At 35.9% G+C, this 72,089-nt stretch overlaps 1 protein-coding gene and 1 long non-coding RNA gene across 2 annotated transcripts; both read right to left on the reverse strand.

Annotated features, from left to right (window-relative positions):
- Window positions 1–465: 465 nt before the first annotated feature.
- On the reverse strand, window positions 466–10,357 carry tcaim (T cell activation inhibitor, mitochondrial). The gene is made up of 11 exons (XM_065246207.2): window positions 10,245–10,357; window positions 9,495–9,537; window positions 9,282–9,411; window positions 8,933–9,083; window positions 6,923–7,178; window positions 6,685–6,807; window positions 5,999–6,096; window positions 5,827–5,918; window positions 5,138–5,370; window positions 1,922–2,053; window positions 466–1,582 (listed from the first exon to the last, which is right to left on the reverse strand). The coding sequence occupies exons 2-11, from the start codon at window positions 9,524–9,526 to the stop codon at window positions 1,357–1,359; spliced, it is 1,473 nt and encodes a 490-aa protein (XP_065102279.2). The 5' UTR covers window positions 9,527–9,537; window positions 10,245–10,357; the 3' UTR covers window positions 466–1,356.
- Window positions 10,358–13,563: 3,206 nt separating this feature from the next.
- Window positions 13,564–38,600, reverse strand: LOC135751880 (uncharacterized). The gene is made up of 3 exons (XR_010533041.2): window positions 38,374–38,600; window positions 22,126–22,183; window positions 13,564–14,165 (listed from the first exon to the last, which is right to left on the reverse strand). It is a non-coding gene; the product is annotated as an uncharacterized lncRNA (long non-coding RNA).
- Between the last annotated feature and the right edge of the window lie 33,489 nt (window positions 38,601–72,089).

A 72,089-nucleotide genomic window follows, 5' to 3' on the forward strand; every position in this document is an offset into this window, starting at 1 on the left:
GGCAGTATTATTATAATAAGAGCTCCTTATGACATCATAAGGAGAGCCACATTTCAACAACCTATTTTTTCATGTGCTTGTAGAGAATGGTTTACCAAAAATAAGTGAGAAAATTCACATTTTCTAGGTTGATAGAAGCACTGGGGACCCAACCATAGCACTTAAACATGGAAAAGGTCAGATTTTCATGCCATGGCCCCTTTAAGGTACTGTCCCACAGTGACAAAAAGGTACAACTTTAGTATGGTACTTTTTCTGAGAGTGTAGCGAAAATGTTATTTTACAGAACATCATGCTTATTCTTTTGAAAACAAAAACTTTTTTAGATGTAATTTCGTGGTATCCGACAACAGGTAACAGATTTCGCCAATATGGAAGAATTCATTAATGCAACATAACTTAAATTAACAAAACTAAAGATCATATGTAACAACACATGACTATGAGAATCAAATATAAACAAGATACAATTGTATTAGTTTATTTATACATGATGCAATTCAACATTCAATTCATTCATAATTGTTACAAAGGAAAAGTTATGATACTATTTGTCATAACAAAAACTTTGTAAATAAAAATGAGAGTAGAAATAATGACCGTCAATACTTGTTTAAACATTGTGGTCGCACAGTTTAACATAAATCAAACATACACCCATATTATAAACTCTGAATTACAACAGCAGCAAAACAACATAAATACATGGCAATCTTCACCTCAAAGCATTTAAAATTGATAATGTACATACAGTATACTACATCTGAAGAGAACATATACCATTCCTGAATATATAGACACCCATCATTACATCACAACAATGACACCCTTTAAGATATTCTGCTTTTTTGAATACTTGCTTTTTGAACTTCAGCTGTGCCATTGATAAAAACCTGATAAACATTTTATTTATGTAGAGTACCAATCCAGCACCACTTTGAAAACTTGAACCAAACAAATAATGTTCAATATTAAAAAGCCTCAACACAGCATGGTAAACTACCACAAAAAAAAAAAAAAGGTTTAAAACAATGATCATGCTTATTGGTTTTACGCTTTAAAACAGAAATGACTTAGCATTATTAGTGTTTCTGTTGAATACATGTATGCATAATACATAAGGTTGGCAGTGCACAACTCCCTTTTCGTACCAAGCTATAGCATGACTTCACTGGGAACCATTTTTAATTTAGCACAAAAATATATGTGCTAGTATTTTAGGACCAAAGTGCATTAATAATCACCTATACAGTTTCCAAGATCTCAAAACTCTACCCAGGCCTGAGAGACACAGGTTACGACACTATTGTAAAAAACCTATCAGTAACACTTAATCCAAACTGATCCAGTTTGTTTTTAGCCCTTCCAGTCCCAGGGTATACACAGATCGCCGTCCTGCATAACAGAATAAAAGTGTGAAACGCAGAGATGAAGACCTTGCATCTGAGGAGATTTTTCCTCCATCAGACGCCTGCAGCAGGGAATCATCTGATTGCTCGACACGCTGGGCTCTTTCGAAAGACTGCGCAGAGACAGATCCTGGAGACAGCTTGATATGATGTCCTCTTCCTCAGCCTCCAACCTGTGTACACAGAAATACCTAAAATTTTAATAGAACCTTTTAAAGTTGATCATAGGATAAGGTAACAAACACTGATTTAATACTGCGATTACAGTTATTCCTAAGAATGTTGTGACTCCAAAATGGGTAAAAACAATAAACCAAATGGGTCAAGAAGCTATGTTGATCCAAAACAATACTCGTAATAATAATACGTTTCAAAAGCATTTGGTCATTATCTAATTTTTGACAGAGGTGGCATTAATGTTTATAATTAACGTCACCAGACAAATTGTGCACGGTAAGAGCAGGGACATATTTATGAGGGTAAACATGGCAGATTTTGAGTTGAGGCCTTACAGGTTTTTGAGTCTGGTGCGCCTGCGAGCCTCCTGTGCCTGACTCTGAAGGAAGTTCTGCAGCTGTAAGATGTCACACATGGTGGGGATGATGAAGTGCCCCATCTCATGGAGGCAGGGGGTGGAGCGGTCACTATGGCAACAGAACCGAATAAAAAACACAATGACTGACTGGGCATTAAGCAGCACAATGAGTTCTCAAGCTGTTACTGGTAAACAGTGAAGCCACATCTGTCAGAATCTGTAAAATAGTATAGAAATGAATAGGACTTCACGATAATAACATCTTTAGTGTCTAAAACCCGAAGCGGTTCATCGTCAATCTGTTCAACCTACACCAGTACGTTCTCTTTACTCTTTCATCTTGTACCATCCTTTAATGAAACATGTCCCACACTAATTAGTTTAAAGACGAAAAGTGCCATGCGATTCATTTCTGTAACATGATGAAATTATAGTAAAGCACATGTTTACATGCATCAATTTCCATCAGTCTGACTGATTTTAATCTTATCGCAGATTACAAAAGTACAGTTTTCAGGTTTCAAGCCAGTTGAATTGTTTGTTTACATGAAGACTTTACATAATCAGAAAGGCACGTTGCTATTTTTATTTAATGTCATGACAGAAAGAACACACACATGAACCCTGCTGAATGTATAGCACCTGCCCCCATTCCTTCAATCATACATGTTGCCATTGCCATGTTTTTGTGATGAGTATTGTGATATACACAAATAAGACATAAACATAAGATGTAAACATAAGCAAAATTTCAAAGCATTTTGGATCCGAATTACAGGCGTTTACATGCCTAATTTTCTCCTGTTGATCATATCACAGATCGGTCTACAGAATTCCGATCAACCACGGTCAGATCGATTAAAGCGATTACATAAAGACTTTTAAGTCCGACTAAGCCATCAATGCATGTAAACAAAGCCAATGAGATAAACTGTAGGATGGGATCTCATCGGGCTCTATCTTACACCCGGCACAATGCATGACGCAAGTGTCTTTTGCTAGTTTTCACCCTGCACAATTATCATTTTCACGTTTAGCACCACGTTGTTTAAATAGCAAATGCATTTGCGCCCATGGGCGTTCTGGTCTGAAAACGAGGTGTGTTCAGGCGCATTGTTGGCGCGTTGCTATTTTGAGGCAACTAAAATAGACTACGCCATTGACCAACAAAAACCTGCTCTAAAGTCTAAAGTCAATGATGCAATATGTTTTATGTTATTTAAAGAGCGCATTAAACCTAAGGGAGGACAACGCGGGTTTGCTTATCACATACATGAATGCGCAGCAGCACAAAAATGCTTTTAGATATGAAAGACTAAAGGATTGAATGTAAAAGATTATTATTGAGTCTCTTGGACATAAATAAAGACTAATGATGAGACGTTAGAAGGCGCAAAGAGCTGCTTCACCTGCAGCCTGGTAAGTAAATAAATGCTTTGCTTTAAACAAATGCATCTGTTTTTAAATGTTTTTTTTAATGCTACCTCATGGATTTATTGTATAAGATGACTCTGTACCTGTGGATATGGTGAGATGAGAAACATTTTTAAGTAATGCTTTAAAAAAACTCATGACGCTGTCCAAGTGCTGAAACATGCAGAGAGCCGTTTGTAAATTCTTTATCTCCTGTTTGTTACAAATAAAGTATTTTTACAGTACAAACCTTTTCTTACATACTTGTAAATTATTTTTTGATGATAATGGATAGCCATACATTTAAAGCAATTAAATGCCTGCTTTTTTTACTTCCAGAACTAAAAGAAAACGGGTTTTAAAGGTTTTAATAAAAAAAATACAATTTCAATTGAAAAACAACACAATTATTTATTTAACATTAATCTTAAACTGGTGGTCTTCTTCCTCCGTTTAGTTTTCAGTTTACAAAGTCTGTCATCTAAATAGGGATTACGCACAGCGCCAGCGCAACTGGCTTTTAAAGGGGATGAGAGAAAAGACTCTCATTGGTTTATTGCAAGTTACGCCCAAAATACTCCCATTACTCATTAAAAAAATAGGACCAACCCTTTTCGACCATGCGCTCGGCACACAAACCATTTTTCCCGTCGTTAAATTATCAAAAGTGGATTCGGACACGCCCATTTAGACGTTGGGCTGTGCGCTTTAGACAATGCGCTTAGATCGTTAAAATAGGGCCCATCATTGCTAACTGGCTTTGATACTGATATATAATTTGGCCAGTATTATATTTCCTTGCCCACGTAATTGTGATTATATCAACGGAAAGAAAAAACGGGTGCAAAGTTTAGTACACATTAAGATAAAAAAACAGCCTTTGAAAAAAAAAATGTCTTTTCCGCTTGTTAAGTCTGATGTCATCCACCACCTCCGGGTTCAACCGATCTCAAATAGCTTAGATATGTAACAAAAAAATAATGCTAAAATACCAAAAACACCCAATCCTAATTTTTATCTCCGTAACAAAATCTGAAATGGCCAGACATGGACTCATGGACATGATTTTTTTTTTACAAATTATTCATATATCACTGTCTGTGATTTTGTGAAGCTGGAGACTGCGTTGTACATTGAGAGTTTAGAAAATTTTAGTTTAAAGGGACACATCACCCATTTGCATAAAGCTTTGTATAGTTAGAACCCCAGTCATGTTTTTGAATGGTCGTGCATCATTTTCACAGTTGCCGCTGAGAAGGAAGAAATATAGAGATCTGTGTTGCACTTCCTTCTTTCAATGATGTAAAAATCATAATTTTGCATCATTGAAAGAAGGAAGTCCAATATCTTTGTTGAGGGAGTGAGACTACAAACACCCCTTTTCTCGGTCAAATAGGCACCAAATTCTAAATGTATGTTATATTTCGACTAGAAATATGACACACTTTCAATAAAGATTAATGTTTCTACGGGTGAAATGCTCCTTTAAATGTGTAATAAGAATAAATAGTGCGTCATGACTTAACAAGCGGATAAGTTATGCATATTAGACCAGGGCATTTATTAGAAAAGCAAATAGTATGTATTTACAGAAGTAAATACACAAACATAATTTGTGTAAGGTTCCTTTAAGCTTACGCTTTCTATTTGATATTCAATAACAGCACACAAATCCAATCCTATAAACCCTAGCATCATCAAGCATCAATGGGAGCCAGTTCGTTTTAAAACCAATACACAAACAATTGGCTATAAAGGAAGGCTATACAGATTTCTTTACTTCTCCAGGGTCAAGGTGAGGCCCTGCAGGCTGCGTGGATGCAGGGAGAGGCGTTTGGGCAATAGTCTCTTGTGAAAGGTGTTAAGGGTGCTGTAGTGTTCCTCCAGGGGCAAAGCTGGTCCCAACCGCTCGATGTGTATCACCAGAATCCCGCCCAACAGGTGACTGATGCGCTCCTTCAACCAATCCGACTGCTGTAACAGACTGTGGTAACTGGGTAATCTTTCAAAGAGCTGAATGCAGAAACAATCACAAACACATCCATCACAGTCACCAGAACCGTGTGCAATCATATTTTAATCTAAGTTAGAAATAATCACTGGATTAATTGAATAGTAGGGCTGCATAGCGATTAATTGCAAATAATCGTTTGCAGAATAAAAGTTTTTGTTTACATCATATATGTATGTGTACTGTGATTAATAATTATGTATAAATATAAATATATATATAAAAACAAAAATGCATGCATAATTAAAAGTATAGAATTTATATTTCCATATAATATATAAATTATACATAAATATAAACATGTATATACACGTGTAAATATTTCATGTGTGTGTATTTATATATGCATAATTATTTTACACAGTACGCACACATATATGATGTAAACAAAAACTTTTATTCTGCAAACGATTAGTTGCGATTAATTGTTATGCAGCCCTACTGAATAGGCTGAATACCTTTGCCCACTGATGGTGGACGTCTGTTGTTCCTAACATCACATGACCTGAGGCGTTCATTCCTGATTGGTCAGTAAAAACTATTATGTGTCCTGTGATTCGGAGAGAGAAAAGGACAAATATGCATGTGTTGAACATTTTGGCCATCTATTCTCATCTTTTTTATGGTTACCTCTCAGGTTGTGCAGGGCTTCAGGGCTCTGCGTGGAAAGACGACTTAGACTCTGAAGCTGACAGCATTTGTGTGCAACTCCCCATTTGCGCTGCCATCTACAGGACAGAGGAGATTTGACAACAACTGCATATCAATATAAACTACCCAGTCTCATGTAGATGCGTATAAATAGCACAAAGTGTGAAAACTCGTGCAGTACATACGACAAATTCCAATTTTACATGCATATGATTATACGCCCGTCCTTCCCGTTCACTTAATACGGTGCATCTTTTGGTGTCGTTTATGTATTGGTGTCTTATTTCTGTTTTTTTTTCTCGCTTGGGTTAGGGGTTAGATTTGGAATTTGCTTTAGGATGTTATTTAATATATAGGGTTCTTCATGTTTTTGTCTATTTTTAAACCACGGTCGCTTGGAGTTGGGGTTAGAATTGGGGTTTGTGTAAGGATGTCATATTATGTAACAAAAAAGTTGTTTTAACCCCAAACCCAAGCGTAAATTGTAAAAAATTGAAAAAATTTGAGAAACCAATACATAAACGACACCAAAAGATACACCGTATTAAGTGAACAAGAAGGACTCTGATGATCTGTGTTATTTCAGCATGACCAAAAAATGGTTAAATAGGATTGTAAGCTTCAATGAAAGCAATAAAATCTAGCCTTGAAAGGTCAGGGCTGACCTGATGTCCAGCAGGCCAAGTTTATGGATCAGTTCTCTTTTAAGTCTCTTTAGCTCCTCACGGTGTGGCACGCTGGCGTTTTGTTTCTTTGTGGCCTCTGGCTCATTGTTCTTCAGCCATAAACTAAAGACAGAGGGAGTAAACCGGATAAAGGCAATGTTTCAGATAAGCCACTGCATTAAAAGACACGACCCACAAAATACTGTAAAAATCCTATGACTATGGTCTCTGTCAGTACCTTAGTGTTGGCTCCACTTTGTTGGCTTGTTCTAACTCCTGCTCTGGATCTCTGAAGCCTGTGAAAGTATAGTAAGTCTTGTCCCATTTGATGGGCCGATAGAAAGATGTTTCAGGCTGTTGTGTTGAGCTCGGTTTAGTCTCAGTCTTAAGCAGCTCTTGGATATGCTCGACGGAGAGACTACAGGACTTCAGAACGTCCAGCACCGTGTTTAAAACATCCTTAGACTGAAGGGTGAAGCTCACTATCCGAAATCCTGGGAAATGTAGGGGTATCAAATTTAACTATAACTTGATAAAACTTTTAGTTTACACATTATGTCATTATGTATATGTACCCTCCCCACCCAGTGATTTAAAACTTGTGACTTTCTATGAGGTTTGATAACTAATTTAGCTAAAATGTTTTCAACCATTAATGGAAAAGTTTTATGTGGTTCGGCTGTTTGTGCACATGAAAATAAACTTTTGAAGAACAATGCATAATGTTTCAAAATGTATGAGATGAGATGGGAACAGACAAAAGTTTATTTTCAAAACGTTGTTGTCGTCATGTGCACAAACAGCCGAACCACATAAAAACGTACCCATTTACGGCAAGGAAAATAAAAAATATGCCCTTTTAAACCACATCATCTCGTCTTCCTCCGGTCGTGTGACGCACCAGCGCAACCTCACGTAATACATCATCATGTAGAACAGGGCTCTGAGGTCACGGATGACGTATGCGGAACTACGCCCCAGTGTTTACAAGTGTGGACAAAGAGGACCGTTCAGACGTTTTTGTATGTCGAATAATACTAATTAATGTCTTTGTGTCAGTTTATTGTTTAAAATGGTCCGCAAATGTGTTTTTAATATATATGTAACACGTGACCTTTCGACGTTTGGACGTCATAACCGGGTGTGCCTCATAAGCCTTAAAAAGTGAAGCCTCTGGCTCTTTGATCGCCCCCTGGTGGCTGGCTGCAGTACAAGTCATAAACCCCGCCCACTCCATTCAAACGAATGGGACTCTGCTCTAAATAAAAAATTATTTACACTTCCAATAAAAGTTTCCAAAAGATGGTTTTGGTCCTTTCAAGTAGTTATTATCACGCTGATATATCTTCAAGTCTTCATTATTGTGGTAAGTTTCATTTTAGCTTGTAATTTGATGCAATAGAAACGGGGCGTGACGTCGCGTCGTCCATCTTTTTTTACAGTCTATGGTCCTAACGCAATTACGTGAGGTTGCGCTGGTGCATCACATAACCTGAGGACGAAGAGAAGTTGTGGTTTAAAAGTGCATATTTTTTTATTTTTCCAAAAATGACAATAGTTTCGCAAGATAAGACCCTTAAGCCTCTTTGGGATTGTTTAGAGTCCTTTGAAACTGCAATTTGAAACTGCATTAAAACTGTTAAGTGTTGGGGTCCATTTAAGTCCATTAAAATGAGAAAAATCCTGGAACGTTTTCCTCAAAAAACATCATTTCTTCTTTTTACACACGAAAAACGAACACGTTATATTGCACACATAGCTTCGAAAACACAAGAAAAACTGGACCTTTAATGCTTCTCCAATGACGTTAAAAAACTTTTGTTTACAAAAGCTTTCCAAAACAGGGTCACTTACAGTAATAAGCATACCTTATTGCCTGTCTTAACAAAACAATTTGATGTTTTTGCTGTCTGGATTGTTTGTATTTATTGCTCTGTAGAAGAATGCGTATGTGTGCACTAGTGTTTCTTTACAAAGTAACATCGGCATCTACTGGCCCGGCACGCATAATACACCATTTTTGGCCGTATTCTCGAATCTGTGTTTTTGAAAGCGTTGTTCAAAAGCAAAGGAATCGCACACAGCTTCGAAAGTCTTGGAATACAGAAAAAAACTATTATTATATTTAACTATATAATAAACTGTGCTGTAAACAGATATAATCTGCATATTATATCCTCTTTAAAGTTTAAATAGGCATGTCATCTTGTAGCCAATCAAACACATTTCATTAGGTGAATGATCTTACCGGAGACTTGCAAACTGTCATTGGATTCTGTTCTTTCCTTTGTGTCCCTAACATAAAAAGTGAGGTGCGTGGGTTTGGGAGACCTCACCCCGGGCTTCTGAAGATTTTCCAGATAACCATTTAGCCTTTTGAGGGAGTTTTCATTTACCTCCTGTGAGACAGAAATTACAACACACTATATAAAAACACAAACTCTGGTCTGTTCACAAACTCAGCACTGTGAACTACAGAAGATTAAAAACATTATCATCACACGTTTACCCAATCAATTTAGGGTGTACACATGATAAGACTATATTAAGCTTAGGTGTGTAATAAAAATATAATAAAAAACCCAATTCATTATTACTCTCTCTCTTGGATGCTGGCCAAACAAATCAGGGTGCACAGCAAAGTAAAATGGTCGCAGAGCATTAATGGCATCTGCTCCAGAGAGATTCCTCCTCTGAACAATCTGAAGAGAAAATCCACCACCAAACCTGTCAAAATAAATGAGTGGTTGAAGGTACATGGACAATATTCACTATAGGAAGAATATATTAACCATTCGGGTTAAACCAACCTCATATACCGCAGGAAGGTGGTCACATACATCACGGTAGATGCTGGAGGTACAAATTAAAATACACGAGACTCAGAAAAAAAAAGTCAGCTGATTTAATAAGGCAAGATAACAATGATTACACCACACATTAGGTTCCATTCAAAGATGTAAGTAAATATTCAAGAAAGAGGAAGACCAAATAGTTAAAATGTTAGAAATCCACACTGATCAAGCACTGTATTCATTAAGAGATGGTTATATTGACAGCCATAATCACACATGAAACCTTATGCATACTGTGATTTTAAGTATATTGCTTAAATACATTGCACATATATTGCATAATCGTGCACTTGCAAACGTTTCCCCAAATTGTCTAATTTATTTATTTGTTTGTTATTTTTGACAATACAGTTATACATTTGATCAGACTAGATTAAGGACATGTAAAGGCATGGCGCATGTGCGTGATCTTGACCTACATCCCTTACGTGCCCTAAACACAGAATCTTATTTGAATATTTACAAACAACATGAATCATATCTGCTTTAAAGCAAAACATTATCTATAACGATCTTATAACATATACCATCTAAAGTGGAAGTTTATAGCATGCAGTTTAGTATGAACTCAACACTATGCATGTAAACAAACACAAACAAACAAACTCTGTGCGCTTTATAAACAAACACAACAGATAATCATACACAAACATTATTCATGTCGGCATGCGATCGAAATGTTAATAACACAGTAACATTTATCACCTGTATTTTTTCACCGTTACATGTTCGTTGTTGTTAAAGTCAATCGGAACTCGCGCATGCACGCCATTGAGTGCCGCACTGATGACGTATTTTTGTAGGCCAACCCGGAAGTTCAAGTTTCGCTCGTCAAACACTTTATTTTCCATAGACTATTGAATTATGGCAAAAATAACTTCTGTGTTTAACAAACGATTTTTATGAATTTTTTTATGTCTAAATGCGTTTACTAGAAATTAAAAGCTAACTTTAGGTTACGAGCATACTGACTTACACCACAGTCTCTCGACCTCAATATCACCACTAAGCTTCTGACAACTATTTCATACTTTATTAAATATATTTAAACACAAGACAAGATCAAACCAAAGGTAAGCAATCCAAACAATCAGGCATGAATCATGGGCAGAAAAACAGGGAAAAAAAAACATGTTAACACAAACAATAATCCAAAAGTGTGCTCAGAATTGCAGTGTTACATAAACAAGACTTAGCAAAGACAAAGTGAATGAACCGAGTTAAATAGGCAGGGGGATTGAGATAACGAGACACATGTGATGGAGATTAAACAACAATAAAGAGTCTAAGTGCAAGGAACTGTGGGAAATGAAGTCCTAAGGCTATGGGGAGTAAATGCCTCTGGTGGCCAACAGAGGGAGCCACGGTGAAAATTGTGACGAGCATTGCTATAATGTTTTTTCTCTAAAAAAAAAAAAAAATCATAACATACATATATTTATGTACAGTAATCTATCACATATCACATATGTTTCAGTTTTTTCAACAATAGGATACAATTGTATACATTTCTTTGATTACAATCTTTATACACCACTATACCTAGTAAACTGACTTTATCTTTAATTGGTATCCCATTATTTTAACTTAAAAGAGGCAGAAAGAGAGAGAATAATGTAAATGAATTTGGATTATTGATGAATGGATGTGCTTTATGGAGCAGTATTAAATGACACTTCTATAATTATAATGTATAAAAATAGCATATTAGAATTGCTGTATACCATTTGTCTCATATTTTATATTCAGTCCTTTTTATTATATAAATGCACACTTTTTACACTCTTAAAACGAATGTGTTAAATTAACACATCTTGTGTCTAGTTAAGGACAACACATCTAGTGTGTTGTTTTTAATTTAACACATCTCTGTGTTATTTTTGGAACAACACACGTTGTGTTGTTTTAACACATCTTGTGTTGTCCCTTTTATTTTTTATGAACTTAAATGACACATAATGTGTTAAAAACAACACATAATGTGTTAAATATTTTAACACAAAATAATGTGTTAAAATTAACACATCCTGGATGTGTTAATTTTAACACACTGTTTTGTGTTAAACTATTTAACACATTATGTGTTATTTTTAACACATTATGTGTCATTTCGTGTTGATTTTGAGTTCATATAAATAAAAGGGACAACACAAGATGTGTTAAAACAACACAAAGTGTGTTGTTCCAAAAATAACACAGAGATGTGTTAAATTAAGGACAACACACTAGATGTGTTGTCCTTAACTAGACACAAGATGTGTTAATTTAACACATTTATTTTAAGAGTGTACCTGATTGTCCAAGTAACAGACCTGTGTATATTATGCTGGAAGCTGTCTCATCTATTTTACTACAACTGTCATCACAAGAAGCTAAAGAAGAAAGCCAGTGGCTTACTGGAGGTGAGTCATGTCATACAGCAGGGATGCCAGACATGTGGTTCAGAATAGATGGCATATTTCAGCATAAAGTCTGGACAGATAGCTACTCTTGTGGTCACTCTTAAATAATCAAAGCAGAGCAGGGCTGACTTCTTCAGATTGTGGACATTATATTAGATACAGTATGGCACTGGTACAGCTGCTAAAACACAAGCAGAAACAATGTCCGCTTATGTGACAGGACTCTGAGGAACAGACTGACATTAGCAAAGCTTTGCTACTCTCCCACACCTAACCGACCTGAGCCAGACGGAAGCTGTGATGGATTGTCCGCAGTGGCTTCAGGACCTTTTCTCATGTCCTTTTCCGCATGTTTTAGAGTGGGAGTGTTGTTGGAAAAAAAGAAAAAGGTTTGTTTATTTGTCTGAGAAAACTCAACCCTATGGGAAACCATAGCATTAATACATTTATAACAGTTTCAAAACTGGGATGGTGCCATTTAAAAATCTCCTAATATGTACAGATACTGATATGTTCCTCTGAGGTACCAGTATGCATGAACCTTTTATGTACAAATGTGTACTTTTCTAAAGGGTACAGCCCCAGTGACAGATTTTGTATCTTTTTTATTCTGAGAGTGTACAATTAAAGGGATAGTTCACCCAAAAAATTAAAAATCTGTCATGTTTTTACAAACCTGTATGCATTTCTTTGTTCTGATGAACATAAAGAAGAAATGTTTGTAACCAAACCATTTGTGGACCCCATTTAAAAATATTATGGAAATAAATGGGGTTCAAGAACAAAGAAATTTATAAAGGTTTGTAACATAATGAGAGTTAGTAAATTATGGCCACATTTTTTATTTTTGGGAGAACTATCCCTTTAATCCTTTATAAATTTAAGTATGGTTCATATATCCACAAGAGGGAGCAAATGCTAAACTTATCTTCCTTTAAATAGAAAAGTAAATGGGGTTATAAAATAGATAACAGCATTTATTAGGATTATATTTTGGTAACAAAAAGATATATTATAGGATATATAAGATAAATATCTATATAAATAGACTATACCTAGATATATAACTATCAGTATTATATACATGCAGTACATTATATATAATATATATATATATATATATATATATATATTAAATGTATTATATAACTATGTATTATAGCATATTGGGGTGGTTTCCCGGACAGGGATTAGACTAGTCCTAGACTAAAATAAACATAAGAGCTGTCCAAACTGAAAACAACTTGCACTGAAATGTCTTGAAATACATCAGTGCCCTTTGTTTTGCTTTAAGGTGCACCCCAGTAATGTTTTTAGTAAGGCATGTTTGTTAAAACTAGTTATATTTCCTAATTAAACTAAGGCCTAGTTCTGTCTTAAACTAATCCCTGTCCCGGAAACCGCCCCAATATGATTTTCTTTATTTTTAAAAATGTAACAATGAAAAGTCGGCAACACCAAAGCTCCAAAAGTATCAAAAATATTTATTATTTATAAACTAAATCAAAAATATTTTAAAAATAAATAATACATATTTTTGATACTTTACGAGCTTTGGTGTTTTGCCGACTTTGCATTGTTACACTATTACATTTTTTGTCGAGCCCCCAATTTAGATTGATGTGCGTGCTTTAGCCTGCTTTTTCTTTATTTAAAAAAAAAATACACACAGTCATTATATGATTGACTTTTATTTTGTCACATTTAAAAACAAGTCACCATAAGCTAGTAATTCATGCACACAATACATTGTTTCCAAATACATGAGAAGAAATTAGAATTCACATTGAACATATCTATTAACTATTATGCAAATATTAGAAATATTTAAATAAAATGTCAACTTTTATGAACAATTATGAATCATTGATATCAAATTCACACAGTACTTACCAGCCTATATAAATTTTTTGGCCATTGGCATAATCTCTGCGTTTAAAAATACACAAAAATCAGGCCACTCTTCTGCACACACTCCTATTACCGGTATATCATTTTAACAATCACACGTTTATACAAGTCTGTATGTCATGTACAAGATCGTGGTTGGTGAAAAAGCTTCATTCAGACGTTTGTCCAAACGTTTGTGTGTGATGAGGTGAGACCCTGGTGTTGTGAAGAAGCCGTACCCTTTCACTACGGCGGCCTGATTCACAACACCAGCTGCCCTGCCCCACCATAGACATCTGACTGCATCTTTCACCGATTCTCCATGCAGATTCACCTGTCAATCAGAAAAATAGATGCATATCCATAAGATCAGATACATTTACACAGATCAACATATATTATGAATGGACTAACAGAAGTCAATATGCTTGTAAATTCAGCGGATTTAGGAAATTTAAGGGTTAGCAGAAACAATGTTGTTGAAAGAAATAATTTCAGAATAGAAGTGACGGAATTGTAGTTTAGGTGTTTAAAAGCTTTCCTCACACTGTAAAAAAACCTGTTGTAAAAAAAATGTTAGCTGTGGATACCAGAAAAAAATCAGTAAAAATACAAGAAACACATAAACAACTCGGTGTTACGGTGAAAAAAATGTTATGCATTACAGCAAAGTTTTATGTGTGTATATTTCATAATCGCATATTTTCTTTATTCTGTATATTTTATAAATATTTCATTAACTGATATATTTGACTGTTAATATAAATCTTACATTACAAAAAATCATTATTTTCCAGTAAAATTAAGTGTAATCTCTTGCTAAATTTATTACAGTTTTTCTTTGTTACGTGAAGGTTTCATAAAGTTAAACAATTTAACTGTAGCATTTTTACATTTTTTTCTGGTAAAATTACAAAAAACGTACAGTGCAGGCAAATATTATTTTTCTGTGTCCTCTTTCACTTTACACACAACATAAAAATGTCCTCACATTACAAAGCGCCATGCATGACATACAGTATAAAATGTGCAGTTCCTATATTCACCACACTGGGGAACGTCAACTTCCTGATAAACTCATGCCCGGTTACAAAAGAGCCTTCAGGGTATGAGTGCTTCACTGATGTTTCTGATTTCAGTTCAAAGACGGGAATTGAACTAATTTTTTGATCAGAAACATACCTATTTCCTGTAACTCTATTATTTCACTGCTCTTCTATCCTATCTTAATCCACCACAGGTTAATCCACGTTAATACCTGCATGGATGTCACAGCACATATAATATCCAAGCAATATGTTTCCCACTAATCCTGTTTCATCAGCTGACCTGCCCTTTATGGTCAATTTAACTGTGACAAAGCCCACACGAAGGCTTTTGTGCCATTTCTATAAGGTTTCAATTAAAGGTTGTGAGAGGCTAAAGGAGATCTCAGGATGTCTGCCAGTGCCCTTTGAACACACATCACAGCTTTATAAGTTAAATGTGTAGAATACATGCAGGCATGTTGAAACACTTTGGCAGGGACCTGTAAAAGCGTGAGTGTTTTAAAAAGTGACACATAAGATATAATGAGCCGTCTCTGAGGAAGGCAGAAATATTCAGGACTTTTTTCTGCTCTCTGCCAGAAGAGCTTTAATGGCCTTATTGAAGCACAGAGTTTAATCTTCAAATTGACATCAAAGATTCAGTGTCCATCTTGCATTAACTCCTATAATATTTTCATAAGTGTTTTAGAATTTTTTTGAAAATGACGTCCGTAATGTGCACAAAAGTGCTCCTGTGTGGTGCTCACAAGGTCATAGACTTCATGGCAAAAATCACAGAGTTTACAGGGAACATACATATTAGAGACTACATCAAAAACTGCAGGATGATGATACATAATATGTTTGAAAACAGCTCTCCTTTACTGATCTTAAATTTTTAAGATTTACTTTTGGTACCTATGAACAATTTAACCTTAAATAAATCATGCTAATAACACACCAATTACTGTTTTTTCACCTGATGTTTACAGTTTTATATATACGGTATTACTGTTTAATGTTATCTGACCCAAAAGTTTTACAGTGATATCCTACACTCTAAAAAGTAATTTGTTGACTTTACTTAAAAAATGTGTGGAAACCGTTGCCTTAAAGGGGAAGTTTCACAAGACTTTTTTAAGATGTCAAATCAATCTTTGGTGTCCCCAGAGAACATATGTGAAGTTCGAGCTCAAAATATCATATAGATAATTTATTATAACATGTTAAAATTGCCACTTTGTAGGTGTGAGCAAAAATGTGCAGTTTTGGGGTGTGCCCTTTTAATGCAAATGAGCTGATCTCTGCATTAAATGGCAGTGCCGTGGTTGGGTAGTGCAGATTGCGGTATTATCCCCTTCTGACATCACAATGGGAGCCAAATTTCAATAAGCTATTTTTTCACATGCTTGCAGAGAATGGTTTACCAAAACTAAGTTACTTGGTTGATCTTTTCATATTTTCTAGCTTGATAGAAGCACTGGGGACCCAATTATAACACTTAAACATGGAAAAAGATAAACAAAATTAAGTATAAGCAAAGTCAATACAAACTTAAAAATATTTGGTTATGTGTGCATGAAATATTTTAGTTAAACTGACAAATTAAAGTTATTAAAACAAACAAACAAACAAACAAACAAACAAAAAACATGTTGGGATCACTTTGTAAATCAGAGTAAGCTGACAAAATGTGTTTACTTAATGTGATATAAAAAATTCTACTTCCCCCACTGCTTTAAGTCAACAGAATTTAAGTACTCAAAAAATTCAGTTTCATGTTGACTAAACTTAGTATGTAGATTTTTTCTTTATCTTCACACAAAAGCCAAACGGCTTTCAAAATTTGCCACATATACAACTCAAAACAAGATAACCAAATATTTTAACCCATGCTGGGTTGTTTCAATCCAAAATTTTATTGGGTCAAATATAAACATTTTCAAAAAATAACCCAGCATTTTTAAAGAGTATACACTGTTTGCATACTACAATTGTCTAGTTTTATATTATTTGACTAAATGTTCGATAGGCAAAGAAGAAGTATATACCATTTTATCAGATTATAATCTATTTATAAAGACAATAAATTAGCAATCATTTTATATACATACTTTACATACTATTATGCTGTGCAGTATATATATATATATATATATATATATATATATATATACCAGTGTATATATGGGTAGCACCAGGTCTGGCGGTACCCATGTATACACCAGGAATGAACATTTAACACTGGTGATTTTGCTGTGTGTTTTGTATGGTTTCTTCTCTCTGTCTTTTATGTAAAACTGTTTTGAAACAATGCAACATTATAAAAAAGCACTGTAAAAGTACATTTGACTTTTATATTGGGTCTATCCAAATCTATTGAGCTATTACAGTTATTATTATTTACCTGTATATAGTTACCCAGCTAAAAATACTGACAAATATGGTTATTTTCTATCAACTGACTTTGTTAGCTGAGCATTATGAATAAGGTAAACTCTATTCTAGTCAAACAGCCCTCTTGAAAGCAAACAGAGACAGTTAGTCGTGCTTGGCCTGCTTGCTAAATGCTGGCCTAAACATTAATGGCTCCTGATCGTAATTAAAGCTCTCAGGGAAATTATCCTTAGCTGTGTGTGTGTGTGTGTGTGTGTGTGTGTGTGTGTGTGTGTGTGTGTGTGGTGGGGGTCGGGGTGAGACTTCACTCTCAAATACGGCAGAGTTTATATCAAAGTCTTGATAAACGGATCCATTCCTCCCGAGCTATACTGACAGCTAGGCTTAGTCAGCAGAACGTTTGCCCACTCAGTCCACATTCTGGGACTCTGTTAGCAGTTTAAACACATCTCAAAATCCCAACAGAGACCCAACAGAAGGAGACACACACAGGCCGACAGGAGCCGAGGGATTGTCAGACTAGCGTTGGTGGACCGATGCTTGGCTCAGACACAACTGTAATGCAAAGACACTAAATTATAAACATTATGCATTCCTTCTTTGTGTAAAGGGCAGTATAAAGATGTGTATATAACACAAAAGTTAATTTGACTTTAAGTTGTATTTTGCATGCATGTAAGCACAGATGGGTTTATTTAGATGTAGTTTGTCAGAAATTTGTATGGAAGTGAAATCTCGCTGAACCTATGAGGACATACTGTCTGTAAGAGGCCATTTTCAACTATTTCATCCAATAAATAAGATAATGTTTTTGTTTTAATTATGGTTAGGATGGATTAGCTTGTAGAATTATTAGCTTTAAATGAAAGTATGAGTCTATGGTATGTCACCATACGTGTGTGTGTGTGTGTGTGTGTGTGTGTGTAAATGTGAATAAAAATGCTAAAAAGTGTGTGTGTGTATAAATATGATGGTCTTTAAAAGCCGTCAGATAAACGGCAATGCAGTTTCAACTCTTATCACACTTTCAGCAGCTGCTGAGGCAAACTGCACCACTTGCAGAAAAGCAAAATGGAAAAAAATCCACTTATCTCCTGTGTGACTTTTTGGGGGTAAAAAATATCTGTAGACAGACATTTTAGGAACCAGAAGTTGCCTTTCTGCCAAACTTGATATGATTGAACGTGTATATAGTTAACTGTTGAAAGATTTAACTGCTTTAACAGCTAATCATCGATTGGTAAAATGTGGAAAGGCATACTAGCAGTTAATTGTTAAATATAGCATGCATCGAGTGTTTCAGATTCAGATTGGAAATCAAAGCTGTCTGTGGCCATCAATCCAATCAATCAAAGAAAATACACTTCAAATTAATAAAAGACAAAAGATTAATTTTAGCTAAACTTACAAAGCTCACATCAGATCTGTGTTAAATCTGGCCACAAGGCAGTTTGCTTATTATAAATACTCGCCGCAAAGTCTAGTGACAAGCTACTGGTCCATATCGTGCCGCATGCATTAAACAGCTCCACTGCGGCTGGACAAACCACAAACTGTCATCTCCAAACTGTCAGTAAATGCTTGGCATGCAGGAATAAGGTGTGTGTGAAAAAAAGAATGTATCTTTATCTATGACAATATTAAAACAGTAATGCAGAAAGATTCATTTCAAACCACTGCTATTTTATGCCGTATGCCTGTTTCTCCATTTCACCATTCCCTGCTGTGGTTGGGAAAGTCAGGAACAGTCCGTGGAGACAAAATGGCTGTCTGCATTACCCACTATATGCTTCTGGTGTAAGTAGCATTGCTTAATGCTGTGTTTGCTCGATTTCTGTTGAATTTAAAGGCAGTAGTGGACATACGATCTTGTCCGATTGTCTTGATTCGAAAACCCGTGGTCCGACCCGAGACCCGAGCAGGTCCGGGTCTAAAAGTTTCACGTGTGTTTTTTCAGACGGACCCAAAACGACCCATACTATCACACGTGTGTGTGTCAATGTCCAAATTCCCAACCCCTTCTCTCTTTACCAAGAGCACTTGCGGCATCGTGTGGCTGGCGGTAGGTTAATTTTCACTGATACACACCTGTCAATCAGTTTTAAATGCATATTTTAGCAGTCAGCTTGGTGTTGTCAGATAAAGTAAAATAAATGGAGAAGTGGGCCAAAGTGGGCCACCGGGGCTTCTTTCTGTCTAACTGGTGTAGGGCTGCAACAACTAATTGTAACTAATCGTTTGCAAAATAAAAGTTTTTGTTTACATCATATATGTGTGTGCATTGTGTATAATAATTATGAATATTTAAATACACATGCATGTAACATTTTAAGAAAATAATATTTGTATATATTAAGTATTCATATTTATGTATAATATAAATTATATATAAATATAAAAATGTATATACAAATGTAAATATTTTTTACATATATACATGCATGTCTGTGTATTTATATATTCATAATAATTATACACATTACACACACATATATGATGTAAACAAAAACTTTTATTCTGCAAACAGTTAGTTGCAAATAAAAAAAACATTGGTTCAGGTCGGACTGATTTTTTCAGGTTTGCATCGGGTCTTGGACCCGAGAAGACCTCTACGCAGCACTGCAGTGAGAGATAGATAGATAGAAAGATAGATAGATAGATAGATAGATAGATAGATAGATAGATTTCCCGGAAACACACATACTAATCAAATAAATCTGCTATAAATGCTTGAATGCAGTGCTTTGGATAAAAGTGTGTGCCAAATGCATTAATGTAAATGTAAGTGCTGGAATAAAAATAAACAGTGTGTTTTACTCCCTACATTATGCACAAACACTTTTTCATGTTCTGCTTAAATTGAGCAGATAGACATTAAGTGCATGCTTGAGGAAGTCCATTAAAATTAGTCTTCTGATAATTATACATGATTATGGACCTCCCTGTAGGTTCCACAAAATGCAAGTCATTCTGCAGCCCTTCTGGTCACCCCCCTCCCGCATTACAACCTTGCCTAATCATCACTGCTATTAAAAAATCCATACACGCACCTCTATTGAGCTTTGCGGTACATGATAAAATCAGTCATCTTGTCGAACGAGGCTTTGATTGACATCAGACAGCTGATACATTACAAGGGAGGGGGCAGAACATAATGCGCTAACATAATGTGCTGTACAAGGCAGGCACATAACATTAACTCCATTATGAAATGATGAGCAGTTATGGACGATGATGGCTAATAAGTTGCTAAATGATTCAAAAAATAATGTTTCAATTTACATTTTTAGTTGAAAGAGCATTTGTTCTGGTGAATGTTATAGTGTAAATAATATGATAAGGACAGATAATGAAAATATATTAAGAAAGGGGATTAAAATTAATGAAATGTTAAATGTTTTTGTAGTAGTTTTGTGACTGCTTTTACTGAGCATGCAGAATAGTAGATTTTTGAGAGGCTTATTCGGAAAAACAAAGAGAAAAAACGCAATATCCAAGCAATATATAATAGATTTAATAATGAACAATTATATGTTATTATAGCTGCTTTAAAATATAAATAAAAAAGGATTTTTATAAAAACCTATACTATTTTTATAATAATAAAATAACAAATCCTAAAATAATGTCACTTTTTTCTGCCTTGTCTCCAAAGATACTTTGGATACTTTACATTCATTTACATGAATGTTTGCATTTTTATTCATGCAATTCAACAGTATAACTGCATTTGTGAATGTCAAATTATTTTGTGTTTAATCTCCATCTGTTCATTTTGAAGGTTGACAGTCTTGCAGATAAATGTTTTCTAACACAAATTTGATCTACTCAGTTTCACATTGTCAACCTTCTAAGATAAACACTTCACATAAATTAATATGATGGAGTCATTTTCTACCAATAATATTGATGTACCTGACTGAATCGAAATAAATACTGTGCAAAATGCAATGCACTGAAATATATAATACAAATAAACCTCTTATCAGTTCAGAATCAATTGAAAATAAAGAAACAGATGACGGCAAATAGGAATGTATTAGTCACAGGACGCAGAAATATACAGCAAAAGACTAAAAAGACTGTGAATTTATTAGATTGATAATCTGATTAATGATGAAGAGAGCACAAGTAGAGAAAAGCAGGGAATAAAAGAAATAAAAGAGAGACGGCATGCTGTCGGGGGTTAGATTTGCTGAAAAGGGCTATTGGCATGTCGGCCCGCTTCTTTCACAGCATTCAAAGACACACATTCACTTACACACACTGTGACACAATGGGCACGCGGCTACTCTTCTACCTGTCACTCTTAACAAAGAGAGGAAAGAAAATACAGCTGTGCTACATAACAGACACAGCCAGGAGACCAGAACAGATGACAATGCAGAAAATACAGTCATTTATTTCAAATAAATATGAATGAAAATAGCCAATATTGTGATTTTTTAAAATTAAGGCCTATATTTATTGAGCGCCTTGGTGAAATATTTAGGCAATTGTATAAATGCTTATAATAAATATATTTTAAAAATAATTTGAAAGTGTGTTTGTTCTGCAGTTTGCTAAAATTATTTACTTGATCTGGTAAACATTTAGTTTTATAATTAATTTTATTGCGGCTCTTATGCTGATTTTCTTGCATTAAAGAGCATGCAGTTATTTGCTCTCGAGTTTCACGCTGATACACTGATCTCACACAAGAATAAGCTCAGTTTGAATGTGAGTGATCCAGCGGCGTCCTATAATGATGTAAACATGAACAGCACGAATAGAGTTCATCATTTACATCATTTGCTTATGGGATTTACAATGACTCAGTAGACATATATTTAAATAGATTATGAAACAATATGTTGGTATTATACTTACACATCATAATGCACACATTGCCTTCATCATCGTCATTCCTAAAGAAGCTGTCCGACTGCTGCTGCTGCAAAAAAAAAAAGGGAGATTATTATTTAAAGTTCTTTGTAGGTTACTTTTTCATTTAACTTTTATATGAATTATAAAACAATAAATAGTCGTATGTAAAATATAAACGTATGTAAAGACATAATCAAAACAATAATCTATATACTTTACAGAATACGCAGTGGTTTTCAAACTGGGGGGTGGGCCACCCTTGAGGGGCACAAGATGGTTCTGGGGGCCCAGTTTTATGACAATTTTATAAAATACATTAATTTATCATACATTTTGTGCAATTAAACCTCTGAAAAAAGCTACCAACCAATAGCACTACATTGTATAATTTAATGTTTTGTTTCATAAAAAAAAAAATGTTTTTGTGGGGGGACAAAAAGAGATCCACCCTACACGAGTGGGGCGATGCCAAAATGTTTGAGAACCACTGCACCATAGTAAGTGATAAAAAATTGAATTTAATATTTAAAGCACAGTTTCTGAAGGGATGTGAATGATCCAAAATAAAAGGTTCCTTTCCTGCATTTTTTTAATTTATAAAAAAATTATCATTTCGTATGTATTTGTCTATGAGGACACAGGTAGTGTTTATGTTGTTATACCTATCATTACACACATTTGTGTAAACCAACACACACACACACACACACGCACGCACGCACGCACGCACGCATACACGCACACACTTACTATATTTCCTGTAAAATGCATTACAGTAAAAGTAAAATCAGGCCTAGTTGAAAAATGTGATATTGCTCTTGGTTAAAATAATGCATGGTGGGACTGTAAGTAAGATTTTTTGTTTTAATTTCCGATACTTTTATTCTCCACAGACACACCCTTAAGTCAATGTTCTTACATTTAAATATTGCCGAATCTCTTATGAGACTAAATTGGAGCTGAATTAAAGCCATGAGTGATCTTTAGTGACAAAAATGACTTTGCATTAAACCTTAGCTCCACAGAACAAAACTGCACTTGCTCACCACTACATTTGAAAAGCTGAATCATTGTGATTGGCATATAGAAATAAAAGAGAGACAGAGAAGAAAAGAATGAAGTTAAAAAAAGTTAACAGTGTATTCTGGTTTCATCAACAAGCAGGTGGTTCACTATAGCAGACAGAGTGGTTTTTCACAGTTAACGGTGTCATTAATCACCTGACTCACAGCCGCGCTCAATATCAGATTTAAGTCATATGATTACACTCATTGATTGAACGGAGGCCTTCTGCCGCTGCCCGCTCGCTGCTGTTTCGGCCTGATTGTTTATTAATTGACTAAACGATCCAAGGACAAAAGCTGACAAACTGGACCATGAATAATTCTCCCTTCACTGGCACTGCTGCTGTAAGAGGACTGAATAAGTCAAGCCGTAACTTTCAGAAAAAAAGATTCACATTCATCGAGCAAAGCACTGATGATTTGTGACCATGTGATATCACACACTGCAATGATTCATCTCTTATTATGGTTGCATGTGAAATATTGTTCTGTTTTCACTCAATGAAAACATCACTTGCACACAGATTTTTTTAAACCTACTTAAATAGAAAAATAATCGATTTGAATTGATATTATATATACACACATACAGTATATATACATATATGTCAAAAATGTTTTTGTTTTTAAAGAAATTAGGCATAAAAACTTGATTACAATAAAAAGCATAAAATTTCACACACACACACACACACACATATATATATATATATATATATATATATATATATATATATATATATATATATATATATATATATATATATATATATATACACACACACACACTGTAAAAAATACTTTGCTGCCTTAAATTTTTTTGTTGAATCAACTCGGATTTACAAGTCATTTCAACTTACTATTATTTATCTTGACTAGAGATGAGTTGTTATAACTACAGGTGAGTTGTTATAACTTATAAAATTAAGTTGACTTTAGTTGTGACAACTCATCTGTGTTGACATGACTTCTAAATCTGAGTTGATTTAACAAAATTTTTTAAGGCAGCACAGTATTTTTTACAGTGTATATACTGCATTCAGTCAAAATTTGGATGACCCACAGCAATACCACCACAGACCCCCTGTTGAAGACCAGCGGTATAGTCAAGAAAGTAGATAATAAAATATAAAAGTAAAACATATAGAAATATTAATGAATCTCAAATTTATTTGTATCATTTTTGAAAAATATATAAAATATTTTTAAAAACCTTGACATTTACACAGCTTATAACCTTTAGCTGGAAGAGTGTATTACCAACACGCATGTCATGGGTTCGATCCCCAGCGAATGCACATAAAAATGCACTATAAGTCACTTTAGATAAAAGTGTCTGCCAAATGTATAAATGTAAACCTAACCTGTTGTTGACATTTTTCAAATTTTTTAAAATCATTTGATGGATAGGAGCAGAATGGCCAACACACACACACACTTGACGCACAAAGACACATACAGCATGAAACAGAGACACAGTGGAGCTGAACACATCAGCCTCTCAGCAGCAGCTCGATGGTCTAACCCAGCTGTTTCTCCTCTATGAGCACACGATTACTCCACAGAAACCCATTACTGTCTTTAAAAGATCATTTCTGGTATAGGCTTCAGACTGATAGACGGTTAAGTATACAGTACATTAACCTTTTCTCTTTCAGATAATTGCCGGCTTCCTGCATGCTGATTTAATCTGTAAGAGTTCAGTACTTTCACTGCAGGATATTTTATTTTTTCAGCAGATATTGTTTTTGTGTATTATGATTTATTCATATTTATGTTGATGATTAGAAAATAACTATTGTAAGGACAAGTATCCCTGATGTATACGTTGAAGTCACTTTAAAAAAAGTATCTGCCAAATGCATTAATGTAGACTATAAATAATACTGACATTAATCAAATAAATGATTGGAGATTTAGTATTTTTTTCATTTTCATCGATTATCACAAATAATACGTTAACACTGATCATTTCAATCGATGTATCCGGCTTTCACAGACAAGTGAAACGCCTATGCCTCAGAAATGATCTGCACCGTTTCAAATTAGGATGGGTAATTAGAGCAGGCAGAAATGAGACTTTCTGTATTATTATAAAGCCCAAGGGCATGGACCAAATAAATGCTGCCTGTTTTAAAATATAGCTTGCCATACACTGTAAAAAAATTCCGTAGAAATTTCAATGTTATTGCAGCTGGGTTGCCGGTAATTTACCGTAGATTTACATTTATGTTATTTACTGGCAAGAGTTTGTTCAAAGTTAAATAAATTTCAAATATTAACAAGTCTTTATCTTTACAGAATAAAACTATACAATAACAGCCTCATGCAAAGCATTCTGGGAACCAGAAATCATCATCAACCTTTTTCAGTTTTTTGGTCCAGATTTTGTTTCCCAGAATGTTTTGCTTGATGATGTTTTTTTGTTTTACTCTGTAAAGATAAAGACTTGTAAATGTTTAATGTTCATTTATCTTTGAACAAAATGTTGCCAGTAAAAAACATAAATGTAAATCTACGGTAAATTACCGGCAACTCAGCTGCAATTTCTACGGATTTTTTTTACAGTGTACGGTCTCAACCATCTCTGCAGTTACTGGGGCAACATGTATCATTATCTAGATCAACACTGTGCTCTGCATACAGTCGGACTTTAATAATGTTTAAGAGATGAATATTCTTGTTCGCCAATGCGGTGAGATGTATTCTGTTGAGGAAAAGAGCCATGAGAAACGCAGAGGATGTAGAAATAAAGAGACACATAGAGTAGAGAAGGTGTTAAATGTAAAAAGACAACGGTGACAAAATGAAGTGATTAGAGTTTTAAACCCCCCCCCCACACACACACAGATCAGACTCTTTCTCATCTCTATCCGCTCAAGGGATTATTTTTCATTTCATATCTGCTGTTAAGTTTCACTCCGGCAGGGCTTAAGTGAAGTCTGCCTCAAGAGAAGGGACATTAAAAAGATGAATTTATAAATTGTGTGTACATGCATATGAACATATAGGGGCGGTTTCCCAGACATCCTACTCCCAGACTAAAATGCATGTTTGTGCTTGCCCTGAAATATTTTAACATATATCAGTGCCATCGTTTTTTTTTTAAGATGCTCACCAGTATTGTTTCTTGTAAGGTATAAAAAACTAAAATAACTAAACCCTGTCCGGGAAACCTCCCCATAGTGTGAAAAATTAGGAAATAAAAACAAAATGGCTGTTATTAGTTCCTCTTCTAAAGCAGGTGTCCATATTGGGTTCTGCATCAGTAAAATATAATTATATTGTGTATTTTAATTATTTTTATGAATTTTAAATACACTTGTAAATACAAATTTCATATCATTTGGTTATATGAATATTACATTAAATTTCTTGTAAATGTCTATCATTTTAAACTATAAAATTCATTAAAGTATTTATTAAAACTGACAAAGCATTACAAAATATAATATGGATACAAAGAAAAAAAAAGAGAAACTATTTAATATAATTATTAAAGGTGCCATTTGTAATAATTGAGGTAAAAGATTTTTAAAAATTAGTTACACGCATCAAAAGAATGAGAAGAAATAAGGGCAAAGATGTCATTAAAAAAATGACAAGGTATAGTGCTGCAGAAATATCAATCTGAATTAGCATGCTAAATTACTAGCTACAGCCCGACTGGTGTTGTAATACCAGTTTCGACCATGGGAGGCGGTATGCGGGCCACGCACATAACCGCCAGCCAAACTGCAATACACGAATAAGTGGGAGTACAGCCCTCTACTAGTACCGCTGCGTCCGAAAATTAAGGCAGCTGACTTGTTGATTTAAGATTTATGAATGCAGCTCAGAGAAATGCAATTCGGACAGCCATGGATTCGGACATGACTTGATGCCTTCCTGCCTTGCAATAGGGGTTTCGGACGTATTTCAGTTCAGGGAAGAGAGCGGAAGAATGGCTAAAGCAAGAGACATTTACCACTACCACAAACATTTTCTGCAGGGAACAACGCGCTCGGAATCACAAATAAAATATGATAAATAAAGTAACCGAACCAGAGTAAATACTGGCACTGCTTTTCATCGCTGGAGACAACTAATGAACATGAAAGAAATGAGGTTCGACTCCGAAATGACAACTTTTCTTTTCGATTGGTAAGTAAGATGCTGTTAGTATTTCGCTAGAAGTTCACTTATAATAGGCATTGCCATAACCTATGCTCAGCTTGTACATGAACTACGGCTTTGTGCAGTAAATGTGGCTCCATCTGAAAGCAGCTGATGGCGATTCACTTTTAATCAATAAACCGGCTTTACTGACGAGAAGCGCAATGACTATCGCATGCAAATTATTGCGCATCCTTAGCTGTTAGCGTTTAATAGTTAGCTCTACCCACGGATCCGATCCGGTTTTCACCCGTTATCTACCAAGCTGATGCTAAAATGTAACATTAGCTAAGAAGCTTGAAATGTCTTCGATTATAATGAACACCAAATGGACGCACGAAACGTAGCGGAAAACATTGCAATTTTAATGAGACAGAATGTTTTTTTTGTGACTAATGATAACTTAGTTGCTAATGTAAATCAAACTTGATATATGCTGCTGAATTTGCAGCTGCTAAATTAAAATAGACCAACTCACTTTTCTGGAGGTATACTGCCCCCGTCTGTTTGGCGTGTGGAGTATGAATTGATTTTTTTTTGGGCGGACATGTTAAATGGTCCCTTTAATGCATGAAAAAATCAGTTTATAATTTTTTTAACAATTTATTTGCACAATTTGTCAGAGTTATATCAACCACAAACAATTTTGCTACTAATAAAGTAATTTACTAATAAATATAACAATGTAATAGTGTAGGAGGAAAGGAGAGCTGAACAGCTTGAAATGAAATAAGAAACCAAGATAAATCAAAACTGTCGTTATTTGAGGTGTGCTGGAAATTATGTTTAGGAAAAAAAATCAAATGTATACTTTCATATATTTAATGTATGTATTTAAGTATCTATAGAGTAAATTGTAGGACACTCTAGTATATTATAGTATTTGTCAGGATCCGTCAAAATCATGTGTTTAATTATATCTAGTCTTTGTGTTCGGGTCCTGGCAGTACCATGTTTTATGTTGGAGATGCGTGGTTTTAGTATTGGTTTATTCTGACCACGCATTTCATGCTCGTCTCTTTTTCCCCGATCCCTTACTCGTAATTATTTCCAGCTGTATGTAATTTATTTTGTCCCTATTTATTGTCCCTGTGTTTGCTGTTCTGTGCTCGTGCGTCTTGTTGCGTTCCTTGTCGTGTTCGTGTTTTGCATTTGTGAGTATTTATGAATATCAAGTGTATTCTGTTATATGTAGTGTAGAGTTTATTGTTGGTTTATGTTTAGTTTAGTGTTAGTTTAGTGTTCCACTCATCCTGTCTTGTTTTGCCCCCTCGTGGGTTTTGTTTTTTCCCCGTTTTTGTGCAATAAATCATTCATTTGTGTCACGTCCGCACTTGGGTTCATTTCCTTGTTGATTCCTCACAGTATTGACTACATTTGTTAATGTATACTTCGGTACTGAAATGTATAAACATTGATGTAGTAACATGAAGTAAATACTGTAGTATCCCTTAATATTTGTAATATGGTCTTAATTGGAATTTTACTGAAGTTTAGTAAATACTAAAGTGCACTACAGTATTTTTTCATGTTAGAGAAATGGTACAAAATCCAGAATCCTTTAAAAATGTCTTATATATGTACCATTTAGGTACAGATATTCAATTTAAGGTATAGAAATATGCACCATTTAGGTATAAAGGTGTACTTTTTAAAGAGTACCTTCCCGATGACATCTTTCGTGTTTTTTTAACACTGTGGAGTGTTTTAAGACTCTTAAAAATGCCAAAGTCTCTGCAGTTTAAATTCATATAAAGAAAGCATCTGTTATCCACAAACTGTAAAATTGCTGACGGATTGAGGCTAAGTTTGGACCCAGCAGCAGAAAATCCCCCACTGCAGAGGTATAGGTGTGAAATCCATTTAAGACTGCCATGGGCACAACCAGTGTCATCCTAATGCTACAAACCTTTTGCGTGCAATGCATTTGATGGCCGAATGGATAAACTGGGAAGTTTAGTTGTGTGCTGGATAAATGTAAATCTGTGATTGTATTCATAAAAAAGAAATAATAAAAAGTCAATGACAGGTCTGGAAGACAGTGCTGACTTTAGAGCAGAGATTATTCAGGTCTTGACTTCTATTAAAGCACACATATTAAGAGCTCTTCTCAGGATTATAGAGTCACGCCAATTGAGGTTTCACAGCTACCGGTTTTAAAATCTTTTCTGACGTACAAACACACAGGAAGACTTTCGGTAGGATATCAACATTAAAATATGCCAGTGTTTCAACATTAGTAGTACGCCTAATAGACTGAAGTGGTCACAATGTCATTCATGCCATCACAGGTTGTCATTCCATGAAAAATGCCAATTATCCTCACGTCATAATCCTGGTGTTGACACACACAGCACACTAATGCTATGTAACTAATCCTCTTATACACTGGCAATGCAATTTCTATGCATCAACGTTGACAGGAAAACTGTCTTTTAAAATGTGCGTGCACTTTTAAAAGAAAAATACAAATGTTTCCATGATGATAAAACAGCCAACTACATTTCCAATTAATTTCTTGGTAAGTGAACAACAAAAGGTGTCCAAAAATGTAGCTGCTAAAAAGTTAATCTTAGGCAACTGTATTGCGGATTTACAGCATAGTGTGGTAACGTTTAGTTTTAGTTTTGTTAAGCTAAAGAAATAAAAGTCCAAGGAGTGGATGGAGGAGGAGAGAAATGAAGAGAGGGGAGGGAGAGACACGGGTTCACATGAGTCTACAGTATACGCCAAATTCTTCCACTCTACTGAACACAGAAGTGATGACTCTGAAGTACAAAGCATTGAGAAATATGGCAAAGGATTCTGGATAGTGTACTACTCATTTATTTCATTAAAAATGGATGTCATTATCACACTGACTAGTCAAATCTGTGATATATGATAGAAGTACAACTCTGTATGGGTGCATTCATCATAAACTATATAATGTGTAAATCATTATACAGTACATACACAAAGGTATCTTCTAAAAAAAGGTATTCAAGAGCTGTAACTGGGATGGTATCCTTTAAATAGGTCCTACAATTTAGGTACAGATAGTACTGCCCCAGTGACAGCTTTTCTACTCTTAAGTCGAACAGGTATATTTTTAGCAATAGCCAACAATACATTGTATGGGTAAAAATTATCGATTTTTGAAATGCCAAAAATCATTAGAATATTATTTAAAGATCAGGTTCCTTGAATATATTTTGTACATTTCCTACCGTAAAAATATATCAAATCTTTATTTTTGAGAGTGAACTTTATTTGTACAACTTTAAAGGCGATTTTCTTAATATTAGGTATGTTGCTAACTCCGCTGTCACGGCCAAATTTTTGGTTCCGCTTAACGAAACTCAAGATTTCCTCAAGCGGCGCACGGTGTTGTGGAAAATAATGCTTCTGTTGGTTTGTTGATGGCGAATTTTCTGAGTTTTTATTGTTAACACCACCGGAAGAACCTTCTCGTTTTCCGTCACCACCTTTCATGTTTAACTACTGGACGTGTGAGCTCGCCAAAGTCAGTTGTTTGTAAAATCGTTGTTGTTTTTGCTGAAGTTGAGTAAAGAGATTCTTAAAATTGTAATAGACATTTAGTTTATTTGCTAAACTACAAGTGAACGAAATGTTAATAAATTTGAACGACGACCAAGGGAGTTTTACCACCCCAAAATCTGCTTGAATGGACAAAGAATGTGAAGCAGCCGTATCTGTAGTAGTATATATTAGAGTTTGTGGGAAATGTTATGTAAATGTAAAACAATAAAATAGTTATGAATTCAATATTGAATAATTGAATTGAATAACTTGTAAAGGAGTTTACATACGAAACCATTTGGTTAAAAACAAATGAGATCTTGGAGCCAATCTTGGGGTTAAATTAGCAATATTCTGAATAATTAGTGGTTTGTTTTTTTATATATCTGACTTTTCAGAAGTGAATATGTAGAGGACATGGCAAACAGCTTATCCTGAAAGCTCAATATCTCAAAAATTAAAAAGGTTATAGCAAAAAAACTTTATAATTTTCATGATTCAGTCACACATTTTCTTGAATTTTAATGGATAACATGGGACAAAATAAAGTAATGATTTTCGAGTTTCAAATGGCCAGTGTTTTGTTATTCTTGAACCCATAAACATGATCTTGGTCTTATTTAAAAGCTTTTTTCAAGCTCTTTCTATCTGGACAACTAGTTTTAGCATTTAACCATTTTGAAAATGTTAGCAACAGACCTATTACTATTTTGTATTTTTGCAACCTTATCCTATTTCCGAACCTAACAAACCATACATCAATGGAAAGCTTATTTATATAGAAATAAATCTCACATTGACCATTATTATGGGTTTTGTGGTCCAGGATCCTATATAAAAATGAAGAATATAGCTTAAGAAGGCTTTTTTACAGAGTGACCCAAAAGGATTTGAAATGTAACAAAAATACACAAATGCATTAAAGATTCCACAATAACACTTTTCAAGTAAAGCATTTTGCTAAAGGAATTTTTGTTATGCACCAAATTATAAAACAATAAAAATATTGTTCAAAATATAGCCCTGGTTTTAATCGATTTATGACCCAGTTTGAATCCATTCTGAGAGTTCACTTATGCGATGAATGCAATGAAGGCTAGTTTATATTTAACAAATACTCACTGAAACTAACATGTAATGCGTTTAATTGTTAGCCAGCAATAAATAAGATCTTTGTTAGGATCAACACATCCACATGCAACCTATGTGTGTCATAAAAAATGTCATAAAGAATCTTTATGGTTGCATGTTTTTTTGTTACCTTTATTGTAGTACTGTGGTATTTTTTCGAGCTAATTTAGACCATTTTAATGACCAGAAAATGGTAATATTTTAATGGTAATAATATGGCATATTTTGAAGTACCATGGTAATACCATCCCATACTGTTAAAATGTTCAAATATGTTTTACAGTATGTTGTACCCTTATACATATATGTATATCGATGTTTAGATACTAAAATGAACTCTTTAGGTGCAAAACATGACAGCTGGGGTACATATTTTGACAATTTTTTCTGACAGTGAATACTATCTTTGTATCATGGTATTGTATGCTATTGTGATGCAGTTTGATATACAGTGAAAGCTTTTTTTAAATGTAACTTTAAGAAATGTAAGCAGAGTCAATTGTGATGTTAATAAATGTTTTTTTTGTTTTTAAAAAGCTATGTTTCATGTCAATGTGAGAAAACATCAGTTTTTCATTTATCAGTCCCTCTAGAAAAATTTGTTTTTAATATATCAAATGACTATTTTGGCATTCATCAAAATCAACTCTACATGTATAAAACATTTCTCCAATAATAAACTATTTTCCCCTAATTTTTTTTTATTTATAAGATGCAAAAAGCTCAAAGTTTCCTAGCATCCTGGTTTGGAACGCCATTTTTGTGAAATATTTGTTGCATGCAGTTCCTGGGAATCAAACCCACAATCTTTGATACCACTGTGCTTGTTGGATTGAGCTACATGAATAGATTTTTCTGACTAAAGGGCTACCGACATCGTACATCCAATACAACACAAATATGTCTAATGTGTGAGAGTCCATATGACCAAAAAATAAAGGATCTATTTGCTAATGCTCTCTACATCTAAGTATACACCAGCATTCTCGACTCGGTCTCATGATAAGAAGGGTGCACAATATCTCCTCACAGCTGAAAGCAATTCTGGCACAGGCATCTAAAAGCGGAAGAAAGCCTCCGATAACGACTCTTACGGCTGGTAGAGCTACGAGCAGATAAAACCACGGTTAAAACCTATAAAAATAGCTCCATGAAACCATACCTTGGACCCTGCCTTTAACAAAAATAAAAAAACAAAGGTAACATTATCCTTGTCATAATATTCCTCCAATAACTCCTGTGATACTACCATAACTCACATTTGGATTTGGAAGTAAGCGAGTGCGAATTCGGCACGTTTCGGCAACGGAGGAGGACAATGAGGGGAGGGGGATGTGGAGGAAACAGAAAGAGAGGGAGAGCAGAAAGGCCAGACAAGCGGTCCCTCTTTAAATGGGTGTGATGGAATGTAAGTTAGAGTCGTGAAAACATGAATGAAAAGAAAAGTGTAGACTACCAGAATTAAAAAGATGTCTCAATTGCAGTATTTCAGATTTACAACTGCCACTATTAAAGCAATATTCCTTGCGTTTAATAAACGCATGGTCGTGTAAGATGTGGGCAACGTCAAGACAAAGGCAGGAGACGTTTACACTGAATTTACACTGAATTGGAGTTTAAAGGTGCATTTAGTACTTTTAAGAAGGATCTCTTGATAAAAATGCTATATAATATACATAAATTTATTATCAGTGGTGTATAAAGACTTTACATAATAAACTGTATTGCTTTTATTATCTTAGAATGAGTCGATTTTATTAACATACACCGTGGGTCCCCTTAAATGGAAGTCACTGTCATGTTTTTACAGTAGCCCTAAATGGACAAACAGAGCCCCTTTTATCCCTACATTGTCTCAGACAATGACATGTTTGTCTTGTGGCGGTTACCATATGCGTTTTGAAATTGAGAGGTGAGCTGTTGGTTCCAATTCGCTAAAATTAACAAACCATCTTTAAGCTCCAACAATTGAATTTGCATTCAAGTGCAACAAAATTATATATGTGACTCAGTTTGTGAAACCCAGCAAAATTCATTTTGTGATTTACTGTTTTCTACATAAAATCATCCAACATAATGTAAAGAGCATTATGTGAAAATATAACCTTAATATATTGAATGAGTAAGATCATTTCAAAGATCAAAATGTGATGCTCCAAATCTCATAATTACATTATAAGATTTCATCCTGAATTTCACAGACAGGGTCACAAATGATAATAAACCACGTGCATTACAGCAAAGTGCATTATTAAACAAAGCATGTAAGAAACATAAAAAATAAAACAATGATAGAATGCAGAACTATTAGAAGTAAGTGCTTACCTTTGTAAAGGTGCATCACATCATTGAAGACTCACATGCACAGGTACACACACATCCCCAACATGAGCGACCAGACAGACTACAGCACCCATCATTGTTCTCCACTTTCTCCACCCACACAAAGCCCACGCAGTGTGTGTGTGTGTGTGTGTGTGTGTGTGTGTAGGTTTGCAGGCTCCAATGATAACATACACGCACATACTGTAACACGTGTGTGCATGACAGTGAGAGAGTCTCAGCACAAAGAGCTCCAGAGAGACACCAGTGCAGTCACATGACACGTGTGCGCGTGCATGAGCGCAAGCATGTACACGCATCCCCGCGCCGGTGCATGTGTGTGTGAATGAAGCAAATGAAGAAAAACCCTACAAACCGTCATCAGATAGATGCAGAGCCCCTGGGGGAACACTGATGCTATACACACACACACATACATACATGCATGCATACAATCACGCTCCCTGTATTATTAATAACTTTTAATGGCACCATTACATGCAATATGGTCTGTATTGCTTTTAAATGGATGAGAGCAGACACACGAAAGGAGCTTTTACTCGTTTGGCTGACTAAGGGGGTTTCTTTATAGTTTATAGTTTTCAACAAGAAAAGAAATAAATGCATATTACAGAAAGATGGTAATTATTGCTTTTTATACAAACACATACATGCTGCCATACGTTGTGTTGCTTTGTCCATGGATAAATATGGGTAACTGTGATGGAGTGAGAGAGAAAGAGTAGGAGGGATCGCAGCTCAAGAACGGAAATGAAAGGCTAATTCCGGCATAGGAAACCAATCAATGAGAAAAATGAGAGAGAGAGAGAGAGAGAGAGAGAGAGAGAGAGAGAGAGAGAGAGAGAGAGAGAGAGAGAGAGAGAGAGAGAGAGAGAGAGAGAGAGAGAGAGAGAGAGAGAGAGAGAGAGAGAGAGAGGGAGAGAGAGAGGTGGGATGTATGTAGGGGGATGGGAGTCATGTTATCTCTTTAACAGACTAATCAGCGCTGGTATTGTGCATTTGCTCAGATGAGAAGCTTTTGTCTGATCATTGTGCCACTGAATGGAGTTTTGTATTAATGAATGCCTCAGTATTAAACTGAGGATTAACCAGTCGAATAATACATGCCAATACATTCGTGCACGTACAGGGTTTGTTCATAATAACTTCATTGACGTTAATAATAATAGCTCGTCTCAAATCAATATTCTGCAGCCGAGAATGCAATTACGGCTTTCCATAAGGTATTGCTTAAAAAGTCTTTACCGTTGCCTTCTTAACGCACAATAGTCGTATTAAAGATTATTTTAATCGAGCTTGCTGCCGTTTAATTATTTCTAATAGATAAATTCACACAATTGTTAATTTGAATGCATTCATCGGGCGATTTAAAAACGAATTAATACAGCAGCTTAATTTTCTGTATTTTGGCAGTTTTGCATAAGTTGATTATGATGTGTGTCATTTAATAAAATTGACTGTTTAATTTTTGCATTGCATAATGTTGCCTAACACACAGTCAATTATAAATTCATAAATGTTCTTTATATGGTATTTACAAAATCACCCATTGTACTTACTAAATCATAGAGGAATGTTAAGTGCAACATTCAACAATTTAAACCTCATCTATCAATCATCCAAGGAATGAACACAACGCTCGTTCGCTTTACATGTGCGTGTATCTTTATATCCCCACGTCTTTACAGTGCAATCTGATTTGCAATGCACAAATGCAGACGTTATGGAAAGAAAATCCGATTAATTGTTTTCTAACTGCCTTTGTTAGCGGTTATGGTTTGGGGAACAAAGACGAGGAACCTGGCGTGCTGGTGATTCTGCCTACACACGCTTCCCGAGCTGCTCGCCATATAGTGCACGTCTATTCTCACAGAAATATTCTGTCAATCACAGAGCCTGTGGGCAGCTCTGAATCTACGGCCATTTTGTGAGCGCATCTACAGGGACAGACTTCGCATTATAGACACAGAAACAGGTATAGTATTATTTAACAGCGCAGGAGCATGTTTAGCTGTTTGCAGAAATACTACAGCCTCATATTGTAAGTTTAATTCCTTTAGTGTTGGTCTTGCTTTTTTCCTCTTTATAAACACATATTGCATTTTCCGAAGCAGATAAACGCATGCTAAAAAAATGTATCTGTTGCTATTGAAATTGAATTAATGGTTAATAAATCTCATTAGACAATAAAACCTATTCATGCATGTTTGCCGTTGAGCTGTCATGAATACATCTCATTGCATTTACAAATGACATGAACTGCCTCCTCTGCAAGAAAACCTAAAAGCGTTACACAACTGCACACAGCTTAGGTAAATCCTCACGGCTAGACCGGCATTTGGTTGTGTACGGCACCACACCCAAAACCACGCTGAGCATATGGAGCGCAAGTGAGTCCGAACGGCACATTGCAAACATGAACAAGCCGGTGTGTGAACCTAAATCATCTCTTTTTCACAGAGTAATATAAGTGACTTTTACCATGGCTGAAAATGAACCTTGACAGATGCCAATGAGTCATCTTCAATTAAGATAATGACAAACAGGCCTGAACGGGATATGGCGTATGGAAGTGTAATAATCCGCAATACTGTAAAAGTATTTCCTTAGGTATCGATGAACACACATTTTAAGATGAACGCACAATCGTATCACTCTTTATAGTGCCTTTTACCACAATAAGGGCTTTTATTTATCATAGCATCGTTCAGAGCAATATATAAATATAATAAATGTATCTCACAGCGGGTGGACGGTTATTGCTTCGTAAGGCCGTTAGTCATTCATCATTATCAAGTGGCCATCATCGTACATCAACTTTATTTAAAGGAACGCATCAAATGTGCGCCACACACATGTGTGAATGATGGAATAATGCATGCAATTCAATCTCCTTGGTGTAGTACATCATTTTATCAGTCCATAAAGTGAATGTGTAGTCTACGGTTAGCAATTGTGAAACATTTCATTTCTATGTTCATACATTCAGCATTACAGATTACATATCTGCATCGGATTGTGTGGCAATATGGTGCTACAGGGTAAATGGCCTTTCGTGTTGTAGTAAAGCTCAGAGCAGGAAAATGTCAGGTTGACGCCTCCTGTGTGGACGGACGCGAGTATACTGGGGTTTTCTCGGCTCGCTAATGAAGCACCCCACTGACAAACACATACAGACATACATTGCACACCTACATTATAGAGAATGAACAGAGAGAGAGAGAGAGATTTTCCTACGAATGTTTTAATATCCAGAATTCAGTAGTATAACTATATATGATACAAAAACAGATGAATTTGTATGCTCCTCAGCGTGTGCCTCTAACTGACACGCTGACCATGTTCATTTGGTGCCATCACAGTGTGACCACACCTGACCTCTGACTGCTGTCATCATCATCATACAGACATTGGCCTTCCAGATCTCGACATATTAAAGCCATTAAAGCAAAGAGGCTAAAACGTCTCTGTCATAGTGAAAAAAGTCTCACTTTTCTAAAGATCTAAAGATTACCTGCCCAATGTTCTACCATCTCATCCAGGATGAAAGGCGACTTAGTACGACTCCTGAGTATCTTATACTTACTCTTTTATCTGAACGTGAGGTGCCAGCGAACACGCATGTGCACACGTGTGCATGAACCAATTCTGTTTGTGCATTGATCAGGTTCCCAGTGAATGGCGCTCTTTGTCTCTTAGGGTTACGTTGTGATATGGAAAGCGTTTATTTAAAATGTATGGTATACAGATTCGATTTGCACTTCTTTTGTCTGGAATGCATACGAAATTCCTGTGGAGATCTTCGATGGGGGCATTATTTAAACCAAACGGACTGACAAGTAAGTTGCAATGGTTTACAGGTTAACACAATTATGTGACAAAGCATCATTGAAGAAAAAACATGCACTTTAGAAGTGTCTTCTGCACATGTGCAGTCACTTCAAAATGAACAGATCTGTGATCTTCAGGCCCTCAGGTTAGAGAACCAACACAAGGAGAAAACGCATGTGTGTGTGATCTTGTCGCCTGTACTTACCCATCAGATGTTCTCATGATCTTTGCAGACAGAAGAGTTGATTGTGTCCTGTTGTTTTCTTGAGCTTCCCAGCTCTGATCTCTCTCTCTCACACACACATCCACACACATACTTCTTTTCCCTCTCTCTTTCTCTCTTATTATCTGTCTATGTCTCTCCACCTTTCCTCTCTCTTCCAAACTCGGCTCTCACACTCACACGCTCCAGCAGAAGGAGACCGGTAGGCTCACCCTGGCACAGAGAGTGGAGAGACACATGGGAGGGGTGTTTTGTAATCTGCCAGGTCGTACCACCCACGGGAGAAAGCCGATGAGAGGGGGAACGGGAAGAAAGGAAGCTACGAACGCTCTCCGTCTATACCATCGCTGACACCCACCGTCTGTCTACCAGTGGTCTCTCCCACCTTCTGATTGGATATCCTTTCTCGTCTCCATTAAAATTCAAGCAAAAAAGAGAAGAAATAAAGGGGAATGCCTTCACACTGGAGTTGATTCAGCCATCGGTATTTGCTAAGACATAAGGGATTAGTCATTGAGAGATGCTATACCTTCACAGTATACTGTGTGGCATACATGATAGTTCACTCAATTGAAAGTGTGCAATATATTATGTAGTATTATGTAATATTGATAGTTATGTGCACCCCTAGATCCGTTCTGAAACAAATAAATGCTAATGCGGCAAAATTGAGGGAGCTGGCATAGTGGTCGATGTCATTGGTGACTTGGCGTCATTACTACATACAGTCATTATATCACAATGACTTATCATTGTGTCTTATCAACGTGTATAGCATAATCCAGAATGGGTTTGAGCCGCATTCATGCATCTGCGTTTACTGGGTGGGGTTTTCCACATCGTTCATACGAAGACTAGTGAATGTGTCTTCCTACTGCATGTGAAAGTGCTTTCACATTCATTTATGTGACCGAAACTCTAAGAAGTGTGTGTGGAGATGCGTAAATAGCTACATTTGCAGGCTCCATCACCCATCACTGTCTACGGCAGTCACCCAAAATCAATGGCAAAAAATATGAGTTCCTCACGCCATATCTCCATATCCACAGACGAAGGAGACGAAGTGGATAGGTCAAAGCCAAGTACTGAAAAAGGCTTAAATTTCAACATGTGTGCAATCAGGATTACAGTACTTGAAAGTGATCCTCGGGATTAAATAAAACCATGGGTGTTATGACATTTGTGAGCACCCTGAGCGGCATGCTGAAGATAATTTCATGTGAGTTGGATGGGCGTATTGTGTCACGTTTGATTGACATTAATCCCTGAGGTAAAACAGCCAAAGTCTATCAAGGCTCACATTGACAGGTGGTTTGATTGACAGGTGGGCGTGGGAGGGCGAGCGCGATACGTTTAATTGGGTAATGTCGCTTGACAACGTGCAATCTCCATCTAACAAAGGGCTACCGACCAACAATTTGTCAAGCGTTTAAGTATGTGTTGTTTGCATGGCCGTGTGAGCATCGTGTGCGTATGTACTGTGAAAGTGTGTTGGTGCTTAAGGTGGATAAGCAGTGCTGTATGTGTTCGTGTAGGTCAGCTTGTGAGACATTGTATATGCACATGTGCGAAAATAGATGGTGAGGATGGTTGCACTCCCTACCCCCCAACAAAGCAAATGCATTTACACGCTTCGCTGGCACCTGGCTTTACTGATATTAACAGTACGTGTGTGTGTGTGTGTTTACATCTTTGTGTGTTTACCGTCATTAACCTTGTGAATACCACGTAGACACCTTTTCTGTTTATGATTGTAAACGCAGGGCCGTTGTATGCATCCACGTACAAATGTATGCATAAACAGTGTATCTGTTGAATTCATTCAGACCAATGATACGATGATTCTGAAATAAGGTAAAGATGGTTGGCAGAGGGCACACCCTATAGGATGTCTGCTTCTGGTCTTTTCCATCGTGCCACAGAAGAGATGTGATTAGCCAGCACTACTGGAGTTTGATGCGAGGATGGAGGAGAATAAAAGGATGTGGGGGATGGTGGCAGGAAATTGGCCATATATTCGTTGCTTTGTGATGGCCCTATTGATTTCGAAGTATCATGAGATGGTAGTGAGGTTAGACAGCAAGATGTAAGAGAATTAACAGCAGAGAGAGACGGGGGGAGTCAAGGGACCGAATAAAGATGCTTCACGAGCCAGAAGAACCAATTTTTGGCTGAATGGTTCAATAAAGAACCTTTAACATCCCAAAAGGTTCTTTGTCGTGAAAAAAGGTTTTTTAGATTATGAAAAAGTATGAAAGAAATGGTTATTTTAAGAACATGTGACTGAACAGTTCTTTGACAAACCAAAGATGATTCTTCTATGGCAGTGGTTCCCAAACTTCCCATCCTTGCCCCCCCCACAAGTATATATACTACAATCTGAGGACCCCCAACCCTCTAATCGGTCTTTCAGTTTGATTTTGCTGTTACGTTGACGCAATTTTGAATTTGCAAGCACGTTGAGATGGAGCGAGTAAAATGTAATTATTTTACACAAGAGAATATTGTAACTTATCTTGGCATTGTTAACATATGATTTAAAAATAAAATATGTTTTAATAAAATTATTATGCATCCTTTTTTTAAAACTCAAAGCATATCGGATCCCACGTCCCCCCATTAACTCAGGCACTCCCCTGTTCTATGGCATCGCTTTGAGGGAAATTTTAAGCACCTTTATTTTTAATAATTTACATGGACTATACAGTCGAGTCTGGGTGTTGGAAATAAAGGTGCTTCGAGAGTGCCCCATTTTTGGCTGAATGGGTCCATAAAGAATCTTTAACATCTGAAGAACTTTTCTTTTTCACAAAAGATTATTTGTAGTAGAAGAAGGTTCTTTGTATTATAAAATATTGTGAATAATAATAGGAATATTATGAAGCGACGAAAACACTTTTGTGCGCAATGAAAACCAAACGTACACAAAAACGAAACATGCTCGTGCATGGCTTGGCTCGTAATCATAGAGTAACCATTTTTAGTGCTAAATAGCACCTATGAAGCACCTATGAAGAACCATATGGGGGTCATATAGCACCACTGTAGCACCACATATGGTTCTACATAGAATATATGGTTCTACAACGGTGCTTCACAGGTACTTCATCGGTGCTATATGGCACTTAAAATAGTTCCTCTATGATTAAGAGCCAAGAACCACTTTTAGTGCTATTTAGCACCATTTGTTTTTAGAGTGTACAATTTTATTCAACAAATTTTATTTCAAATTGGTGATTTAGAATGACAAAGGGGTAAGTGATTTATGATCAAATAAAAAATTGGGGGGTGAATTAACTCTTTAAAAAACCTAATATGTCGTCAGTTACGGCCAAGTACTGTTCCAAATCAAAGTTTGCATAAAGACCAGTTTACATATCTTCCCCAGATTTGTTCTTGATCCGCCGATTTTATCAAATATGCATCAGGAGGTGATGTGTGCGGACTTATGACAGTCAAGTTTTCCAGAATGCATTTTGAGTCAATGCAATGAAGCTTAAAACTTGCACAATATTGGAGATATTACTGTCTGTGTCATAAAATGTAGTTTTAAGGGCTCTTTAGTCGGGAATATAGATGAATAAGCTTTAATACACAGCACGTGTTGCCTTAAAAAAGAAAATATGAAATATGTGGTTAAGTTACATTTTTTGGCCAATTTTGCCTTTATTATTAACAGTGAATGAGGAGAGGACAGGAAAGTACAGGGAGAAGAGAGGGGTATGGGATCGGCAAATGACCACGAGCCAGTAATCGAACTCGGGTCGCGGAAAGTGCGAAAGCACCACATGTCAGAGCGCTACCCACTACACCATCGGCACCTCTCTCATATTTTCAAAACAGAAACATGCAGGGTTTTTGCATTTTATATATTTTGTTGAAAATACATTAAAATAAGAATAGCCAGGGCTGCACGTATTGGTTAGACTGAATGACGACCTCAAGTACTCTGCTGTTCCATTTGCAATATAACCGGACTCGCATCCTCCCGTCCTCTGGAGTTCGTTCTTCCGAGTCTGACCTTACAAGTCTAAACTACAAAGGACGCAAGTCAAAACTTGCCATATTTGGTATTGAGAAACGGCCAATGTTTGAAACATTTCCTTGATTAACACACTAACAAGCTCATGAATTGAATCAGGTGTTTTATATATGGAGACATCCAAAATGTTCTGAAAACCACTGTTCTAAGGCATCACTGGGAAGAAACTTGTAGCACACTGTAAAAAAAATCCGTAGAAATTGCAGCTGGGTTGCCGGTAATTTACCGTAGATTTAAATTTATGTTTTTTACTGGCAATATTTTGTTCAAAGTTAAATGAACATTAAACATTTACAAGTCTTTGTCTTTATAGAGTAAAACTAAAAAAATGGCATCAAGCAAAACATTCTGGGAAACAAAATCTGAAGCAAAAAACAGAAAAAGGTTGATGATGATATCTGGTTCCCAGAATGCTTTGCATGAGGCTGTTATTGTATAGTTTTACTCTTGCCAGTAAATAACATAAATGTAAATCTACGGTAAATTACCGGCAACCCAGCTGCAATAACATTGTAATTTCTACGGATTTTTTTTACAGTGCACCTTTTGTTTTTAGAGTTACCCAAATTTGTGTTTACTCTAGCTGTAATTTTGTAGAATGGTTTCAAAAATCCATAACACTGGTGGTTTAAATCCAAACCACCAAACTAAAACTTCATATAGTTGTGATTTCATGATCCAATATCACTATATGACCATTTTTTTAAATTGAGATTTACACACCATGAATAAATGAGTTTTCCATTGATGTATGGTTTGTTAGGATAGGACAATATTTGCCTGAGATACAACTATTTCAAGGAATCTTTCTAGAATCTGGGGGTGAAAAATCAAAATATTGAGAAAACCGCCTTTAAAGTTGTCCACGTGCAGTTATTAGCAACTGCCTTCACTCACAAAAACAAAGTTTTGATATATTTATGCTAGGAAATTTACAAAATACCTTAATGGAACATGATATTAACTCGATATCCTAATGATTTTTGGAATCGAATTAAAATCGATCATTTTGATCCATGCAATGAATTGTTGGCTTTTGCTATAAATATACCCGTGCTACTTAACACTGTGGTCCAGGATCACATACAGGAATTGTACATATGGTTCACACAATAAAACCTCATTGGAATAAGGAAGAACATTTAGGTTAACCTAAATAATTAAGGTATGTTTTAACTACAGAAGGACAAACTGTAAATCATTTTCCAAAACAAATCACATCGGGCCTTATGTTTTATAAAGAGAATGAAGAGCGGGAACTGTAAGAGCATGGACAGATGGAGAAGAAAGCGAGAGTATGTGACTGTATATGTTTCCTTCTGTGATGGCGGAGGAGGAAGCTCCATTGATTTGACTTCATCATGTGACATTCCCCTTCGGCAAACGTTACAGTCTAAATAGAGCGTATTTTGTGTGCGCTTGTGTGAAAGCCATCACAAGCTCCATAGACCAGCTCTTTTTCTAATAGAGTCCATCTGTCTACCACAAGCCCCCACCGAGCAACCAGAGATCCTGCAAATGTTTATACTCACACCTCTGAAGAGATGAAGACCCCCTGCGCTCATTCTCAAAGCCACGACATCAGGGTCACCATACCGTATCTGAGAAAACTTATAGCTCAACGGTGGACAATCTACTTCAACATCGTGGATGACCAGATTGTAGGCTATTCTAAATTTTGAACCAGTTTTTTGAAAAAGCAGCTATAACACTATTAAATTAGTTTTTAAGTTTGACTATGTTGACAGCATTAAACTTGAACAGATACACTCTATTTTTTTAAATTGAGATTTATACACCGTGAATAAATGAGTTTTCCATTGATGTATGGTTTGTTAGGATAGGACACTGTGCGATTTTAAATAGTCTTTCTCAGATACACTCTTTCAACCCACCATTGGGATTAAAAGGGACAAATCCAACCGGCTGAGTTGAGCTGGATTGTTTCAACCTAAAACACTGGCTCTACTCAGTGATTTCAGTTTAATGGCAATGAAAAGGTTATTAGTCAGTAACTGAAATGTCTTATTTTCACAAATGTCACCTTAGTCATTTCCTTGGTATTCAACTAATTTGAAAAAAACTTAAAAGTCTCCAGTCACTCTTCACTGTCCTTTCTGTGTAAAGGTAAAAGGCTCAAAAGTTTGGTCAATATCCAAATTATTCCACACACCTCCTTTAACATGGGTAAAAAACTAAAAAAACTTGCGTGACGTGTGAGCGCTATCATTCATTTAATCCCTCTTCTGTGCACTTAGAGGACTTTGCTAAGAATAATCGTTCTGATATTTAATGGATTCTTCGGGGCTGTTTACACTTGGTATTAAGATGTGTTTTCATTGATCGGATCACAAGTAGACGAGAGAGACACATTACGTTTACACCTGGTATTTAAATTCGACTCTTTTGTCCATTTTCGACCCCTTCTGTCCTGAATACTGTGAGGGGGGTGGTCTGTGTGACGGTGGGCGAGTCTCTCTGCTGTCATTCAAACGCGAGCGGGAGTAATTATGAGTTTATATGAACGCAAACTAATATTATGTCGGAGTTTACTGCACATGCTGCACAGTGTTTTGTACATGTGTATCTAAGAGCTTTCTCTGAATTTTCAGCGCAATTGATGAAATAGGATCGCGCAACTTTCACACGCTTTCAAAACGAAACTACGGAGAACACCCGCAGTAGTTTTATCAATGAAAGGCTAAAAATAGCGCTGTTCACCATCTGTTCATACCAGAAGTCAAAAAAAGACGTAAAACTTGTGTTTAATACCTCAGATTAGATAAATGGGCGGAGAGTGTGGCTGTTCGAACACATTCAACCACATATGCGTTCCGCAACTCCAAAGCGATCCGATCGAAAAGTGGTTTCGACTACCTCTGGATGTGGTTGAAAGTGGTCGAAAGTGGCCGAGCTCAAAACGTTTTGAACACCGTTTACACCTGGCATTAACGTCGTCCACTTGTGATCCGATCGACGAAAACGCATGTTAATGGTTTTTCTGAATGGCCTGAGGCCAGGGATAAGCGAATTTGAATTTATTGTTTTTGGTTAAATTATAACGCGTGCCGAGAGCATTTTGTATTTCTGAGCTTCTGGTAACAACGGCATCGTGGACTCACGCGTGTAGTCATTGCACAACGTACCTATGGCAACCAACGCTCGCTATGCTTAAAAATAACGCAAATTTTTTTAAAGTATACATTTAAACAACTAAACTGTACTAGAAAATAACTATGAGTTGAAAACATAGCAGCATTTAAATTAAACATGAAGAGTTTGGTTCCAAAACTAGGTTTTTTAATTTTGTCAAAACATGTTTATTATTATGTTATCATGTTTTATTGTGTTTTATTGTGCTACTTGGCTGTATTTTGTAGTTATAAATGCTGAAATGAAAACAAACAACTGCAGTTTAATTAAAAATTATTGGAATTGAAAATATTTTTAAATAAAAAATGTAAAAAACTGAGTTATCTTGTTTAGGAACCAAACTCTTCATATGTTCCTATTAAATAGACTAGGGACATTGGAGAAGCATAAATCAGTGAATCATCTCCTATTTGATCTGAATCATTTACTTGAACTACCCAAACAAAGTGATGAACTAAACTGAATCAGACTTTACGTGACAGATGACGTTACAGGAGAGCATCTTTGATTACTGCCTGGAAAGCTGTGGTGTAAAGCTACTCAATGTTAAAGGTCCCGTTCTTTCTGTGTTTTTGAAGCTTTGATTGTGTTTATAGTGTGCAATATAACATGTGTTCATGTTTCACGTGTAAAAAACACATTATTTTTCAGACAATTTATTTATCCGTATACCGCTGTTTTCACTGTCCTCAAAATGGGCTGATGTCTTCCTTGTTCAATGAAGTCCCTCCTTCAGAAATACGTATTGAGTTCTGATTGTGTAGTTTGTTTAGTGTGTTGTGATTCGATAGCAGCTTAGCTTTGCAGAGCCGTTTGAGCTTAGCTGGTGACTGACGTATTCCTGTGGGCGGAAAAACTCTTATATTGACGTCATTAAAGCAGGAAGTAGAGGACTGTAGTCCAAACCCGCCTTTTGCTATAAGCTTTAAAAGGGGAATTCTATTAAAGAAAATATATCCCCAGGCAGTGAACTTTGGGCTTTATCATTTTACAGGTATTATTTATGCTATTATGGCTACACACTAACTAGGATTTAAAAAATGGGATCAGTAAGAACGTGACCTTAAATAAAGTAGTTTGTCATGCGCTTTCCTAAACCATCCATTTTCCCTTTCATATAAATATGCCTAAGTAGGGTTAGGTTAAGGTAAGGGGATAATTTATTTATTTAATGATCAAACCAAATGCATTTTGGTCTTGTTTGAACTAGTTTGAAGCCATTAGGAAATGTTATTTACTTATGGAAGTTTTCCATTTCTTTAAAAGTAAAATAACATTTATCAAATCTATATTTTATGTACATATATTTACTGATGTGGCAAGTAGCCGTGTAATAAGCTGGATAACGTACAGTCAGGCGATTGTAATCGCAAAGAAATTCTGGGTGATACAAGATACAAGGGTCCTGATTGTCACACTCCCTGCCCATTCTCCTGCCTGTTTCCCCTGTTTTCACTAGTTATGTTAAAGGAATATTCCATGTTCTTAAAAGAAAAATCCAGATTATTTACTCACCACCATGTCATCCAAAATGTTGATGTCTTTCTTTGTTCAGTCGAGAAGAAATTATGTTTTTTGAAGAAAACATTGCAGGATTTTTCTCATTTTAATGGACTTTAATAGAGCCCAACATTTAATACTTAACTCAACACTTAACAGTTTTTTTCAACGGAGTTTCAAAGGACTCTAAACGATCCCAAACGAGGCATAAGGGTCTTATCTAGCGAAACGATTGTCATTTTTGACAAGAAAAATAAAAATTATGCTCTTTTAAACCACAACTTTTCGTCTAGGTCCGGTCCAGCGCAACCTAACGTAAATGCGTAGTGACGTAGGGAGGTCACGTGTTACATATATGAAACGCACATTTGCGGACCATTGTAAACAATAAACTGACACAAAGACATTAATTAGTATCAATTGACATACAACAACGTAGGAATGGTCCTCTTTCTCAACACTTGTAAACACTGGGGCGGAGTTTCGCATTCGTCCTCTGTGACCTCTTGACGTATTGCGTGGGGTCACGCTGGCGCATCAAGACCGGATCTAGACAAGAAGTTGTGGTTTAAAAGTGCATATTTTAATTTTTCTTGTCAAAAATGACAATTGTTTCACTAGATGAGACCCTTATGCCTCGTTTGGGATCGTTTATAGTCCTTTGAAACTCTGTTGAAAAAAACTGTTAAGTGTTGGGCTCTATTAAAGTCCATTAAAATGAGAAAAATCCTGCAATGTTTTCCTCAAAAAATTTAATTTCTTCTCGACTGAACAAAGAAAGACATCAACATTTTGGATGACATGGTGGTGAGTAAATTATCTGGATTTTTTTTAAGAAAATTGAATATTCCTTTAACTATTTGCCTACTATATAGTATGGATCTTAGCAGCCATGGGCTGCAAATAAGGAAGCTGACTTGTTGCCTTGCTGCCCAATGCTTTGGGAAACACTTTCAACGCCTTAACTAATTCCATATTTGAAAACTGCATTACTAATTTCTACTTAAAAGTACATTTAAAAGGTGTAAAAAGTAAAATTTGTGCTCCAGACACTTTCTTGGCCACTATTTTATTTTTTCGCACTCGACTAGGCTCGATCAATCACATTCCCTGCGCACATACATGCATAGAATTGTGGGACAAGATGATGAAGGTATACGGGGTGGTGATGTGATGGCACAGTGGATAAGACACTAGCCTTTGGTGTGAGAGACCTGGGTTCAAATCCACTGTGACACACCATTGTGTTCCTGAGCAAGACACTTAACCCCTAGTTGCTCCAGAGGCGTGTGACCTCTCACATATATAACAACTGTAAGTCGCTTTGAACAAAAGCGTCAGCTAAATGAATAAATGTAAATGTAAATCTCAGGAAGGTAAGACAGGAAGTAAACCAAACATTGGATTCAGACGTGCCTTGATGCCTCCGAAGGCAGGATTTTGGAGATTTCGGACGGAACCCTTATAAGCTCCCCATGATTGTCCTGTGAGTCAAATGTTTTTAAAAGAATAATTTCTTGTTTTTACCTTTCAATAGTTTAATAAAGCATTATTTCTACTAAAAAAAGCATTTTTGCAAAATAAAGGTTCTTTGGATGTTAAAGGAACCACACAGTCTGACAAAGAACCGTTATTATAACTTTGTGTATAACTTCGAAGTATATCCTTCACAACACTGTATTTATTACTGAATTAGCTATAGTAACCTAGATGGGTGGTAAGGATGTAGGAGCAATGAATCTGTTTAGAGGGTAGATCTGTTTGGAATCAGGTTCCAGATATACGGAGTGCTGGTAATTTATCCTCACATAATCAAATAACGGCCACTTATTCTCCTTATTTCCAACAAGATGCTGAAGACAGCACAAACGCAGGCTCATCACACAATGAGGGCTTGTTAAATGCACCTCACTGTCTGACATAGACATTAACTGATTTCCAGTACGGTTGTGTGCGTTGTGTGTTTGTGTTGAGAAGTAAAGAGCAGCCTGTCAGTTTCTCTGGCTCTTGAAATGCATGGCTGCCCACATGCCTGTTTGAGGATCCACCCCAGATGTCTCAAGCTCAGCTCAACCCTTCTGCATCTGAGGAGGATGAGAAGTGTGTGTGTGTGTGCGTGTGTGTGTGTGTGTGTGTGTGTGTGTGTGTGTGTGTGTAGGCAGCACACAGACAATTGTCAAAGCTCAGTTATTTAAAGACAAACTCCAGTGCAGTTCTGCAAGAAGACTGGAAAGCGGTATTAGATTAACAAATCTTTGAATTGGTTTGACGTACTATTTGCTTTGGATTTAAGAAAAACGTACTAATGCTATTTTCAATTCCACTCCATTGAATATCGACATTGTGTCTCTGCTAAAATTATTTGGGATAAATAAAAGTAGACACGCATCAGAGGATTATTATGAATGTTTATATAGCAGAGATTTTATAATTTGGTTGTGGAAGAATTTGAGAAATGTTGGCATTAAGTAAAAAATTTTTTTTACTGAAGATTGAAGTGTCTGAGCAAAGTTGTTTCAACCCATCGTAAGTAACGACAAACCAAGCCAATGGGTTTAAATGAACCTGTGCATGGTAGTTACAACTCATCTGGTCTCACGAATGTCCGTGTTATAGTCACAGAATATTTTTTCTAATGTATCCGTGTCATTGTCACGGATCTCCGCATTTTTCCGTGTCCGTACCACAGACTTTCTTTTACGTGTCAGTATTGGTTACTCCATTGTTTTTCCTATTTTCTTACCATTTTCCAGCCCACTCTCACAAAATTTTGTTATAAAGTCACGTAACTTTTTTATTCTTTTTTCTTGATATTATCACGAATTCCGCGTTTTTCGTGATCGTATAACGAATTCCTGTTTACTTGTGATTATCATATATTGGTTACTCAACTGTTTTGTCCTATTTCTTACCATTGTCGCTTTGGTTTAGGGTTAGATACATAAAATGACATCCTTACCCAAACCCAACTCTAACCCTAACGCCAGGCGACATATAAAAAATGAAATCAGAAAAAATATAAATATAAGTATAAACCAATACATAAAGTGACATTCTAATGCAAGCACCAAATCTAATACGTGATAATCACACAAAAACAGGAATTCGTTATAAGATTTTGAAAAAAAAAAACGGAAATTTGTGATAATATCAAGAAAAAAGAATCAAAAATTAAGTGACTATATCACAAAACTTTGTGAGACTGGGTAGCATTTCCACACGGGTTTGGCGTTAGAACGACTTTCTGTAACATAAAATGACATCCCAACCCTAACGTTAGGCGACAAATGTTTAAAAATCCAGAAAAAAATATATAAACCAATAGTTAAAGTGACATCCTAACCCAAACCCCAAATCTAACCCCAAACCCACACAAAAATTGCTTAAAAATAGGAAAAACAATTGAGTAACCAATACGTGTAACTGACAGGGAAAAGAAAGTCCACGGTACGGACACGGAAAAATGCTGAGATCCATGACAATGACACAGATAAATTAGCAAAATATTCTATGATTATACCACAGCACTTGAGATCATGTTGGTAATTTTTTAGGTTAATTTAAACCAATGGTTGAGTTTGAGTATGTTGTGTTATTTGCTCAGTTGTTTTATCCCTGAATAGTAAATACAATTAATCCTGATGCTTTAAATAGAATAAAAGGTTTACCTGCTGCAGGTACAGACGCTAAATTAGTAAATGCATCTGTGGGTTGTATTTGGGGGAAGAATAAACGGCTGTATGGGTTTAAGGATAGGTTGACCTTTATAAAATGACATTTACATTTAGGGATTTCAGGAAAAACGGCATATTGTGTTAAAAACATTTAAAAAATTGTTATTGGTGTATATTTTATTTCTATGCAAATACAAGCATATATCCACCATGATGACTAAATATAAATATATTAATTCAGTGTCCTTGGGGTGTTTCTTTTAACTGTGATTTCTTTAACAGAGTCTATTTTGCCTCTGGCATGGTGGTTTCATTGAAATTACATAATCGGCAGCATCCATTAGCATTTGCTTTGGATCTCCCGAATCATAATAGGGACGTGGACTCGCCTTCACATTTACACAGACTATTACTGATTTTCCATAGGGCATGCAAATTTGCTGTGGAGTATATTTTCACGTTCTGTTCTATTTGCATTTAATAGAACGAAAACTAGAACTTTATAACATCGGTTAAAAGCCCATACAGATGGGCTTGGTAAAAGTGTAAATGTCCAGCTTGGACTTGGTTGAAAGTGCAATCTCAATGACAGTTATCCTATTGACCCCTGCTGAACCAACGGGTGTATCTGTGAGCCGTGGAGGAAATTGCAATTCACTGGTGGCTTCAGCTTCCCCTTATCAGCTTCACAATGAGTCAGCACTTCTCTTGAGCATTTCCCTCATTTCCACAAACACAGTCACCTTCCCAGAATCCCATGCAGGTTCCCAAACTGATCCGAGCCAAGTGGTCCCTCAGGACAAGTCAGACGGCAACCGCCAATAGCAAACATACAAAAACGATACCAGTTACCCTGTGAGTAAACTACAGATCACCACAAGTGACTGCAGGACATCGTGTCATTAGTTTTAATTAACATATAGAGTATGTCTGTGTGTGTTGTGTGTGTGTGTGTACTCGCAATCTGAGCTCCTTCAATTTCATGGTCAACACTCCCCTGGAGCCGTGATCCATTTTATATATTCATGGAACACCTTGAAAATTTAACGTAGCAATGGCTACAATATTAATCTAAGAGTTATTTAGTAAACACAATTTATTCTCACAGCACTTAAGTCTGGCGAATAATTGAGCGTGATAAGTGTCTCTCTCCAATACCCAAACATTTGCTCAGTATTTTGTGGGCTCCACAAATGTTGATACAGCTAATTTGTCCACAACCTATTAAAAGACACATTCTCGTTTCAAACATAAAATAGTGTTGGTAAGAGCGTCTTTATTAGCGGGTGATATATCATGAGCACACAAGTCTCATAATCCCTCTATTACATAAGATCAATAAGGATTTCAGCAGGCTGTGTATAGAAGCACAGAAGATTGTAAAATGTTTTACTTTTATCTTCACAATTCTTTCACCGTTTTATATTGATAATATTGATAATTGACAATAGTAATGTAAGGTAATCTTAATTTAATAGATAAATTAATAGTACAATATATTTAAAATCATTACTACTCATTAATGATGTAATTACAACTTTATTACAATGTAATAACTATGTAACAACACATATATGTCACTTTTATTCATTACAGTACTCCGTAACAGATCACAATGTATCTGCTGGTTACTAAAATGCAAGATGTTAATATTTTGTGATATTTTTAAGAAATGTTCCGAAAATGTTTTGATAACTATAGGTGGTGAAAACATCATTTCATCAATCGTTTAATTTTTTTAATATAATTTTTTATCTCATTACATTATCCCCCGAAACAGACTTCAAGCAAAAGGCAACTCGCTGAATTTAATAAAAAACACACTTTAATCAGAAATGTTTGATATACTTTGTTCAAATAAATTCCTGTATGCAGACTGAGCATTTTGTCTTATGTGATTTTACTATTTAAAACATGAAAGAAAGAGAAGAACTGTCCTGAATGCTTTTACTCTCTCTCCTTTTCTCCCTCTGTGTGTGTATTTGTGAGGCTTGCACTGCAGTATTGGGTGTACAGCTGAGAGAGAGAAAAGGCTGATTCACTGGTGCTCTCCTCTGTGCCAAGCACATGGCAGCCTGGCAGAGCAACTTGGCATTCTCCACCCTATGCTCACAAGAGGGCAAAGCAATGACAGAGAAAAAGAGACTGTCACAGAAAGGGGGGTGAGGAAGTTACCAAAGGAGCTACAGACTGAAACGGTTATAGACAGAGTTCAACAAATATATTCACCTATTAGAGCTACGCGGGCAACAAGGTCCCGTGATAACAGATCAACACGGTCAATATAAGAACGTGGAAAGCACCTGTATTCACGTTTACGCACTTATTGCAGGAACTGAAAGTACTACTGTCCTCAGACATCCATCCATTTTCCAAACCCGCTTGTGTTTTGCAGGGTCATGGGGGATTTTACTGTCAGAAAACAATAGTCATAAAATGGTCCCAAGCAGTACATTTCAAAAAGATCCCAATGCTTTGTGTGTTCCAAAAAAATTTACACTGCATGACCGAAAGCTAGCATGCGTTTAACAGAGTGAGACTGCTTCAAGTTTCAACTACTGTTATATTCACAATGCAACAAAAAGGGATATAGTATAGCTATTATAGTTGATGAAAGCTTTGCAGTGATGTATGGTTTGTTAGGACTGGACACTATTTGGTCGAAATAAAACTATTTGAAAATCTGGAATTTGATGGCGCAAATAAAAACATTGAGAAAATTGCATTTAATGTTATCCAAATTAAGTCCTTAGCAACACATATTATTAATGATAATGACATTTTTTATATATTTACCTTAGGTAATTTACAAAATATCTCCATGGAACATGATCTTTACTTAATATTCTAATGAATTTTGGTATAAAATTGATATTTTTAATCCATACAATTTATTGTTGGCTTTTGGTACATATGAAGACTTTGGTTTCAAAACACAATGGGCTCTATCTTACACCCGGCGCAATGCAGCGCAATGTGTGACGCAAGTGTCTTTCGCTAGTTTCCACCCTAATTTTCACGTTTGGCCCCGCCTTGTTTAAATAGCAAATGCATTTGCGCCCCCTTTTGCGCCCATGGGCGTTCTGGTCTGAAAATGAGGTGTGTTCAGGCGCATTGTTGGCGCGTTGCTATTTTGAGGCAACTAAAATAGACTACGCCATTGACCAACAAAAACCTGGTCTAAAATACGCAATGTGTTTTATGTTATTTAAAGAGCGCATTAGTAAAATGCGCCTATACACGGCAGGACAACGCGGGTTTGCTTATCACAAGGTACATGAATGCGCAGCAGCACAAAAACACTTTTAAATATGAAAGATTAAAGGATTGAATGTAAAAGATTATTATTGAGTCTCTTGGACATAAATGAGGACTAATTATGAGACGTTAGAAGGCGCAAAGAGCTGCTTCACCTGCAGCCTGGTAAGTAAATAAATGCTTTGCTTTAAACAAATGCATCTGTTTTTAAATGTTTTTTTTAAAATGCTACCTCACGGATTTATTGTATTTGATGACTCTGTACCTGTGGATATGGTGAGATGAGAAACATTTTTAAGTAATGATTAAAAAAACTCTTTGCTAAAAAAAACCGCTGTCCAAAGTGCTGAAACGTGAGGAGAGCCGTTTGTAAATTCTTTATCTCCTGTTTGTTACAAATAAAGTATTTTTAGAGTACAAACCTTTTCTTACATACTTGTAAATTATGTTTTGATGATATTGGATAGCCATACATTTAAAGCAATTACAAGCCTGCTTTTTACAAATTCCATGACTAAAAGAAAACGGGTTTTAAAGGTTTTAATAAAAAAATAACAATTTCAATACAAGTGAAAAACAACACAATTATTTAACATTAATCTTAAACTGGGGATCTTCTTCCTCCGCTAAGTTTTTCAGTTTACAAAGTTCGTCATCTAAATAGGGATTAGACATAGCGCCAGCGCAACAGGCTTTTTTGACTCTCATTGGTTTACTGCATGTTACGCCCAAAATACTCCCATTACAATAAGACCAACCCTTTTCGACCATGCGCTCGGCACACAAACCATTTTTCCCGTCGTTAAATTAGCAAAAGTGGATTCGGACACGCCGATTTAGACGTTGCGCAGTGCGCTTTAAACAATGCGCTTAGATCGTTAAAATAGGGCCCAATAAATCCATTTGGACTAATTTGGGTAAAAACGTGTTTTCTATACCAAGAAAGTGACAAGATGAAAGCCCCTACACTCTAAAAAACAAACGGTGCTATATAGCACCAAAACAGTTGCTTTGGATCGTAACGATAGAAGAACCATTTTTAGTGCCATATAGCACCGGTGAAGAACCAGTGAAGCACCAGTGAAGCACCAGTGAAGCACCTGTGTAGAACCATATAGTGCTATGTAGAACCATATGTGGTGCTATATGGCCCCTATATGGTTCTACACTGGTGCTTCACTGGTGCTTCACTGGTGCTTCACTGGTTCTTCACCGGTGCTATATGGCACTAAAATGGTTCTTCTATCGTTACGATCCAAAGCAATTGTTTTGGTGCTATATAGCACCGTTTGTTTTTTTAGAGTGAATTACAAACGTTCAAATAGCATCTTTAGGTTATAAAAACATAACAAATGCAAATCCATAATTCGACTTTCAAAGATTTATTATGAAAACTGATATTTTTTTCCGTAAAATGCTATAAAATCTATTGAATCAATATATAAATGTGAATTTATCTTTGCCATGTTATATTCATTTAGTTGACTGGTGGTATACACTGATTAAAAAATTAACTTTAATGGCATTAATCAAAACACTTACTTTGTCATATTAAGAACACTGTCATTGCTGCTGTCATCCTTGAGACGTCGTCGCTGAACTTTTTTGACAGCGATCAACTGTAAAATGTTTTGGTCCTGCTCAATTTTTGTTGACTTCGTGTAAAATAATGGAAAGTTTTTGATAAGATCCCTTGGGGTCAATGTGTTAGCATGACAAAAGCTTGATGCTGTCATGTGAGATCAAGCAACAGCCGACATTTTTCCTTTTTCCGAGTGCCTCTCGTAAATTATTCGATTTTGGCTTACGTTTTCTTCCCGCCACAGAAAACCACCACAGTTTTATAAATGCCATCAAAAGTATTATTTGGTTTTTGTTTGTTTGTTGATCACGAAGTACAAGGTAGATGGGGAAAACTAGGATTCAGTGCACTGCAAAAAATACTTTGCTGCCTTAAATTTTTTTGTTAAATCAACTCAGATTTACATGTCATGTCAACAGAAATGAGTTGTCACAACTTATAAAATATAGTTGAGAAAAGTCAACTTAATTTTATAATAATCACCTGTAGTTATAACAACTCATCTCTAGTCAAGATAAATAATAGTAAGTTGAAATGACTTGTAAATCCAAGTTGATTCAAGAAAAAATTTTAAGGCAGCAAGTATTTTTTACAGTGTGTGTATTCAAACCTTACTGTTTACAATGGGTGGAATGATGCGCTGTGATTGGTTAAGTGGATTTATTGCATTCTGCAGAGAAGGAGGACTGACCTTTGTCACGGTTTGGAAAAAAGGAAGAAAAGAAGGCAGAATAACACAGCGGATATCGGATAATGATATAATACTGTTTTTGCCGGAAATTCTTTTTAAATGGCGTTTATCGCATTTTGGAACCAAACTCTTCAAATATACCCATGTGACTTATGACTTGTTTTGTGGTCTAGGGTCACATATAGACAGATCTGTGACTATACATTACAGCTTATTTTGGCCAAAACAGACTGCTCATAGGAATAGACTGTCTGACCAATTATAGTTTGTTTTTACATAGTGTTTAATGGCGGATTTATCTAAAATAGATCATAAGCCATCTTAGCTCACTGTTTCAGACTCTCTGTATGTACCCATTGCCATGAAAGCACATTGTTTTAGGTGGACTGATAAAATTGTTTATTTTCTCCAAAATATTGTGTCAATTCAGCCAATTAAATTAGAGTTTGCCAGATTGAGAAAGTGTTGTCCAGTTTGTGAGCAATATCAAACAGACGGTCAGCGAATAGACTGTAGGTGGTGCCTGAGCTGATTTAGCCAACTGGCCAGCTTACATTCTAAAAAATGCTGGGTTATTTTCAACACAACTTTTGGTCGAAACTGGAAGAACCCAGTCCGGCTAGGTGGCAATATAACCTACCTGTATGCTAGGTTGTTTTAACCCATTGTTGGGTTAAAATATATATATATTTTTTTGGTTAATTTAACCAAAAGTCTGGGCTTGCTTCTTTTTAACTCAATGCTGATTCAAACGTAGAGTGTAAATGTTATAGTATTAGGATTTTCAAAATCAATATGGGTTAAATATAATTCAATGTCTTTGTACAAAATTCAGCACTTAGGAAACACATACATTTATATTTGTGACATTATTTTTTTTATCTTGATCATTATATTAATAGCCAGTTGTGCTTTTAACTGTATAATCAAAGTGTGTGTGTGCTCAACATTAAAGTGTTGTTAACATCTACTGAACAAAGTCAGAGATACAGTGACAATTGCAATAGCAGATCTCTTTGTGCACTGCAAAGACAGGTCTGTCGTTCAGCCTCTGGTTTCCCTTTAGGTTTCATTTCAGACTATTTATAGCTGACAGTGAAATGCTATTTTGGGAATTAGGCCCATGTCATTGATTATGTTAAAAGATAGAGCTTCATAGAAGCAGCGTTTACAGCGATCATTGTTTTTAAGATGTGATGACATTGCTACAAAAATACAGAGAGATGCTAGGCAATTCATCTCATAAAGAGAAAAATACTCTATTTACAAGTTTGTAAGTGTGTACAATGTTATTTATATTATTAATGGCAAAGAATGCATGAAAAACAGTGTGCAAAAATAAAGACTGCATCGGCATCTGACAACTAATAACCAAGGTTTAAACATTCATGAGAAAACTGGGTTTAAAGAAGACACAGTGCAATAGGCTGGATTGATCCCTGTGTTGGTGGCATAAGCACATTGGTTGTGCCGTAAGTACACTGGATGAGGCAAGAAATGGGGGATGGAGAGGATGGAGAGAAAAAGAAAGATAGCAGGAGATGAGAACAGCCTCGTACAGTAGAGTCTAATTGCTATGAAACAGCCTTCAAGTCTCTTTCCTCCCACATGCACAGTTCAGATCAGCTCAACCGGGCCTGGTTGAACCGGGCTCTGCTTGTTAATACACTTTTAGGGGGCCGCCTTTGAGAGGACACATAGGCGACAGATTTAGACAGGCACATACAGAGGGATTCTGCTGTGGATGTATTGCACATATTTGCATTAACAAATGGAAATAAAGTTATTATGGGTGTGGCATTTATTCATACATTTGCTGTTTGAACTGTAACCATAACCAACTATAATGTATGTTAATGCAGTCACTTGCATTTAAACACCTACAGTCTAGCAGTCAAAAGTTTGGGTACATTTCACTGAGTCATAAGAATTTCATAGACTTATATTTGAAGGTAGTTAACATTTTTGTTTTATATATGGTTTACTTGGACTGTTGATAAGGGTCCAAGTGATAAGGGGAATTCCTTAACTGTTTATAACGCATCTCATATGGTACAATATAAAATCCAGGCACAGTGTGGACTTTGATGTCCATACTGACTCTCATTCCGGCGTAATAATCAAGGACTTTGCTGCCGTACCATGGCTACAGCAGGCTCAATAATATTACGCAGTGACCGAAAATAGTCCCCTTTGTTACTTTCAATAGCAGAGGACTATTTTCGGGCACTGTGTAATATCATTGCGCCTCCTGCAGCCATGGTACAGCAGCAAAGTCCTTGATTATTATGCTTGAATGAGAGTGCAGTTCCTAACCATATCTGCCTAGAAAATCTTAGTACACGATGTAACTACAGAAGAGTCAAGTTTTAAATAGGAAAAATATCGAAACTTTTGGTTATTTTTTTAGCGGAATGCTAATGGTCTAATTGGATTCAATGGATTATGCTAAGCTATGCTAAATGTGGTACCGCCAGACCCGGAGATTAGCTGAACGGATTCCAAAACAGTAAAAGCTGGACAATTCTATTTTCAAAAAAAGTGGAGTGGCCTTATAACCTCTAGCCCTTAAAGGGACACTCCACTTTTTTTGAAAATATGCTCATTTTCCAGCTCCCCTAGAGTTAAACAGTAGATTTTTACCATTTTGGAATCCATTCAGCTGATCTCCGGGTCTGGCACTAGCATAGCTTAGCATAATCCATTGAATCTGATTAGACCATTAGCATCGCGCTGAAAATAACCAAAGAGTTTCGATATTTTCCTATTAAAAACGTGACTCTTCTGTAGTTACATCGTGTACTAAGACTGACGGAAAATTAAAAGTTGTGATTTTCTAGGCAGATATGGCTAGGAACTATACTCTCAAACTGGTGTAATAATCAAGGACTTTGCTGATGTAACATGGCTGCAGCAGGCGTAGTGATATTACACCCTACCCAAAAAATGTAGTCCCCTGCTATTGAAAGTAACCAAGGGGTACACGATGTAACTACAGAAGAGTCAACTTTTAAATAGGAAAAATAGCGAAACTCTTTGGTTATTTTTCAGCGCGATGCTAATGGTCTAATCAGATTCAATGGATTGTGCTAAGCTATGCTAAAAATGCTAGCACCAGACCCGGAGATCAGCTGAATGGATTCCAAAATGGTAAGAATCAAAAGTTTAACTCTAGGGGAGCTGGAAAATTAGCATATTTTCAAAAAAGTGGAATGTCCCTTTAAAGATACACAATTGCTCTAAATTGTTGTTTGTATTTATATAAACATTCAAAATTTGAAGTAATGACAGATTTCCTGTCAGGTTCGTGAATGAGTGAACGAGCCATAAAGACTGCATGTTAAATTTGTTTCGTATATTGGGAAGTAATCAAGGTTGGGGTCTAAAAACATCAATGAAATGTTAAGCTTATATTAAAATATTATTAAAATTGTGAGGTTTTCAAACCAATAAGTACATTAAGCCCTCGTCTAGCTATCCCAATTGTCCAAATAATAATTAAACAACTAAAACGATCTTCATTTGTATATTTTCGGAGAGGTGTACCATCCTAAATCTTCAAAGTATGCATGTCCATTGAAAGAAAAGCATTAAAAATATCTGATATGTAACATTATATAGATCCTTGGATTACAGCAGGAATGTCTCACTGAAAGGAAAAGTTTGAACATATTTTTTCTATAGATATTGATTTTGCCTTGGCTCGTGCCAATCTATACCAGTGATTTTAAGGTATGGTTGCAGTGATTTTCTTTTGGAACCTTCAAATTTAATTTAAGTTGACTTTGCTGCCTGTATCGACTTTAAACAGGTGTATCTCGTAATGTTTTGTCATAGTCCAACAAAGCATACATAAATTAAAGTTTTTTATTTTTTAGGAAGTTTTCTTAAGAAATAATAATGAAAATAACCTAATTTGTAAAAATGTGCTCATGGTAACAACATTTCATATATTGTGGTTAAATCCTAAGTGTTTCATGTCAGGCATTATTTTAACAATAACATAATATTCAAAGTTTGCCAAAGCTTTGATGAAATCCTCTGTAGTGACATTGTGGCGATGTTGGACAAAAGTCGCCACAACAACATTTCTGTTAAGAGACTGACCGTGGTTTGGTCAAGCACTCTGGAATGCAAGACTGACAGGCACCATTGTAATGTGGCTATAATCACATTTACTCTAATGCTATAATGCATTGTCTCTTACTGACAGCATGGAGTGGGGACAGTCTCTATGCACAATCATATTTGTAAATCACTGCTGTACAACAACTTTTCTCCCAGTGCACCAGCAGCTAAATGCCTGGGTCAAGTCACGTGAGGGGAGGGGGCCTAGCCTTGAAAAATGTCTGCGTCTAGATCCACAGTCCATAATGCAAATTATTGGAGCTTAATTAACTTTAAGTGTTCTCCAAAGAAGCTTCCAGAACTCGGAGAGAATCCTGTACAGTTGCCATAAAGAGAAACCCATTTCATTTGCAAACGCTTCTGCTGAGCAAGCGAAGAACGACGAGTGAAAGAGGTTGGGGAGGTGCAGGAAGAGAGAAAGATAGCAGAAGAATAAGAAACCTCTTGCCGTGCCTGTGCGGTTTTCCGACTCTTCTTCATAATCCCGACTAAATCCAGCTGCTGGTATTGTACTCATCATTTGGTTTTCACGGTCTCTCTGCCCGCAACCCCCCAAAACTCACTCACTCACCCGACCGACAAACCTTCAATCAAACTCACTTCTCATATGTGGCCCCAGTTATGTTGCTATTTCAAAACCAAATACACCCAATAGCCTTAGTTTCTCCCGCAGGAGGGGGGAGCTCATTGTAAAACAAACTGTCTGTCTGTCACAGACCCTGTGTAGGTGTAAACACACTCACACTGTCTCATCTGCATACATGAATATTTAAATACGGAAATTAGCTCGCGAACGTTACCTCCGAATACGTAAAGATCAGATCCTCTTAGAAAGGGAAAGATCAAATAAGGCTTCTCTCGGAAAGGTGGTGGGATTAAATAGACAAATCTGAAAGCTCAGTTGAGGACATTTCCTTGTGTTCAGTAATTACAGTAAGAGGAGAAGTGACACTGCTGTCATTTACTATGATTATTAGACAGCAAGCATTGCTGTGTGTCTGAAAAGAAGTTGACATTAAAGGAAACTGTAATAGAGAGATCAATTTATGATCCTTATAAACGTGAGCTGTAAGAAAGATTTAACGGTAATATCTCACAATGAAATACCGTATTTACTGACTTTCACTGTGAAATCAATGCAGGTTATGTTATGACAACACAATCTCATGGTAATACGTACGTATTTTATGAGGTTCATAGGAAATCGTACAGAACCATTTGTACATTTATGTATGATTTGCTTTCGCCCCAGTGATGTGAGGTTTAAGGGTGGGGTTTCATTTAAGCTTTTTCTTCATAATCCAACGTTTTTGTAGCCCACACTCTAAAAAATGCCCGGTTAATTATAACCTAGCGTTGGGTCAAAAAGGGATGAACCCAGCCCGATGCGTTGTATTTTTACCCAAAATGCTGGGTTGTTTTAACCCATTGATGAGTCATATATTTTTCAATATTTTATAAATAATAAATAAAAAATTTAAATTAACCCAGCATTTTTTAGAGTGTTTTTAGAGACCTTCTGACTTTAAACAGCAAAAAAGTGCATCCATCCATCGAGACTGGATCTCACGGCAAGTCGTGTTAAAGTCACGAAACATTTTATTAATTTATTTGTGTCCATGGCACAAATTTCTGCTTTTTTTCTTGCCTTGAGCACGAATGTCTATTTTGTGTTATTCAGCATGAATTTATGAAAATATTTTTTTGTGTCCGTGGCACAACTTTTTCTTTTTCATGTCATTTAATGTATTGTTTTCTCTCTTTTTTTCCTTCCTATTTTTAAATCATTGTCGCTTGGGGTTAGATTTGGGGTTAGGGTTTGGATGTACTTTTATGTATTGGTTTCTACATGTTTTCTGGCCTGGAGTTGGGGTTTGGGCTAGAATGTCTAAAAATGTAACAGAAAGTGATTCTTACCTCAACCCAAGCGACAATGGTAAAAAAATAGGAAAAAACTATAAAAAAAAAGAATACATAAAATGACACAAAAAAGAAAGTCGTGCCACCGACATGAAATCTATTTATAGAAATTCGTGCAACTGACACGAAAAAAAAAAAACATTTGTATTTATTTTAAATCTTTTTTATTAGAATTTAACAAGACTGTACAAAGTTAAACATTCAATGAAAAATAAGAGATCACAAATTCCATTATAAACCCCTTTTAAAACCCTCCCATCCCGAATTATACAAGGAATATGAAGGAAACCAAAAATAAATAAGTAAAAAAAGGTAATAAAATTAATAATATTAAACAAATAGCTAGACATAAATAACTATATGGAAATAAACATTCCTCTCTCTAGTCTCTGTATTTCCTCTTACCAATAAAAGTCAGTTATTGTTTATTAGCACTTGTATCCAGAGAACAGAGTAAACCTTTTATGTGGTCTAATACAGGTTCCAAAGTCTTATGAAAAGTTTTGAGAGATCCTGAAAGCAAAAATGAAAAAAAAAACATTTGTGCTCAAGGCATGAAAAAAGCTGAATTTCGTGCCATGGACACGAATAAATTAATCAATTTCTTAGTGACTATATCATGACTTGCCGTCTCGATGGAAAGATGCACTTTTTTGCTGTTTAAAGTCAGAAGTTGTTCCCTAATCCCTGTTTTCTACCATTATAAAGCTTGAAACAGCAAGGACATTTACTAAAATAACTACAAATGTGTTTGTTTAAAAGATGATGGAAATATTGATATCAGATTGCTTTAAAGCAGTGTTTCTCAAACTTTTTCAGCCCAAGGACCACTTTATCTTCCAATTTTTTTCTGAGGACCACCTAACAGAATCCCACTCTAACACTCCCCGAAAAAACAACAAAGTAGGAAGGATACGCTAAGTTTAAGTTTAATATGCAACTGTTTCAAGTCAAAAACAATTTTTTAAAAACAAATGCAATGCTATGTTCAAACATTTTTATATGAATTTTATTTCATTTGAAAAAGTAAATGTGAAATGAGTTGCAGCTTAATATGAACAACAAACTGCACATGTGAAAAAAAATGCAATTAAACATACTATAACAGCCTAGGTCCCACTTAATGTCATTCCAAAGAGCCATTAGTTTAAAACTGAGGTGGTGGGTATATGAAGTCTATGGTTGTAACTACTGTATGGTAACAATAAAATACTGAAAAAAATCCCCTTAATGTCCAAAATCACTAAAATTACAGGGATTTTACACATGAAACAAAAACTAGTACATTACAAAACTTATAGATCTGTGGATTTTAGTTGTTTTCAGTTGACGCTTGATCTTTTATTTTGACCCTCTTTGGTTTAGCCAACCGATCCATTTTTACGTTATTAAAACAGAAAGGCAAGAACTGATATCACAGTTTCGCAAGTGCATTAAAAATCTACTTAAATAAGTGACGATTGTACAAACACTTGCCTAGTTTAGGTCATCTTTTGGCGGACCACTGGGGGGGTTTGGACCACACTTTGAGATTTACTGCTTTAAAGTGAGTAAATCATGGGGTAGTTTTGATATTTGTCTGGAGTATCCCTTTAACAATTCCGATTTTTAAAAGCAATATGTGGGACAATAGTTTAAGAATAGTATGGTATAGTATAGAAAACATGAAGTATAGAAAGTATGTAGTATAGTATAAACGTAAAGTATAGTATAGAAAGCAGTATAATAAACTTAAAATAATACACTTTTTAACTAATTCTCCTAGCTTATTGTATTGCTTAACTAACAAATGAAGCTTTATGACTGATTGATATTATAATATAGTCTATATATTAGAGTGTTATACGAACTATATTAATAAAAGTAAATTAATAATAGTATTAATAATTAACTTCTGCATATATATATATATATATATATATATATATATATATATATATATATATATATATATATATATATATATATATATTTTTTTTTTTATGAAAAGCATCACAAGCACAGTACAAGTGTGAGAATATTATAAAATGAAACGAAGGGGAAAAAACAAGAATTAAACACGCATAAAAGATACTCGTATACAAATAAACATAAGCATAGTAACATATGCATATACATATAAACAACTAAATAAATCAGAGAAAGAGAGAAAAAAAAACAGAAAAAAACAAAACAAAGGGTTTTATCCAGAGTTTGTCTCCTTGAAATAATCTAAAAAAGGGCTCCAAGACTTAAAGAAAAGATTGGGTTTCATTCTAACTCCAAATTTTATCTTTTATATATATATATATATATAAAAGATAAAATTTGGAGTTAGAATGAAACCCAATCTTTTCTTTAAGTCTTGGAGCCCTAAACATTATAAAGTAACTACAACATCTAAACTCAACAAAAATGCTGTTGGGTGAAATTTCCCAAAAGACGTTTATAATGTTAAATAACCCAGCATAGATTAAATTACAACATGCTGGGTTTTGTCCCTTTTTGACCCAGCATTTTTTCGAGTGTAGTAGCTTTTTTTGTGGATGCACGTTTTAACAATGCAGCCATCCACAAAGCTCCTTGTAAAAAATGTTGCAATATAATGAAATTTTATTTTACTGTATTTCTCCATTTGTTGAAGCAGTTCAAGCTTTTGCCATTCTTGTCATTATGCCAATATAAATACTGCCCGTAACATGCATCAATATGTGACAGTGACAGTATACGTGTGTGTGCATGGCAGGCAGAGGCATTTGGATGCGTGTGAAGACGGCACTCGTGAGCTGGCTCAATCATAAAGCCATTAACGCAGCCTTATGCTCACTCCCCGTCTCCTCACTCTCGGATTTTTCTAGAAATCAGATTTCCACTGATGTCATTAGCGTGTAATAGACAGTGTGCCTTTTAGCCCCAGCATGCCCTGCAGGGCCGTATAAATGGACATTTTACCACCTCTATAATCTACTGAGGGCTGGGAATGGGTGAGCCTGGAGCACATTACTGTACGGTACAGCAGGTATTTATCCTGTTATGTAAGCTCTGGTTAATGCAAAAGACAGTATTGATACAGAAAACTGATGATAATCCTCATAAAGATTTATTCAAATCCCACACATTGTACTTGTATTCAGAGTTTTTGATTTTGTAACCATGAAATGAGACTCCTGTCACCATTTACTCAATCACACTAAAAATAAAATTACTAAAATAACGGCCTCGAACTACTGATCCTCTCGTTCAACTGGGATAATATGATTGGTTTTATGTTTGTGATGTAAAAAAAAGGCGAGACTGTCTTGGGACAGTTTCAAAGATTTTTGAAGAAAATACTTGGCAATTGAATGATAAATAAGCATATGGTTTGTTGTAAAGCACAAAAACACTACATAGACATTTAAACAACAAGAAAAACTAGATTTTTACCACAGGGGGACTTTAAGGGGCCGATCACACCAAACGCATTCATGGGCAATGAGCATTATTCGTGCTGTTTATGCACCTAACACTGCGTTTTTGCCGGCTGCTGCACCAGGTGTTTTTAAAGTGCTTAGAGCGGATATTTTAGAGTGGAAAAGCGCCCAACATCATACATATCATTCCATAGTCCAATCGAATGAGGGGAGAGGCGGGCCTTCCGTTTTTGTAACGGAAGTTTACAATGACTTGGAATAACTGGAGTCACTAGCCCTTTTCCCACAGATATTACGGAAAATACACAGAAAATTTGTCCGGGACCGTTTGATTTTTGGTTTATTGACACTGCCAATGATTTTCCGTAATCTGTATGTACATTCACACAAATACCGTAAAGATCCCGTAAAGACACGTGACATGTTTAAAGTCCTGCACTTGGTAGTCTTTTTCTCCGCAGCGTCTGACGTTTGCTTATTATGCGTTATTACTCTGTCCAGAAACCACTCGCATACATGCAGAATGTTACTAGGTCCTCTTTCCGGGAGTGATCCCAGAAAATTTACAGGATGTGTTTGCGTTCACACAACAGCCTGTCTTCCAATTTTACGAGTATTTTCTGGGACCAAATTGCTGTGTGAATGAGGTTGCTTACTGTCACCTGCGTGTTTGTGAACCTCTCACCCTCAAACAAGGTCAGAGCAAGCGTCCTCGTTTTAAAGTTTCTGCTAATATGAAAGTTAACATTACAAGAGCACTCACGCTTCAATATTTGATTGACAGGAAAGCTGCATAGGTGCTGCTCTGTTTTTAAGTGACCGAAAAATAATTTCTGTAATAATTCATACGACCACATTCTTAAGTTTTGGTATGATTTGCCTTGACCCCTGTGACGTTGGGGTTAGGTGAGGGGTTAGGGGTTCGGTTTCATTGTTATTTTCTCATGAGAATCGTACGATTTTGCATGATTAACTTTGTATGAATTAGCCAACTTCTAAAATATGTAAAATTTCTCATGAGATCAGGCTGGCAAGCCTTGCATTTCCAAGCGTTTGTGCACATGTCCGGCCTGACTTTGTTTTGTTGGACACAAATGAAGATTCCAGCCTGATCTTACGGCAATTCATACATATTTTACTAATTTGTATGAATTTGTACGAAGTTGATTGTGTAAAAAACCTACGATTATCATAAAAACACTACCCAGTCTCACAGGGTTTTGTGATATAGTCAAGTAATTTTTAGATTCTTTTTTTGTGATATTATCACAAATTTCCGCGTTATTTCGTGATTATATAACGAATTCCTGTTTTCGTGTGATTATCATGTATTGGTTACTCAACTTCTTTTTACTATTTTTAATCCATTGTGCTTCGGTTTAGGGTTAGATTTGGTGCTTGCATTAGAATGTCACTTTATACATTGGTTTATACTATTTTTTCAGATTTTTTTTTTTTATATGTCACCTGGCGTTAGGGTTAGAGTTGGATTTGGGTAGGGATGTCATTTTATGTAAAGCTAACCCTAAACCGAAGCGACAATGGTAAGAAATAGGACAAAACAGTTGAGTAACCAATTCGAGATAATATCACGAAAAAATAATCCAAAAATTACGTGACTATATAACGAAATTTCGTGAGACTGGGCTGAAAAAACAGTAACGAAACCCCACCCCTAACCTTAACGTCACAGGGGTAAAGGTACATTTGGTAGAAATTACAAATTGGCCACATCGTAAAATACGTACCAATTGCCGCGATATGGCATTGAAGAATCTCATTCACATTGCATGGACAAGTGTGATTAATACATTGTTTAAAATTTATATCGCTTTGTGTTTCCCTAACCAGGTTTACATTGACACGAGGGTGAGTAAATAAAGACAGAAATAGTTTTTCAAGAGATAAAACAATATAACCTTGGCTACAGTAAATAAAAAACTAAGCTAGAAGAAAATTAAACACATAAATACTTGAGAAAGGAAATGAAAATAAAGTAGTAAATTCAATCCATTATCGTCTCCGAAACATTGTGCAATTCTGAAATATTCCCACAATCAATGTTTTGAGGGCTGAATACATTGAATTAAATTGCTTCCTATTAGTACCAAATTTGTGACCCACGATGTAACGTATTCTCACAGTTTTGTTTGAGAAAATCGCACGTTCACAATACCAGCACTAATGTATCAGTCACCATCTTCTGTTCCCACTCATGTCATCTTTATCTTCTCAAAGATCCAGCGAGGGTTCAGTGTAGGGAAATTTCGCTAAGTGTTAAACTGCCACCGCTGACCTTATTAGCGATGGTCACCAGCTCCCATTCAGTCTAGCTGCGTTTGCCGGCTAATGATTTACAATGGTTTCTCAACACAAACGACAATTACTGCGGTGGAATTATGGAGCTATTGATTGTGGAGACGTCTGGCTTTTTACTGGAAGTAGCAGAGACGAGAGCACAGGCAAAAGAAAACTCCTCCATCATTAGCCACACTCATCTCGCCCTCCCACTCTTCTCCAAACATTTTTATATTCGCTCTGTTCCTTGCTTTTATTCTGTTAGTCCTCTGATAAGACGCCCCTGGCTTTATTTAGCTCTCTGAAAGCCTCCGGTTGTTCATTTGAGACATTTTGTCTGTAGTGTATGAGGATGTTCTGTGTGTGAGGTATTGACAGAAGGTTAAGAATTACTGCGAGGTTTCACAGTTTTAGCATCTATCAGGGATGTCTGAATGAACTCAGCAATTTAAATGTCTGACCTAATGGGGTTTTACTTGTGCCTATTTTAACCCAGACCAGAATGCACTCATATATTTTGGATACTGAACACAAAGACAATGATGTGTTGTGGCAAAATTTATATTGTCAGCATTTCAGCAATACTCTTACTGTACATGAAGTTATTTTTTTGAGATTTATTTAGATGTAAAGAACATTCTGTGAAAAATATAACCTTGATATCTTTAATATTGACCGAGATATTGACTCAATCAATGTGAAATCAAACATTGATGCTCCTAATCCATCCAATGTGATCTCATGAGAAAATGTGTATTTTTGCGTAAAGTGTGGTACGTTTTCATACACATTGAAACGTATAATAGTAATGTGTTGAAAAGACTAATACGTTAACGTTAATTATTTACGCATTAAAAGCTTTACAGACGTACAAATTTGTATGTATTCCTATTCATAAATAATACAATTGCGGGCATTGGTGTTTCTTACTCATATTAATGTTTCAGTCATATTTTCTGACTTTTTTATTTAAAACAGTTTACTTATTTACCTAATGAAATGTTCATGAATACACTTTAAAACTTTAAGATGAATAACATTTCAGAAATTATTTAACAATTTTTTTATATTTAGTTTGTTTGCCATGACACACAAAGGGCATTTTGTCTTTGCAATAATAATACAACATACATTCACAAAAGATGTTAATTTTATTCATTAGTACGGTGTACATTTTAGGACATCCTCAGACCTCAGCGTAGTACTTAGAAAGTAGGGTTGCGAGGGGCAAAAACAAACGCGGGGTTAGTTGTACAAGGTTGAGCGTTTTGTTTTTCTGGTATTTTTTCACCCTGCCAAAAGACGGTCTCCCGCAAATTATTGGAAATGTATAATGTTTTTCCAGAGAGTTATTGATGAACGAGTGTTTTGGGGGCATTTAAGTAAATTTTTTCATCATATGTTTTTTTTTGGTTTCTAAGTTGGGTGTGTAAGATACCAAATTCAATATTATGTCATATTAATCAGTGTCTTGTTGACTAAAACACAGCATCATTTTGAAATATGTCTGCAGCTCTTAGCAACTTTTTTGGTGGGCTTGAGAATATTTTGACCCAGCGGGGTTCATTGTAACGCTGTAACCCCTCAGCACTTACGATATGAAAAACGCTAATGTTAGTGTAATTCTTGCCGTTGTTTTAAATAGGCTACACACGAATGATTGCTGGCTGCCAACAAAATAAAGGTGACTGTCTTATCAAAAATCATGTGTGAAATTTATTTTTGTTCATATCTTTAATATTGACTGAATACGGTCAAATCAAAGATTGAAAACATAATGAAATGAATGGATAAAATCAGTCTTTGATGCTCAATATCTCAGAATTTGATTTTGAAACTGTAGTATGGTTATTACAGACTGAGTCACATATAAAAAAATGTTTTGTCATAATGTGTTGCTTTTTCTCACATATTTAGACATTTGTCTCCATTTATAATTGAACTATTGTTAGAAACGGGCTGGATGAATGAATACAGTGTGGATACCTGTCTATTATAGACAGATATATAAACAATATTCACTTCAAGTATATAGACAAAATAGAATTGAAATATTTTGCCTGCACACTTAATTTTTATCAAGTGTCACAACTAACCCCCTGCCTGTTACAATTAACCCCACCTATGGGGTAAGTTGTAACGTTTGCACTTCTGTCACGTTTGGTGTAATTGTCCAAGAATGTTAAGTACTAGAAACAAACTTCAAATGTTCATTTGTAGCAGAGATTTGTTTGTTGCTTGTGTAAAAATATAATTAATCAAACTCAAATATTTTTTTAATGATTGAACCAAAACCAAAAAGCGTTAGGTTGTGCCCCGCTCTCCCCTACTAAAGAGTAAAACTGCATCGTGCCTCAGACTTAAAAGCATCAGTTCTCCGAAAAACATAGTCAGGACTAAACTCACACATCAGAAATCAGGCAAAACGGCCTCGGACTAAACGGCATCAGGTCTTGCACAAGGCATCGGACAAAACGGCCTCAGACAGAAAAGGATTTGATGATCTTACACGTGGCCCCGCCCCTTCACATGATGTCACTATCACAATCTTCCCGGATATCAAAAATGACTTATAAAGGCACTTTTGTTTCTTTAACCGTGTATTTGTTGTAGCCTCTACATAAAATGTTGTTGTTCCTTTTCTCACTTGTATAACAATGATTTAAACACGATTTTACACATGATCACACCTATTTGCGTGATGTCAATAAAGATATTGATATCTTTTTTACAGTCTTTATTAATCCCTACAGTTCCTTAACGTGTCGCATGACGATTCATTTATAACGCTGAATTAAATGCATAAATACATTTGCTGTAATCCACATATTTAAAATTCATACGATTGCGAGGAACAGATCCAAATTCAGCCCTTTATCCTGTGATCTTTATCGGAGTTCTCATCAGCGACAGTAAACTTCAAATCTAGGGTTCGTTATGAATTTGACATCAAATATTGCGCCTCAAGAAGCTTTAAGACACATTTTATGGCATTGATATCAAAAGCTTGCGTGCTACGGCACAGATTTGCTACATTTCCGTCTTTCAGTCAATGTAGCCTATGTTTAAAATTTGAAATGCGCACCTTGACAGAGAGAAACTGGATTAACGTTGATTAATAACTTTAAGGGCTCTATTTTAACGATCTGAAACGCAAGTGCGAAGCGCAACGCGCAAGTGAGTTTGTGGGCGGATCTTGGGCGCTGTTGCTATTTTCCCGGCGTGAGAAATAACTCTTGCGCCGGGCGCAAATCAATAAGAGGTTGGTCTGAAGTAGGTTCATTATTCATAGGTGTGGTTTGGGCGTAACGTCAAATAAACCAATCAGAACGCTATCCAACATTCCCTTTAAACGCAAGGGCGCAAGTTCCATGGCGGGTTGCTATTATTATGACGGATTTACCAGGCGCACGCCAGGAGCGGTTCACAGCCGAGGAGACCGACGTTCTTGTACGGGGGAATCCCACGCTTGCCAGCATAAATCGGGCACGCCGTGTAACGGGAGGTGGATCTGCCTCAGGACTTGACGCCAGCAGAGGACATCGCTGCGTCCACCCTCACCGCTGAAAGGGTTTGGGGGCTTTGAAATCGGACCCAAGAAACGCAAGCAAGGTCCAACCCCAAAGTACTCTTACAAATCAAGTTCATATACATTAAGGTTTCTTATGAAAACATTTTAACTATTATTTACATAAAATAAACGTAATACAGCCACACAACAAAGTTATGAAAATATTTTAATCGTTATTTGCATGAGAATAAATAAAAAATATCACCACAATGCTCACCACTATGATTCCCCTTATCTCGTGTATTAATATTTTTAAACAATTTATGATTTGCAAAAATAACTGTTGCATCTGTGTAGATTAGATAAGCAAAGTGTATGCGCGTTGTGCACGCTATACATTCACGCTATACATTATGGTCAAGCATGCGCCCTTAAAATAGCATAATGAACCACGCGCAACGCGCCACTGACTTTACACTAGTTTTTTTTGGTTAGTAGCGCAATTGTTTTTTGAAACTGCAAAATAGCATAAGAGATGGTTTGCGCCGC

Source organism: Paramisgurnus dabryanus, chromosome 13, assembly GCF_030506205.2.
Source record: "Paramisgurnus dabryanus chromosome 13, PD_genome_1.1, whole genome shotgun sequence".
In the NCBI taxonomy this organism is placed as follows: domain Eukaryota; kingdom Metazoa; phylum Chordata; class Actinopteri; order Cypriniformes; family Cobitidae; genus Paramisgurnus; species Paramisgurnus dabryanus.

Coding starts and splice junctions, on each gene's coding strand:
- tcaim (XM_065246207.2), bottom strand. CDS start 9,526: ATGTATGTGACCACCTTCCTGCGGTATATGAG. Junction 2,054..5,137: donor CTCACCTTGACCCTGGAGAA/GTAAAGAAATCT, acceptor CTGTTGCCATAG/TGACCGCTCCACCCCCTGCC. Junction 1,583..1,921: donor CGCACCAGACTCAAAAACCT/GTAAGGCCTCAA, acceptor CTGTGTACACAG/GTTGGAGGCTGAGGAAGAGG.